This window comes from Amblyraja radiata, chromosome 4 (assembly GCF_010909765.2).
Source record: "Amblyraja radiata isolate CabotCenter1 chromosome 4, sAmbRad1.1.pri, whole genome shotgun sequence".
Classification (NCBI taxonomy): domain Eukaryota; kingdom Metazoa; phylum Chordata; class Chondrichthyes; order Rajiformes; family Rajidae; genus Amblyraja; species Amblyraja radiata.
This window is the reverse complement of record NC_045959.1, coordinates 57,063,790-57,135,561: the sequence shown is the minus strand read 5'-3', so window position 1 is coordinate 57,135,561 and position 71,772 is coordinate 57,063,790. Positions and strand designations below refer to the sequence as shown.

Here is a 71,772-nt window from a genome sequence, read left to right as displayed (position 1 = left end):
TACAGTGAAAAGCCTTTTGTTGCGTGCTAACCAGTCAGCGGAAAGACAATACATAATTATAATCAAGCCGTCCACAGTGTACAGATACAGGATGAAGGGAATAACATTCAGTGCAAGATAAAGTCCAGTAAAGTCTGATTAAAGATAGTCTGAGGGTCTCCAGTGTTATGTTTAGTTTAGTTGAGTTTATTGTCACGTGTACCGAGGTACAGTGAAAAGCTTTTGTTGCGTGCTATCCAGTCAGCGGAAAGACAACACATGATTACAATCGAGTCGTGAACACAGTGTTCACTTTTATGATAAAGGGAATAATGTGAATAACGTTTAGTGCCAGATAAAGTCTGAGTAAAGATAGTCCGAGGGTCTCCAATGAGGGAGATGGTGGCTCAGGACCGCTCTCCAGTTGGTTATAGATGGTTCAGTTGCCTGATAACAGCTGGGAAGAAACTGTCCCTGATTCTGGAGGTGTGCGTTTTCACACTTCTGTACTCCTTGCCTGATAGGAGAGGGGAGACGAGGGAATGACCGGGGTGTGACTGGTTCTTGATTATGCTGGTGGCCTTGTCGAGGCAGCGTTACAATGGAGTCAATGGAAGGGAGGTTGGTTTGTGTGATGGTGTGGGCTGCATCCACAATTCTCTGCAATTTCATGAGTCAAGAATGTTTAATTATGAGAAGAACTTTTTTCACACAGAGAGTGGTGAATCTCTGGAACTCCCTGCCACAGAGGGTAGTCGAGGCCAGTTCATTGGCTATATTTAAGAGGGAGTTAGATGTGGCCCTTGTGGCTAAGGGGATCAGGGGGTATGGAGAGAAGGCAGGTACGGGATACTGAGTTGGATGATCAGCCATGATCATATTGAATGGCGGTGCAGGCTCGAAGGGCCGAATGGCCTACTCCTGCACCTAATTTCTATGTTTCTATGTTCTATGTACCAAAACAGATCATTGAAATTCTTACTTGCAGCAGCATAACAAATATGTAAACATAATACCCTGTGGAACCCACAAACAACAACAATAAAAGTTCAGTACGTTTTCTTTTAAAACAGACAAATAAATAAGCAATAAAAGTGGAAAGTCAAACATTATGACCCCGGTATTTGTAGTTCGGAGCTTATTTGGAGGTTGTAGTGTTTAATAGCCTGGTGGCTGTAGGGAAGAAGCTGCTCCTGAATCTGGATGTTACAGTTTCCAGGCTCTGTACCTTCTTCCCAATGACAGGAGTGAATTGAGAGTGTGGCCAGGGTGGTGTGGATCTCTGATGGTGCTGGCTGCCTTTTTGAGGCAGCGACTCCTGTAGATTCGTTAGCTTCTGATCAAGTGGGCATTTGATACCTGGGATTACCCAGGGGGCTACAGTTTCCTTTACCCTACAGAAAGATGCATTGGTCAAGGGGTTAGACAAGTCAAGTCAAGAGAGTTTATTGTCATGTGTCCCTGATAGGACAATGAAATTCTTGCTTTGCTTCAGCACAACAGAACATAGTAGGCATTTACTACAAAACAGATCAGTGTGTCCATATACCATTATATACGTAAATACACACATGAATAAATAAATTGATAAAGTGCAAATAACAGATAATGGGCTATTAATGTTCAGAGTTTTGTCCGAGCCAAGTTTAATAGCCAGATGGCTGTGGGGAAGTAGCTTTTCCTGAACCTAGTCGTTGCAGTCTTCAGGCTTCTGTACCTTCTACCTGAAGGTAGCAGGGAGATGAGTGTGTGGCCAGGATGGTGTGGGTCCTTGATGATACTGCCAGCCTTTTTGAGACAGCGGCATGTACTCTACTGTGCACCTGTAGAAGTTAGAAAGATTCCTCCTTGACAAACTGACTCTCCGTAATCTTCTCAGGAAGTAGAGGCGCTATCTCCGTACCAGGGACTCTCGCACGATCTCCGTACCAGGGACAATTTACAATTTTACCAATTCCAGTTAGCACCTGGAGAAGATCCACACGGTCACAGGGAGAAAGTACAAACACCGTACAGACAGCACCCATAGTCAGGATTGAACACAGGTCTCTGTCACTGTGAGGCAGCAACTCTACCGCTGTGCCACCGTGCCGCCCAATGTTAATCCAGCATTTTGCATCTCTCTTCAGAATAAACCAGCATCTGCAGTTCCTTCCGACAAAGGAGAGTTGTTATGACCATGGCACTCCCTGTTTATTTTTGAATTTGCTTAAAGGTCTTGCAGAGGTGAGGATAATCCTCTCCCTGCTGATTGTGGCTCTGGTTATTCAAACAAAAGCCCAATTCTCTCCTCACAGAGAGACTTTATACAAACTCTCTGAAGGTGAATGTTAGGCTGTGATCTCCCTCTGGTGGTGTGCAGTGGCATTGAGTGATGCACAGAGTCATACAGCACAAAAACAGGCACTTCGGCCCAACTCGTCCATGCCGACCAACATGCCCCATCTAAACTAGTACCATTTTCCCCGCGTTTGGCACATATCCCTCTAAACCTTTCCTATCCAAACACCTGTCCAAATGCTGTTATAGTACCTGCCTCAACTGCCTAACCTCTCCCTATAGCTCAGGCCCACGAGTCCCAGCAACATCCTCGGAAATGTTCTCTGCACTAAATCTACTAATCCCATTTTATTCAAGTTAACTTCTCCCAGTTTTTACCAGGCACCTGCACAGTGGGAGGAAACATACAGAGGCTGTACAACAAACCACCCCATTCATTCTCTCCAGAGTCAATGCACAGAGTCTCTTGCCAAGAGAACCAGAGGACATAGGTTTAAGGTGAGGGGGCAGAAGATTTAATAGGAACCCGAAGGACAACTATTTTTACGCAAACGGTGGTACATATTTCAAGGCATTGCACCTTCAGGGTCAGCTGCAGGAGGCACCTGCGGGACACAGATGTGGTTGAGCGAGGAGAGAGAGGTCGGGTCACCAGCCTGCAGCAGACTGAGGTTTACCTGGATCAAGGTTGCTCCAGCACTTCCAGCATGAGAAAGGTCCAAAAAAACTTTGGACTTTTTCTTTATAAATGGCACCAAAATATGGCGACTGCGCATCTGTGGGTTGTGCAAAAGAATTTCACTGTGTGTGCATATGTGATAATGAAGAACCATTGAATCATTGTATATGGAACAAGATGCCGGAGGATGTAGTTGAGGCAGGCATTATCGCAACGGTTAAGAAACATTTAGACAGGTACATGGATAGGACAGGTTTGGATACAGGCCAAACGCAGGCAGACTAGTGTAGATGGGACATATTGGCTGGCATGGGCAAGTTGGGCCGAAGGGCCTGTTTCCACGCTGTATGAATCTATGACCAACTTAAGGGGTTGGACAGGCTAGATGCAGGAAGATTGTTCCCGATGTTGGGGAAGTCCAGAACAAGGGGTCACAGTTTAAGGATAAGGGGGAAATCCTTTAGGACCGAGATGAGGAAAACATTTTTCACACAGAGAGTGGTGAATCTCTGGAATTCTCTGCCACAGAAGGTAGTTGAGGCCAGTTCATTGGCTATATTTAAGAGGGAGTTAGATGTAGCCCTTGTGGCTAAAGGGATCAGGGGGTATGGAGAGAAGGCAGGTACAGGATACTGAGTTGGATGATCAGCCACTTTTTTCACCTATTTTCTATGTTTCTATCTCCCTCAATACTCATTTAATAGGTGACTCAGTGGCGACACTAGTGGCTGGCTTCCATTACTGCGTGTCTTTCTCCCAACACCTCATAACTGGTTGTGTTGATAAAGGGAACTGTAGATGCTGGTTTACAAAAAAAAATACTGGAGTAACTCAGCATGTCAGGCAGCATCTCTGGAGAACATGGGCAGGTGACGTTTCGGACCAGACCTCCTTCTTCAGACTGATTGTAGAGGGTGGGAACAAAGATGGAAGAAAGGATGGGCAAGACAAGGCAGGTAGATACAGGTGAGGGGGGGTTTGATGGACCGATGGTTGGACAATGGTCAGCGATGAAAAGACAGAAGGTGTGAGACAAAAGGATCAAAGAGCTGTGTGAAGCCGGAGGAAGGAATGCATGTGGGAGTGGGAGGCGGGAGAAAGCGGTGTGAGTTCTGGTGGGGCACAGGAGAGAGAAGGGGAGGGGGTGTCTAAGCTGGGGGTGGGGGGTGGTAAGGAGAGGCAGAGGGTTTTGTAGTTACCTAAAACTGGAGAACTCACCGATGGCAAGAATTTTAACTAATAACATGTTATCTCAAAAATTTCAACTATCAAGGGGTAATAGGCAGGGATGTGCACTATCACCCCTGCTATTTGCCCTTATGATAGAACCCCTGGCTGAAAGTATAAGAATTCATCCGAATATTCAGGGCTATAATACCAGGGACTCAAAGAATAAAATCTCATTATATGCAGACGATATACCTTTATATATTACAAAGTCACAAACGAGCATACCAAATTTATTAAACTTAATAGAGGAATTTGGGTCTTTTTCTGGATATAGAATAAACTGGAATAAAAGTGAAATCATGACATTAAAACCTCAAGAACCTACACACTTACTGAAGTTCCCCTTTAAAATCGCAACAGAAAAATTTAAATATTTGGGTATTCAGATTACTAGAAAATATAAAGCATTATTCAATGCTAATTTCATGCCTTTATTAAATAAACTTAATACGTTGATTACATTTTGGAAAACACTTCCCTTATCATTATTAGGTAGAATAAATGCAATAAAAATGATCTTCCTACCACAATTACTATACCTATATATACCAAAATATTTTTTTTTTAAATTAGACTCTAATATTACTAATTATATTTGGGACTATAGATCACATAGAATCACAAAAAAACACTTATGTAAACCAAAAGAGGTCGGGGGACTTTCACTTCCGAATTTTATGTATTATTACTGGGCAGTGCATATTAAGAATATGATTTATTGGTTGGATAGTTCTACCCAACAGACAGAATGGATAAAAATGGAGAAGGAGGATTGCCATCCTTGTAATATAGGAACGATCCTCTTCTCCCCAAAAAAACTGAATAACACAATATATAAGAAGAACCCAATTATATATGGTACAATAAGAATTTGGAAACAAATAAAATTATCTTTAAAATTAAGAAATCTATCACTGTTAATGCCAATAGCGAATAACCCTTTATTTAAACCATCTCTTATTGATAAGACATATAACCAATGGGAAAGTCTCGGAATTAGAAGGATCAGGGATATGTACGAAATGGGAAACTTACTATCATTCCAACAATTACAATTAAAATTTAAATTGAAAAACAACCAATATTTTAAATATCTTCAGATTTGCGATTTCGTGAAAAAATATATACAAGGATATCAAAAAGTAACTCCTGACTTATTGGAAGAAGCAATGAATATTGAAGCTGACTCACAAAAATTAATATCATATTTATATAATAGTATTCTAAATATAGACCTACCATCGACAGAGGTACTTAGAGAAGAGTGGGAACGGGAACTAATGATAAAAATTACGAAGGTTAAATGGGAAAAATACCTGATATATATTCACAAATGTTCAATTAATGTAAGACATAATCTAATTCAATTTAAAATTGTACATAGATTATATTATTCAAAAACAAGATTGAACAAATTTTATCCAAATATATCCGCCACTTGTGATAAATGTCTAGCCCAAAAGGCAACTATAACACACTCCTTAGTTTCCTGCATAAAACTTTATAGATTTTGGAATTATATTTTTGAAATATTTACAAAATTATTCAAGACAAGAATGGAACCTAATACTGAAATGATTATATTTGGCGTAATGGAAGATGGGAATAAATTGAACACATCTCAAAATCTATTCCTTAACTATGGTTTAATAATAGCAAAAAAAATAATTCTTAAATTTTGGAAGGGTACATCAATACCAACGCTTAAAATGTGGATTGCAAGTATGTTGGACACCGCTCATCTTGAGGAAATGCGATTCCTCCTAATGGATAAATCAGACCAATTCATAACGAGTTGGTCTCCATTCGTCGTTTTTTTGGAATCATATGGTGCAACACAATTGTAAAAAATAACTGTTTCAGGACTGGACGAGGGTTGGTCAAGACTATAAATAATGATCTCCTTTTCTTTTTTTCTTTTCTTTTCTTTTCTCTATTCTCTCTCTCAACTTTCTTCATTTACTCGTTTTCTTTTTTCACACACTATATATTTCACATCTTTCTATCCTTTACTATCTAACTTCTGTTTCTTATTCTAATCTTTTTTCAGTGTAATAAAAAAAAAAAAAAAGAAGTTGTACATAAAATGTATTATGAAAATATATATTAGGCACTTTGGTGCCATATGACTGTACTTACTTCTAATAAAATAAAATATTAAAAAAAAAAAAACTGGAGAACTCAATGTTCATACCATTGGGTTGTAAGCTGCCCAAGCAGAATATGTTCCTCCACTTTGCGTGTGGCCTCACTCTGGCAATGGAGGAGGTCCTGGACAGAAAAGTCAGTTTGGGAATAGGAAGGGCAGTTAGAATGGTTGGCAACCAGGAGATCCAGTAGGCCTTGGCGGACCAAGCTCAAGTGTCTGGTGTAATGGTCACCGAGTCTACACTTGGTTACTTCCATTGAATGTAGTTTATGGGGAGAAAGCTGGGCTAAACTCACGGCTCTTTGTAATTTCTCATGATCTTGGGCAGAGCTGTTCCCAAACCAAGCTGTGATGCAACCCTACAGTCTGCTTTCCATGATGCATCAGTAGTTGGTAAGAGTCATTGGAGACATGCTGAATTTCCTCAGTCACCTGAGGAGGTAGAGGTGTTGGTGTGCCTACTTGACTGTTGCATCAATGTGGTTGGTCCACCACAGATTGTTGATGATATTCTCTCAAATGAAGCTCTCAAATTTCCACTTTGGCACCATTGATGCTGATTGGGGCATGTGCTCCAAGCTTTCTGTAGCCAGCATAGCAGCACAGCGGTAGAATTGCTGCCTCACAGCGCCAGAGACCCAGGTTCGATCCTGACTACTGGTTCTATCTGTACAGAGTTTGTACGTTCTCCCTGTGACTACATGGGTTTTCTCCGGGTACTCCGGTTTCCTCCCACTATCAATAGACAATAGACAATAGACAATAGCTGCAGGAGTAGGCCATTTGGCCCTTCGAGCCAGCACCGCCATTCAATGTGATCATGGCTGATCATCCCCAATCAGTACCCCATTCCTGCCTTCTCCCCATATCCCCTGACTCCGCTATTTTTAAGAGCCTTATCTAGCTCTCTCTTGAAAGCATCCAGAGAACCTGCCTCCACCGCCCTCTGAGGCAGAGAATTCCACACTCACCACTCTCTGTGAGAAAAAGTGTTCCCTCATCTCCGTTCTAAATGGCTTACTCCTTATTTTTAAAATGTGCCCCCTGGTTCTGGACTCCCCCAACATCAGGAACATGTTTCCTGCCGCTAGTGTGTCCAAGCCCTTAACAATCTTATATGTTTCAATGAGATACCCTCTCGTCCTTCTAAACTCCAGAGTGTACAAGCCCAGCTGCTCCATTCTCTCAGCATATGACAGTCCCCGCCATCCCGGGAATTAACCTTGTAAACCTACGCTGCACTCTCTCAATAGCAAGAATGTCCTTCCTCAAATTAGGGGACCAAAACTGCACACAATACTACAGGTGTGGTCTCACTAGGGCCCTGTAAAACTGCGGTAGAACCACTTTGCTCCTATATTCGATTCCTCTTGTTATAAAGGCCTACATGGTCAAAATCCAAAGACGTACAGGTTTGTAGGTTAATTGTTTATGGTAGATTATTGTAAATCATTCCTAGTGTGTGTAGCATAGTGCTAGTGTACGGGGTGAACGCTGGTTGGCGAGGACTGGGTGGGCCAAAGCTTGCGATCTTCTTCAAAGTACCATCAGAGAGAGGAGAACTTCAGATCCTGACCCAAAATGTTGTCTATCCATGTTCTCCTGAGATACTGCCTGACCTGCTGAGTTACTCCAGCGCCAAAGTCTTCTTACCAGGCTTCTGAACGGTCCTTCCATAAGCCAGGGTACTGTCCGATTCACCTCTACCCCATTGCGGACATTGGATGGTCTCTGGAACTAATGCACAACAATGCTAAGAACTATATTCTGCACTCGAGTACTTGAGTTTGGCTTGATTGTATTTATGTGTAGGTTTATGTATAGGTTTAGTTTAGTTATATAGCGTGGAATCAGCCTCTTCGGCGTTCTGAGTCCGCGTCAACCAACGATCACCCGTACCCACCAGGGACAATTTACATAATTCAATTAACCTACAAACCTGCACGTTTTTGGAATGTGGGAGGAAACCGGAGCACCCAGAGAAAACCCACGCAGGTCACAAGGAGAACATACAAACTATGTACAGACAGTACCTGTAGTCAGGATCGAACCCGGGTCTCTGACGCTGGGAGGCAGCAACTCTACTGCTGCGCAACCATGCTGCTTAATCTAGTTTGATTGGATAACATGCAAAACAAAGCATTTCACGGTACAAGCGACAATAATAAACCTAAACTAAAAATACCCGTGAATTCAGCAGAAAGTCAGTTTTCAAACATTTTTCCGATGTTCATTCTCCCCCCCCCCTGCTCGTCACATAAAGATCTTAATTTCATTTCAAGCAGCAACTTTTATTGGTTTTAACATTTGCTGTCTGGTCAAATTTGAGGCCTTTAAGGTATAGCATCCGTTCCAAGTCCCAAACCTTCTCTCTGCCATTAATTAGATTAACTATAAATAAACACTATGGAGGAAGATTCCACATCAAGGCAATTAGACCGCACTTTAAGTCAAGCCCCATCATGCCTCACTTTCAGATCTAATTACAGATTAATTACACACAATTAATAGGTGAAATCTGAACATTTCTATAGTAGTGCTGTTCCCATAGCAACGCCAGATTTGAACTACTACGGGCAACTTTGTCCCCTTTTCCCGGTTTGTGTGTGTGTGTGTGAGAACATTTTGCATATAAAGACTAATTAGTGTTTTTAATGATACATTACAATAACTATTGATTCCTTCAGAACAGGGTGGAGAGAGTTGTCATTAACTTTTATTTGTTGCATCCTTTATCTGATATTCAGTAATTATCGTGCATAAGTACCTGCACATTACTGAGGCAAGTTTCTCCATGGAGTTCCTGGTAATTAAGGAGGCTCAGAAGAACAGTGCGTTAGTGTTATAATTTAGGATCACTTATATTGAGTTTACGAGGAACACCAAAGTCATTATCGAGCCATTACCACCTATGCCTGCAGGTGTGGGCACTTATGGAGAATGGTGGCATTTGTAGAATCCCATCTTCTCATGCCTCTCTCGAGTAGCGGGCCCACACGTATCACGCACCCTGGGCAAAGCTGAACCAGCCTTACTAATCGCATTGTTGAACTCTTCGCAGCTGATGCATCCTCAGATAAAATGCTTAATGTGCAAGAATTTCTTAATTGCGATGTCTAGGTTATTGGATCATTCTCCATCGCGACCATCTATCAGAGGGGGGAGGGGGGAGATTTAATAGGAACCTGAGGGGGGGAGGCAACATTTTTTACTTTAGACTTTAGAGATGCAGCGCAGAAACAGGCCTTTCGGCCCACCGAGTGCGCGGCGACCAGTGTTCTAGCACTACCCCACACTGGGGACAATTTACAATTTTACAGAAGCCTATTAAGATTCTGAAGAAGGGTTCCGACCCAAAACATCACCCATCCTTTTTCTCCAGAGATGCTGCATGACCCACTGAGTTTCTCCAGCACTTTGTGTCTATCTTTGGTATAAACTAGCATCTGCAGTTCCTTTCCACACAACCTACAAACCTGCACATGTTTGGAAACCGGAGCACCCGTAGAAAACCCATGTGGTCACAGGGAGAACGTGCAAACACCTTACAGACATCACCCGTAGGCAGGATTGAACCTGGGTAGAACGGTGCGGACTCGGTGGGCCAAATGGCCTGTTCCCCCCCAAGTATCTCTAAGCTAAACTACAATAAAACTAGAAGTTCTTCTCTATGTTTTAATTCCCTTCTTGGTTCTTTCCTCTACCTAATGGTTCCTTATCCATGTTTTCCAGTCTATCTACTGTGCATTTATCCCAACCTACTGTTAATACCACTGAATGTGGGAAGGAAAAGAATTTAATTTTGAGCAAAATTATCCTCCCTGGACAAGATAAAACATTTTTAATAAATGCTAGAGTTTACACTCCATAACAATGATAATCAATATGCTCCATAAGCTTTTAGTACAAAACATGCTCCAAATGCACAGTTGTTAGTTTAGCTATCTGTCTTAACAATTTGCCCCCGTCACTTTAATGCATTGGATGTCGTTTCAAATTCAAAATACACTTCAGGGTTTAAAAAACTTAGTATTAATCAAACAAAACTAAAAGCCTTGCCTTTGAAAAAGAAAGCAATATCTATATCTTTCCAAACAAATACATAGTACAAATACTTTATGTCTGGGGTTTATGGATTTTTAATTCCATTAGCAAGGCAGACGATAACTCAGTGAGAAACGTTACCAATATACATCCACTCTCTTACCGCTAATAATTCTTACATTGCACAAGAAGCCAATCAGTGTGCTGCAATACTTGGAGAATAGGTTGGAGATAAATTTGCGGGTGGCACGGTGGTGCAGTAGTAGAGTTGCTGCCTCACAGCGCCAGAGACCCGGGTTCAATCCTGACTATGGGGCTGCTCTCTGTACAGAGTTTGTACATTCTCCCTGTTTCCTCCCACACTCCAACGACGTACAGGTTTGTAGGTTAATAGACACAAAATGGTGTCCAAGTCAGACTGGAGTATGAATTTCCGACCCGAAGCGTCACCTATTCCTTTTCTCCAGAGATGCTTCCTGACACGTTGAGTTACTCCAGCATTTTGTGTCTATCTTCGGTGTAAAACCAGCATCTACAGTCCCTTCCTACACAGGTTTGTAGGCTAATTGGTTTCTGTAAATCATCCCCAGTGTGTAGGATAGAACTAGTGTGTTGGGTGATCGCTGGTCGGCGCGGTCTAGTGGGCCGAAAAGCCTGTTTCCATGCTGTATCTCTAAACTAAAATAGAGATGCATTATTTCTGTTTGTGTAGTGTTTGCAACAAGTTAGAGACTATGCGGTAAAGATATAAGCAGATGGAAAATGGATTTTTGCACGAGGATTTTGTTTTTGGCAAAGTGTTATGGTCAAGGATCTAGAGTGCTTCATTGTCATGTGTATACTTTCAGGGTGCAGATCCATAGCTCCCTGAAAGTGGCTACACAACTACATAGAGTGGTAAAGAAAGCTTATGGTATTCCTGCCTTCATCGGTTGGGGCATTGAGTTTAAGAGTCAGGAAGTTATGTGGCAGCTTTATAGGACTTTAGTTAGGCCGCATTGTGATTATTATGTAGTTCTGGTCACCCCATTACAGGAAGGATGTGGAGGCTTTGGAGAGGGTGCGGAGGAGGTTTACCAGAATGATGCCTGGATTAGGTGGTATTAGCTACAGGGAGAAAGATTGGACAGACTTCAAAAGTTATGTGCTGCCGGGGGTGGCGGTGGACTATGGTTGCCAACTTTCTCACTCCCCAATAAGGGACAAAAGGTCAAAATAAGGGACAAATTCCCGACGGCAATTCGTTGACCGACTTGGCCGTGGCTGGGTGAATGATGAGTTGGCCCGGGTGCTGGATTGCACACAAAGCCCAGCCGGCGGGCCAGCAGAGAGGTTTGGGCCCGGTCGCCGGACTTTGCGCACGACATCTTATAAAGTTTAATTCTGATTGATGTTATATTTCACAAGTTATTGACAATTAAAAGATGCTCTGACAGTTGATGGGAGATTCTGTTAGTTTGTAGCTATGACGTCACAATGGGATCTCACAGTCCACCAATCACAATGGCATCTCATTTACATAAGCTGCTGTGTCCGACAATGACATCACAGTGGGATCTCAGCTGCCAATCAACAGTGTTGGGATAAGCTCCAGCCAGTGCAATGAGAGATTTCTCACATTGTTGTGAGGAGCGGTAGAGAGTGCGGGAGAAATGTTATTTAAACATTGTGTTTAGTGGGGGAGTGTGAAAGGGGAGCGGTGAAGGAGGGAGTGACTGAGGGTAGGGAAAAGGAGAGGGAGGGAGGGAGTGGAGGAGGAGAGGGGAGAGAAGAGGGAGGGTGAGGGAGTGTATGGGCTGCGTCTGCGCAGTTGGGGGCTATGGGTAAGTAGTGGAATATTGTGTTGGGGAAACGGGTTGCATTGGGGGAATGGGTACATCACAATGGAATCTCATTTAGATTTCTTGGGAGGACATTTTTCATTGGTGGGGGGGGGGGGGTGGAATAGGGGAGACGTTTCATTTACTCAAAATAAAATTGTGATTTTCCTTGTGAGGGGTGGGGGTGGGATGGGGGGATCTCCCCGTTTCATTGTGGAGGAGTGGAATAGGGAAGAGGTTTCATTTCCAGAATTTTTCTTGTGGGCTGGGGAGGAGGTCAGCACCAACGTCACCCCCCGTGGGGGTTTTCATTGTGGGGGGGCGGGGGTGGAATAGGGGAGAGGTTTCATTTCCAGAACTTTCCTTGTGGGGGGTGGGGAAAGGATTGATTGGCGTTTAACAAAAAAAAATCCAGAACTTTCCTCCGACACTGCCCCTTTACCCCCCCCCCCCCCCAACCCCCCACCTGGGAAGGATTGATTGGCCACTGTCAACGTTGAGTCCATTCATTGGCTCCGGGGAGTGCAGACACCCCCCCCCCCCCCCCTCAACGTTTTACAAAAAAAATTTCAGAACTTTCCTCCGCCCCCGGGTGAGTGGTGGATTATTGTGTTGGAGAAACAGGGCCCAACGGGTCCCACTTGGGCTAGTAATTAATAAAATATAATAGTGCAAAAATGAATTCCGTAGTGCAACAAAAAATGCACTCAAAGATCATAGTTGCTGGAATTGTGCAGTGGTCAAGAGCCTGGTGTTCATATCCAGATAAAGTTTTGTTTAATTAATGAAAAGAAGCTCCACTGGCAAAGGTGGTGTACTGTTTGCTTGCCGTCATTGGTCATAAGAGTCAGGAAGCTATGTGTGGGAAGGAACTGCAGATGCTGGTTTAAACCGAAGATAGACACTAAAAGCTGAAGTAACTCAGGACAGCAGAACAGGCAGCATCTATGGAGAGAAGAAATGGGTGACGTTTCGAGTCGAGACCCTTCTTCAGGAAGTCATACTGCATCTTTATAGTTCTCTCGTTCGGTCGCATTTGCAGTAATGCGTGCAGACCTGGTCGCTACCCAGACGTGGCGTCGTAGGATGAGTAGCTGAAGCGAAGAAGTGGAAGCCAAATAACCCAACGGAAACTACGCCGAATAGCCAAATAACCGAAAGGGCGCAACACCGAAAAGCCAAATAACGGAAAGGGCGGGATGTCTAAAAGCCAAATAACTGAAAGGGCACAACGCCGAAAAGCCAAATAACAGACATGACGTCGCCGGGGGGCAGGACTTGTTAGCGATTGGTCCAGACCCCCGTGTCCATCACATCACTGGCTGGAGGAGACGGGAGGGTGGGGGTCATTTTCCCACACAAGACCGCCGGGGCTGGAGGGTGACTGGGCATTCTGAACCCCAGCACCAAGGTGTAAGCAGCCGAAGGAGCGCATCCCACGGGACAGCCCCCACTCTATCTCTGGAGGAAAAGGATGGGTGATGTTTTAAATTGCGACCCTTCTTCAGACTCCAGCAATTTGTGTATCTTCACCAGAATCATGTGTAGGAAGGCGGGGCACAGAGTTGCTACTTTACAGCGCCTGAGACCAGGGTTTGACCCTGACTATGGGTGCTGGGCTATACGGAGTTTGTATGTTCTCCCTGTGACCTGCGTGGGTTTTCTCCGGGTGCTCCGGTTTCCTCCCACACTCCAAAGACCTACAGGTTTGTAGGTTAATTGGCTTGGTTTAATTATATATTGTCCCAGGTGAGTGCAAGTGTGCCGGGTTGGCATGGACTCGGGGGGGGGGGGGGGGGGGGGGGGGGATAGGATAGGCCAGTTTCCATGCTGTATCTCTAAACTAAACTTAAAGGAACAGCAGATGCTGGTTTACACCGAAGAAACACACAAAAAGCTGGAGTAACTCAACAAGTCAGACAGCATCTCCGGAGAAAAGGAATTTGGGGTAGTGCTCTTACTTCAGTCAGTCAGAGGAGAGGGAAATGGGAGTCTCTCCCCACCCTAATCATCATATTAGTTTCACTGTCGTCATGCTGAGTTTCACTGTATCACTCAGTATCACCTTCCCCACGGCCAGCAATGCACCATTGTGGGCTCCATCTTTCCTTAATCATCATTGCTGGTTTTGATTTGTATTTTTACTTACCATTTGTTCTATGTACCTTTTCATATCTCACATTTCCATCTCTCCCGACTCAAGTTGGAAGAAGGGTCTCGACCTGAAACGTTACATATTGCTGTCTGACCCAGTGAGTTACTCTAGCTATTTGTGTCTATCTACTAGATTCCGCACACTAGATCGCCCCCTTTTCTAAATCAGAATGCCGTCTGGTTTAAAGTGTATTCACACTACTAAGGCATACAGGTTCGCAGAATAATTGGCTGCCTGCAAATTACGCCTGATGTTGGGGAAAGGATTGAAACCTCAGGGGAGTTGACGGGAATGTGTGGAGAATAAATGAGATGCATTGAAATGGTCGGCATGGCCTCGATGGGCCGAAGGGGTTGTTTCTGTGCTGCATGACTCTGTGACTTGGACCAAGTGCACCATCTAGTGGGCCGGCGGGGAAGTTGCAACTTTAGGTTTTAAAGAGATACAGCGCAGAAACATCGGCCCACCGAGTGTGCACCGACCAGCGATCACCCCGTACACTAGCACTATCCTGCACACTAGGGTCGATCTACAATCTTTACTGCAGCCAACTAACCTACAAACCTGTGTGTCTTTGGAGTGTTGGAGGTAACTGCAGCAGACTGAAAGTGGGGGCTGGGCTGGTGGTGAAGAGCTGGAGACGAGAAAAGAGGCAGGACAGATCAGGGCGGGCAACAAATGACCTCAGGCAGGGTGGTGCCTGGTGTGATCTCAAGAGAAACAATGTGGAGAACTGTGGAACTGGTAAAAAAAAATGACTAGTAAAAGGAAGGGGGCAAGAAGGGAGGAGAGCATGAGAGTAAGTTATTTAAAATTGGAGAATTCAATGTCCATACAGCCAGGTGGGTTGTAAGCTAGCCAAGCGAGCTGCTGTTCCTCCAGTTTGTGTGTGGCCTCACTCTGACAATGGACAGAGTGGTCAGTGTGGGAATGGGATGGAGAGTTGGCAAGTTTGTCTAGTTTAGTTTATAATGGTGACATGGTTCGGCACAGCACACCATGGCGCTGAGCCTATCTCCCCGGCAGTAAGCCTGGTTCCCCCCGGTACGTGCCGGGAAGCCCTCGCTCATGAGGGAAGCCTCCAAGCCCGGCCCCTGCTCAACTCCTGAGCACCGGAGAGGACGTGGGGTGGGGGGAGACGGTGACAGCAGATGCGAGAACAGGAGCCGGTGAGAGACGGAACCGGTGTCTCACCTTCCTCACCCTGAAGGTCGGCTGTGGGAGGTGCCCCCAGGACACCAAGGCCGAAGGTGGCCGGGCGAGGAGAGGGACGACGGCTCACCAGACGATCTGCAGCCTGGGGCTCGCCTAGATCGGGCACCGCTCCAGGAGACAGAGCGTGCGGATCAGACACGGTGCTGCAAACATGCGGCGGCAGGCAGGCAGTAGATGGGACAGTTTGGTGAACCTTTGTAACTTTATCAATGCCAACACCTGCTGCCTTATAGCGCCAGAGACCTCGGTTCGATCCTGACCACGGTTGCTGGCCGTACGGAATTTATACGCTCGCCCAGTGATTGCTTGGGTTTTCTCCGACTGCTCTGATTTCCTCTCACACTTTAAAAACGTACAGGCTTGCAGGTTAATTCGCTTCTGAACATTAGCCTAGGTGTGTAGGATAATGCTAGTGTACAGTGTGATCGTTGGGCCGAAGGGCCTGTTTCTGCACTATATCTCTAAATGAACTAAAACTAAATTAAACTATTCCAAGTTACAGGCATTCGGGAGGGTGCGTAGTTAAGGGAATGAAATTCACGTTCAATGCCATCTGCAAGTCACCAAGCCAATGCATCAACTTTTGGACATATGCACAAGTTATCACCCCAGGTTTAAACTTCAGAGATAGTGTGGAAACAGGCCCTTTGGCCCATGGAATCTGCGCCAACCAGCGATCACCCCGAACACTAGCACTATTCTATATGCTAGGGATAATATATAAATTTGCCAGTCAATTAACCTAGAAGTCTTTAGGATATGGGTGGAAACCGGAACACCCGGTCGAAACCCATGGAGGTCAGCGAGAACGTAGAAACTCTGTATAGTAAAACTCGAACCCAGGTTTTGCACTGCAAGGCAGCAACTCTCCCAATACCGCCTGGTTCTGGAAAGTGTCATCGAGCTATGGAGCACAGAAGCAGGCCCTTCGGCCCAACTTGCATATGCTGATCAAGATGCCTCATCAACATTCGTCTCACTTAATCCCATCAACATAGTCTGTATCCCACTGCGCCTTTCCTATCCATGTATCTGATGCCAAGTTAAACTAGGAGCTTCATAAGATCTAGGAGTAGAATTAGGCCATTTGGCCCATCAAGTCTACTCCGCCATTCAATCATGGCTGATCTATCTTTCCCTCTTGATCCCATTCTCCTGCCTTCTCCCCATAACCCCTGACACCAGTACTGATCAAGAATCTGTCAATCTCCACTTTCGGAGTCCAAGTCGCTGAGGATGATCTTCCGTGCCGATGTCGGAGTTCAATCATCCCGGCCTGAACATCGGGCCGCCCGTAGCCACAACTGCAGGGGGGTGAACATCAAAGAGGAGGTTGATTGAACTTTGGTGCCTTCCCTCACAGTGGGAAACTTTGATACCGCAGTGTGAGGATGTTTATGTTATAGACTATCGTGTCCTGTGTTTTATTTTATTTTTATTCCTATGGCGAAAAAAAGCATTTTGGTGTCTGTATTTGTACGCTGCACAATGACAATAAAGTTGAATCAAATCAAATATATCCATTGACAGCCGTCTGTGGCAATTAATTCCACAGATTCACCACCCTCTGATTAAAGAAATTCTTCCTCATGGCCTCTGGTCCTAGACTCTCCCACAAGTGGAAACATCCTCTCCACATCCACTCTATCCAAGCCTTTCACTATTCGGTAAGTTTCAATCAGGGGGTCCCCTCATCCTTCTGAACTCCAGTGAGCACAGTCCCAGTGCCGTGAAACGCTCACCCTGTTAACCCAATAGTTCCTGGGATAATTGTCGTAAACCTCCTCTGGACTCTCTCCAATGCCTGCACATCCCAGAGTGTAACACCTTGCATGTAACTGTGCAAAAATGAAAGTGTACAGAATAATAAATCAACACATTTACTGTAAACACGTATAATTCAACTACTAAATGGACGTTATACAAAATGAGGTTGTGTGGCACATCAAAGATCAATACTGATAAGTATGCAATGAATGACCTTATTAATACTTTCACAGCCAAGGCAAGCACTGTACATTATACTCCAGTTAATGTCTCCTTGCGAGCCGTTATTGGGCAAGGTTAAAAAGTTCAGGACTCCAATAGTTTAGCATTGCAAGACCCAGCCTTTAGAGGGTCTTTTTACAAGCCTACGAGGCACCAGAGGCAAGGTAGAACACACTCTGTATCACACACAAAACGTGCTGGTCACAGCAGCGAAGAGACACCAAGATCGCTGAGATCGAGGACTGTGAGGAAGGTTGTACAGAAGACAAAGTGTACAGTGGGGTGTAGATCAGCTATGGAAATGGGCAGAGAAATGGCAGAGGGAGTTTAATCTGAGCAAGTGTGAGGTGTTGCATATTGGGAGGTTGAATGCAAGGGGGTAAATATACAATTAATGGCAAGACCTTTAACAGCATTGATGTTCAGAGGGATCTTGGGGCCCAAGTCCATAACACCCTGAAGATGGCAAGTTTGTACGTTCTTCTACGGCAGCGTGGGTTTTCTCCGGGTGTTCTGGTTTCCTCCCACTCCAAACATGCACTGGTTTGTAGGTTAATTGGCTTCAGATAAATTGTAAATCATTCCCAGCGTGCAGGATAGTGTTAGCGTGCGCGGACTGCTGGTCGGCACAAACTCGGTGGGTCGAAGGGCTTGTTTCCGTGCTGTATGTCTAAACAAGTCGATAGGGTGGTAATGGCGGCATGTGGTATGCTTGCCTTCATCGGTCAGGGCATTGAGTGTCAGGAGTTCACGATGCAGCTTTAACGGACTTTGGTCAGGCCGCATTTGGAATATTGTGTGCAGTTCTGTTCCGGGGGGGGGGGGGGGGGGGGGGGGGGGGGAGTATATAAAATTATGAGGCATAGATAGGGTAGACAGTTAGAACCTTTTTCCCCCCCAAGGTGGAAATGTCACATACTACCGTCATTGAGTTAAGGTGAGAAGGGAAAAGTTTAAAGGAGATGTGCGGGGCAAGTATTTTTTTTTTTTTTTAACACAGAATGGTGAGGGTCTGGAACATGCTGCAGGGGGTTGTGGTGAGGGCAGATATCATAGTGGCTTTTAAGAGGCTTTAAGGTAGACAGAAACAAGGAATTGCAGGTGCTAGTTTACATAAGACACAAAGTGCCGGAGTAACTCAGCGGGTCAGGCAACATCTGGAGAACATAGATTGGTGACGTTTCGGGTTGGGACCCTTCTATCAGACATATATGTCAGATAGGCACATGGGTAAGCAAGGAATGAAGGGGATATGTGGAATGTGCAAGCAGATAAGAGGTGGTCCTGGCATCATGCACAGCACACACATTGTGGGCTGAAGGACCTGTTCCTGTGCTGTACTGTTCTATGTTTTACGTTAAGGTGTTCCCACAGTGAAAGCAAGGTTTTGCAGCAACCTCATGCGATGCCACAGTACTACAAAGCCCTTAAACCCCCTCCCTCGACTTCAGCCGGGGGCCCCCGACAGTTCTTTCAGATGAGGCAGTGGTTCACTTGCACCTCCTCCAACCTCATCTACTGCATCAGCACTCTCAGTGTGGGCTCCTGTACATCAACAAGTCCAAGCGCGGACTGGCCGATCGTCTCGCTGAACACTTACACTCAGTCCACCTTGGCCTACGCGATCTCCCAGTTGCCAAACACTTTAACTCCCCCTCCCATTCCCGCACTGACCTTTCTGTGGAGGAACAGCACCCGATATTTTGCTTGGGCAGCTTACACCCCAGAGATATTGATATCTCTAACTTCAAGTATCCCTTACATCCCCTCTTTCTCCATCCCTCCTCCCAAGCTGGACGTTGTACTACTTCCACTGTTCACATTCTTGAGTCCCAAGCACACCTTCTCCAGCCAACAATAGGCCATTATGGACACCACCAATCCCGAGCTCATCTGATGCCACCCATGTTTTGCTCTGGTCTTTTCTCACCCCGAGTATTATAGTTTAATTTAGTTTAGAATTACAACGCAGACAGAGGCCCTTCGGCCCAATGAGTCTGTGCCGACCAACAATGCCCGCACATTAACATTATCGACACACACTAGGGACAATTTACAATTTTACCGAAGCCAATTAACCTTCAAACTGTAGGTCTTTGGAGTGTGGGTGGAAACCGACACACTCTGAGAATACTCACGCAGGTCACGGGGAGAACGTACAGACAAGGGGTCCTCAATTTTTCAGTGTGAAGAAAGGCCCCCGACACAAAACATCACCTGTCCATGTTCTCCAGTGATGCTGCCTGACCCACTGAGTTACTCCAGCACTTTGTGTCTATCTTTGGTATAAACCAGCATCTGCAGTTCCTGGTTTCAGATGGCGAGCTGACGGACAGTGCGCAAACTCTGTGTGGAGGTTAGCAGGGCAAACAGATGGCCAATGAACACGAGTCCCAGAGATACTCGGAAATCAGGTGTCAACGGTAGTGAGAACGGGGCAAGTCCTTGAAATGGCAACAACACCGACCCCCAACCCCTCTTAAGGTCTCCACATGATGCATTAAACAAAATCTCTATCTAAAAAATAAAAGTAACCCCCCCCCCCCCCCCCCCCCAAAGTGCAAGGAACAAAGGGTTTTGAGCAACACTGTTTAAAAAAACCATTTGATATAAATAAAGCCGAGGACATTTCCCCTTCGGGTATTGGAGACACTCGGTTTGATTAAGAAAATGACCGTTGATTGCTTTTGCCAGTAATACTTAGTGAAATCTCAATCACTTTTGCTTGGACCCAAAGCTTTTGAGATTGTCTTCTCTGTCCAGCTCGACATCTCCAGCCGGTGATTCTTCAGTGTGTGGGCTTCTTGGACAGGATCTCGGTGCGGATATACGGAGGAGGGAGAAGCATGATGGGAAGAGCGTGGAGCCTGGTACACGGAGCGGGTGGAAGGGCAGGAGAAGGTGGTACTGTCCCTCGGAGGTGAGACCTGGTCAGGCAGCCCTGAAGACGGATAGGACAACCTCCTTTGCGGGAGATCTGGTCTTCCAACAAACGCAAGGCGGTCTACTTTCCTCAACATTATCCGAGACGTTATTGGAACTGAGTAATGGTGCGAGGCTAGACTGCACAGTGACGAGGAAGATAGGATAACCATCTCCAGGAACATCCCCAAGGTAGAGGGAGCAAGCAAGGCGTTGGTACCAGTTCACTCACTGGCCAGGGGGGAGGGACAACCAAAGCTTCTTTTCCTCCCGAGACCAACAGGCCACCCACCCGATCTTCCTCACCCTCTCCGAAACATGTTGGAAACGTTTGATTGTAGAGTTGTCTTTGACTGGTGGACACCAACTGGAGCCGAGATCTTCGGAAAAATCCCTGCCTGGTCACCGTGGCAGCTTCATTGCATGTTCTGAGGAGATGAAAAACCACCCTTGAATTAGACAGAGAGCCAATACCAGAATGCTGCCTGGATTGACGTTCATACGCTCTAGTAGCAGAATTAGCCCATTCAGCCCATCAAGACTACTCCGTGCTCAATCGTGGCTGATCTATCTTTCCCTCGCAGCCCGATTCTCCTGCCTTCTCCCCATAACCTCCTTACTAATCACGAATCTGTCAATCTCCACCATAGGCCTCCACATCCGTCTGTGACAATTATTTCCACAGATTCACCACCCTCTGACTAAAGAAATTCCTACTCATCACCTTTCTAAAGGAACGTCCTTTTATTCTAAGTGTGCCCTCTGGTCCTAGACTCCACCCCTGGTGGAAACGTCCTTTCAGCATCTACTCTATCCAAGACTTGTGGGTTTCATCTACAAGGAGAGGTTAGACAGACTTGGATTGTTTTCTCTGGAATGCTAAAGGTTGAGGGGAAACTGATATGAAATTATCAGAGGCAGAGATAGGGTAGACAGTCAGAACCTTTTTATCAGGATGGAAAATACAAATACTAGAGGGCATAGCTTCAAGGTGAGAAGGGAAATGTTTAAAGGAGGTGTGCAAGGGAAGGTTTTTATTTTTTTTAAACACCACACCACACACACACACGGTGATGGGTGCCTGGAATGCGTTTGCCAGGGTGGTGGTGGTGGAGGCAGATACGATAGTGGCATTTACGAGGCTTTTGGATAGGCACATAGTTATGCAGGGAATGGAGGGATATGGATCATGTACAGGCAGGTAAGAGATTATCTTGGCATCATGTTCGGCACAGATATTGTGGAGGCAATGCCCCATTCCTGTGCTGTACTGTTATATGTTCTAAAACAGACCAAATAGGTGCACAAAATCAAGAGGGGGATTAAAATAGAACTTTAATAGAATGTAATATTTGGTGCTTATTTCCACCCTGCTCCACCTGTCACGAGTCAATCCAATTAGTCAGAGATTATGGGGAGAAGGCAGGAGAATGGGGTTGTGAGTGAAAGATAGATCAGCCACGAATGAATGGCGGAGTAGACTCGATGGGTCGAATGGCCTAATTCTGCTCCGAGAACTTATGAAGAGTCAAGAGAGTGTTATTTTTTTTAGCAAGTCTTTTGGATCAGACCAACACCAGAGGTCCACCTGGTATCTTGCCCCGAGTGAGCGCCATTGCAAGGTGTTGCCCTTGGTCTGCCACTACAGGTTTGTATTGACAGAGTACACATCCCATACCTGTTCATAGCCATAGGGTCGCTGCTGCTGTTGAGGGGGGCCTGGTTGAGGTGGTCTGTATCCTCCGTACTGCTGCCCCTGCGGGTAGCTGCTGTACTGACCTGGGGCACCTTGTGAAGCAACTGGCAACAGAACATAACGTCAAACACACTGCAGAACAGCGCAGTCCCAGCACCCCCCCCCCCCCACCTCATCTCCATCCATGCACCCCATTTGTAACCTTTGGAGATATTGGCGCAGGCGTGAGAAAACCCACGCGGTCACAGGGAGAACGTGCAAACTCCGTACAGACAGTACCCGCGGTGAGGATCGAACCAGGTCCCTGGCGCTGTAAGTGCCACTTTGCCGCCCATCTGCCCTTTCGGGTGGAACAGATGTTCACGTGCACCTCCTCCAAGCCTATCCACGGTGCTGCTGACGAGACCCGGCCACCATTTCCCCGAACACTTGCGCTTGGTCCGCCAAGTCCTAGTTGCTAATCATTTTAACTCCTCTTCCCATTCCCACGCTGACCTTTCTGCCCTGGGCCTGCTCCATTGCCAGTGAGTCCACATGCAAACTGGAGGAACAGTGCCTCACATTCCGCTTGGGTAGCTTACTACCCAACAGTATGAATGTTGAATTCTCCAATTTTTGGTAAACACCCCCAACCCTTCCTTTGATCCTTCCTCTTCCCCCCCCCTCCCCCTCCCCACCAACAAAGAGGACAAGAAATTGAATAGTTACGATTTGAGAAGCCGGAGAAATGAATGCAGGTGGGGAGGGTAAAAGGGGAGAAGGGTATAACAGATAACACAAAAGGGGACGATACAGAGTGCAGAATATAGTTCTCAGCATTGCGGCACTTCAGTTCCAGACACAAGATTTAATGTCCAGAAAGGGGATGAGGAAGAATTTCTTCAGCCAGAGGGCGGTGAATCTATGGAATTCATTGCCACATATGGCCATGAAGGCCAAGTCAGATGTGAATCGGAAGCAGATTCAGGTCGGGGGGAGTTCCCCCCGCCACAGGTACCATGTAATCCCGTGCTACCTGCTCCACGGTCGGATAGTCGGCGACTAAACCGTCTCCCCCACCTGGTTTGCCAGGTGAGGGGGCTGTGGACCCCCAGCAGGACCAAAAACAAGTCCTGTCAAAGGGCAGATGAGCTCCTAGCGAGCCAACAGCCATCCACACTTCAGTAAAAGTTGCGATCACGGTCGTACATAGCATTGTAAGGAATGATGACAAAGTATATGCACCAAAATGCTATACTTGCAGTGGCGGACGTCCGCAGGAACTGGAGGACAGAGATGTGTGGTGCGTCCGTCACTGTTCCCGTTGGACACCAGCACCACTGTGTCGCTAATGTTTTCAACGATGATGAATGACAGTACCCTAACTTATGGAAGGACCGTTCAGTAGCCTGATAGCAGAGGGGAAGAAGCTGTTCCTGAGCCTGGTGGTGCTCGCTTACAAGCTTTTTAATTGTGTTCTCAGAAAAGAGGCAACGTGGGATGGACAATCAAGACAAGTGGAGTTTATTGCTGAAGGCACAAGTTCGGTGAGGTACAGGTACAATGGAGATCTTGCTTGAGCGGCTTCACTAGCACATGGACTCGCACAACACACGGAAATATAACTTAAGGTGGAGATTGCCAGGTTCTTGATTAGTAAACAGTGTCAAAGGTTACGGGAAGATGGCAGGAGAATGGGGTTGAGAGCTGAAGATAGATCAGCCATGATTGAATAGACAATAGGTGCAGGATTAGGCCATTCGGCCCTTCGAGCCAGCACCGCCATTCAATGTGATCACGGCTGATCACCCCCAATCAGTACCCCGTTCCTACCTTCTCCCCATATCCCCTGACTCCGCTATTTTTAAGAGCCCTATCTAGCTCTCTCTTGAAAGCATCCAAAGAACCTGCCTCCACCGCCCTCTGAGGCAGAGAATTCCACACGGTGGAATAGAATTGTTCGGTCAAATGGCCTATTTCTGCTGCTATTAATTATGAACTTATCAATGGCGTGGAGCTTTGAGGCTGTGATATCTGATGAAATCTGGAACTTTGATCAAACTGGAGGAACAGCAAAAGGAAGCAGTGCTGGAGTAGCTCAGAGGGTCAGGCAGCACGGAAACAGGCCCTTCGGCCCACCAAGTCCGTGCCGACCATCGATCACGCGTTCACACTAGTTCTATCCCATCAACTCCCTACACACTGGGGGCAATTTACAGAGGGCCACTTATCCTGCAAACCCGCAAGTCTTTGGGATGTGATGGACCGAATGGTTCGAGTCTGCTCCCGAGACTGACAGACTACTCACCGTAGCCCTGCTGTTGAGGGGGGTAGCCCTGCTGGGCCGTGTACTGCTGCGCCAGGTAGCCCTGCTGCTGGGAGGGTCCTTGCTGGTAGGCGTCCTGCTGCTGCCCGTACTGTGGGTTGCCTGCAAGAGAAACGGGCGGCGTTGTTAACATCTGGCGGGCATCATGACGGAAGCAGTGGGACATGGACCTCTCGCGATGGGGATGGGAGGAATGGAAGTGGGTAGGGATACAGAGTCAGAGGTATAGAGTCATAGTTATATAGCACAGAAATAAAGCCTTCGGCCTAACTTGCCCATGCCGACCAAGATGCCCCATCTACAATCTCTAGACTTCTCTCTAGATCTGTTCCATACCTGTCTAAATGTTTCTTCAAAAAATAGGCAATTAATTCACCACCCACTGACTAAAGATGTAGAAATGAATGTCCATGATGTGCCAACCTTTGTACTCTTCCAAGCATGCCAAAGGCCTTCTTCATCATCCTGTCCTCAACTCGCCAGTGTCAGGGAACTGTGCACCCCTCTGTTTTTGCAACACTCTCCAGGGCTCAGCCACCCACTGTGCAAGTCCTGCCCTGGGTTGACACACCAAAATGCAATACCTCACACTCGTACCAGACCTAAATTCCATTTGCCATTCCTTGGCCCACCTTCCCAACCAATCTTGATCCTATTGCAAACTTAGATATCCTTCCTCTCTGGTCCACTCAACATAGAAAACCACAGTGCAGAAACTGGCCCTTCACCGAACAATGTATGTAAATCCTATCCCAACTAATCCTCCCATAGCTTCCCTACCATTGACATGGAACTCACCGACCTACAATTCCCTGGATTCTATCCACTTCTCTTTTTATATAAAGGAACAGCATTAGTTGCTCTCCAGTTCTCCGGGACCTCATCTGTGGGTAGAGAAGATGCCCACATCTTGTCAAAGCTCCGGCAAACTCCTCTCTTGCGTCTCTCAATAACCTGAGATGCATCTCATCAGGCTCTTGGGATTGATGCACCTTAATGCCCTTCACCTCCTCCCTCCTGATTTCAAACTGCCCTTGCTTAATAGCATTCTCCAAACTCATCTCTGTCCCCCATGCCCAACTCATTATATACTTCGATCAGATCTCCCGTCCGTCTCCGATACTTCAGAGAAATCAATCCCTAGGTCCAATGTTTAAGAAAGACCTGCAGATGCTGGTAAAATCAAAATTGCTGGAGAAACTCAGCGTGCAAGGCAACACCCTCTGTCGCCAATTCCTTCTCTCCATAGATGCTGCCTTAGCCGCTGAGCCGCTGAGTTTCTCCAGCATCTTTTGTCCACCTTGGTCAAACGTCTCTTTATAACTAATACCCACTAATCCAGGTAGCTCCACTGCATAATCTCCTCCAGGTTAATCCACTTTGGACAGTTCTCCCCCCATCTACCCTCAAATCCAGGCAGCATCCTCAACACCCTCTCTAAAGCCTCCACAGGAAGTGAAAGCTGTGTGGGAGTAGGTGAGGGGGGGGGGAGAAACGGGAGAAATAAGAGCGCTGGACGAAGCAGGGAAAGCAAAAGGAGCGAAAGAGAGATGGGTCAGGAAACAAGAAAACTTTCAAAACCAAACCAAGAAGAGGCCACACAAAACTGCAGTCAAGCAGGATCTATATATTTACACCTCCGCAGTTTCAGCAACTGAAAAACTGAAAGCTGCAACCAAGCTTTAAACAGACATTTAGCACAAGGGGGAGAAAAAAAAACTGACAATATTAAATTATTATTTTTTTAAAGCTACATAGCACATACTAGCCGAACAAAATAAAGCTAGCAAGCTTCCGCGAGTGAGTGACTGACTTAAAGCCTTTGTGGGTATTAATCTTTTTTAATGGTCTTGTACTACAAGCAACAAATATGTACTTGGGTTGTCAAAGCGATGGTCAAGTTAGAAATGTTAAAACTAATCCGGTTATGAGCATTGGTAAAGGAATTAATTCAGAGGCAACATCGTCCTTGGATGAATGAGCAGCTAAGGTTCTACGAGAGCTGTTGAGGGGCGAGGAGGGAGGGTGAGGTTTGATTAAGTGTTTTAGGGGACACAGTGTGTACGCAATATGTGAAGGTATACACATTTATATACCTCCGCTGTAGTAATGTTGGGAGGAATCCTCGCAAGGATTGGCAAAGGCCTGTCCAGGAAATGGAGGGTGATGATAACTGTAGTCACTAGCCCCTACATCAAACAGGAAGAGAGTTAACAGCCTTGCGTCTACAAGCCTATCAATATTTCAAAAGAAGATCTGGAAGAATAAAACCTACGATATTAAAAAATTCAGCCAGCCCTTCTTTTCCCGATAACCTTTCTAAACATTATAACAAGCTAAATCATGAGAGGAATAGATAGGGTAGACACACAGAGTCTCTTACTCAGAGTAGGAAGAGGACATTGGTTGAAGATGAAGTTATTTTTAAGTTTATAGGAAAGAAGTCGTTACGCTGGAAAGGGTGCAGAGAGGATTTAAGAGGACGTTGCCGGAACTAGAGGGACTACAGGGAGAGGTTAAGCAGGTTGGGACTCTATTCCCTGGAGCGCAGGAGAGTGAGGGATGATCTTCTGGAGGTGTACAAAATCATTAGGGGAATAGATCAGGTTGACACAATAAGTCTCTTGCCCAGAGTGGGGGAATAGAGAACCAGAGGACATAGGTTTAAAGTGAGGGGATAATTTTTATAGGAATCGGACGGCTGACTTTCTCCACACAAAGGGTGGTGGGTATATGGAACGAGCCCTCAGAGGAGGTGATAGAGGCAGGGACTATCGCAACGTTTAAGAAACAATTAGACAGATACAGGTTGGATAGAACAAGTTTAGAGGGATATGGGCCAAACGCAGACAGTTAGGACTAGTGTAGATGGGACATGTTGGTCAGTGTGGGTAAGTTGGGCGAAGGGACTGCTTCCACGATGTATGACTGTCCATTCTTTAGACGTTAGACTGTCCAAAAGTCCTGTAAACGTCGCTATCGTATCCGTTTCCACCACCACCCCTGCGTTCCGGGCATCTACCACTCAAACAAATAATCTTGCCTTGCACATAGTTTAGCTTCGAGATACAAGGTGGGAACAGGCCCTTCAGTCCAGTGAGCCCGCCCGCGCCGACCAGCGATTCCCCGCACACTAGCACTATCCTACATATTATGGACAATTTTCAATTTTACCGAAGCCAATTAACCTGCAAACATGCACGTCTTTGGAGTGTAGGAGGAAACCGGAGCACCTGGAGAAAACCCACGCGGTAACAGGGAGAACGTGCAGACTCCACAGACAGCAACCGAGGTCAGGATTGAACCTGGGTCTCTGGTGCTGTGAGGCAGCAACTCTACCGCTGAGTCACTGTACCGCTCGAGGTCCTGTGCAGCTGGTATTCCTTTGCGGTCTGTGTATGGCTGGATTGTACCTGTGCAGAGTATGATTTGACAGGATAGCATGCTTAAAAGTTTTTTTTATTTTAAAATTGTATCTCGGTGCATGTACAATAGAAACATAGAAAATAGGTGCAGGAGTAGGCCATTCGGCCCTTCGAGCCAGCACCGCCATTCAATATGATCATGGCTGATCATCCAACTCAGTATCCTGTACCTGCCTTCTCTCCATACCCCCTGATCTCTTTAGCCACAAGGGCCACATCTAACTCCCTCTTAAATATAGCCAATTAACTGGCCTCAATTACATTCTGTGGCAGAGAATTCCAGAGATTCACCACTCTCTGTGTAAAAAATGTTTTTCTCATCTCAGTCCTAAAAGATTTCCCCTTTATCCTTAAACTGTGACCCCTTGTTCTGGACTTCTCCAACATCGGGAACAATCTTCCTGCATCTAGCCTGTCCAACCCCTTAAGAATTTTGTACGTTTCTATAAGATCCCTCCTCAATCTTCTAAATTCTAGCGAGTACAAGCCGAGTCTATCCAGTCTTTCTTCATATGAAAGTCCTGACATCCCAGGAATCAGTCTGGCGAACCTTCTCTGTACTCCCTCTATGGCAAGAATGTCCTTCCTCAGATTAGGAGATCAAAACTGTATGCAATACTCCAGGTGTGGTCTCACCAGGACCCTGTACAACTGCAGTAGAACCTCCCTGCTCCTATACTCAAATCCTTTTGCTATGAATGCTAACATACCATTCGTTTTCTTCACTGCCTGCTGCACCTGCATGCCTACTTTCAATGACTGGTGTACCATGACACCCAGGTCTCGTTGCATCTCCCCTTTTCCTAATCGGCCACCATTCAGATAATAGTCTACTTTCCTGTTTTATCACCAAAGTGGATAACCTCACATTTATCCACATTATACTGCATCTGCCATGCATTTGCCCACTCACCCAGCCTATCCCTTCCTCCTCATAGGCTCCAAAGCCACACTCAGCAAAATCAATAACCCCACTCTCACCATCGACGGCACCACTGTCTCCCCATCTCCCCAGGCCCGCAACCATGGCGTGATCTTTGATTCCACCCTCTCCCTTGAGCCTCACATCCGCCATGTCATTAAAACCTCCTTCTTTCATCTCCGCAACATCGCCAAACTCAGACCCTCTCTCACACCTCCCGCTGCTGAAAGACTCATCCATGCCTTCATCTCCTCCCGACTGGACTACTGCAACTCACTTCTCCTTGGCATCAGCTCCACCTACATCAACCGACTCCAACTGGTCCAGAACGCAGCCGCCCGACTCATTACCCACACCAAATCCTGGCATCACATCACTCCAGTCCTCAAACAACTTCACTGGCTTCCCATCTCCCACCGGATCACCTACAAAATCCTGATCCTCACCTACAAAGCCCTCCACCATCTGGCCCCCCCCCCATATCTCACTGACCTCCTCTCCCCCTACCAACCCTCACGGTCCCTCAGATCCACAGCAGCCGGTCTCCTCTCCATCCACAAGTCCAACCTCCACAGTTTTGGGGACAGAGCCTTCTCCAGGGCAGCTCCCAGGCTCTGGAACTCCCTCCCCCAACTGATCCGCAATTCTGTGTCCCTCACCATCTTCCAGTCCCGCCTCAAGACCCATCTCTTCACCTCTGCCTATCCTTAGCCCCACGTCCCCCTCCCTTTTCATCTGTGCATTAATTGCCTCATATTGTGTTTTGTATTGAATTCTGTCTTTACTTTATGTACTAGTCATGTCTCTACTATTTATTTCATTCCCCTTACATGTTTTTCCTCTACCTGCTAAATTTTTGTAAGGTGTCCTTGAGACTCTTGAAAGGCGCCCATAAATTAAATTTATTATTATTATTATTATCCAAGTCATCTTGCAGCCTCCTAGCATCCTCCTCACAGCTAACACTGCCCCCCAGCTTCGTGTCATCCGCAAACTTGGAGATGTTGCATTCAATCCCCTCGTGCAAATCATTAATAATGAACCAATACTAATAATATATCACGATGCAAAAATAGGTTGCCACGTTTTATAAATTACAACATCATTTGCTGCAAGGGTCTTTTGGATGTTTGAAATAGAGGTGAAAGGTGCTAGATGAATGCATCTTACTCCCCCATCCAAGTTTATTGATTAATGTAAAGATACAGCATAGAAACAGGCCTGTCACCCACCAAGTCTATGCCGACCATCGATCACCAGTTCATACTAGCCTACTCCTGCACCTATTGTCTATCTACTGAGGCCAATTAGCCTACAAACCTGCACGTCTTTGGGATGTAAGAGAAAACCCCCAAGGTCACACTGAGACCATGCAAACTTCACACAGACAGCACCCAAAGTCAGGATCAAACTGGTTCTCCAGCGCTGTAAGTCAGAGCCACACAGTACGGAAACAGCCCAACTTGTCCATGACAACCAATATGCCCCATCTACACTAGTCCCACCTGCCCGCATTTGGACCATATTCTTCCAAACCTTTCCTATCCAGGAACCTGTCTTTTAAAATGTTGTTTTCGTACCTGCCACAACTACCCTCTCTCGCAGCTCGGTCCATGTACACACCATGCTCTGTCTGAAAACGTTTGCCCTTGGGTACCTATTAAATCTAGATGTTGGAGGAAACCGGAGCACCGGGAGATACCACATGCGGTTGCCGGGACAACGGACAAACTCCACACGCACGCACACAGACAGCACCAGAGGTCAGGATCGAACCTGGGTCACCGGTGCTGCCAGGCAGCGGCTCTACCAGCTGTGCCACTGTGCATGAAGTTAAAAACTAATATGTCACTCATTTACCCGAGCTTGGGCTATGAGTATTGAACAGGACAAATTGCTGTCAATCATAACAGGCACCTCAAAGGCGGCACGGTGGTGCAGCTGGTGTGTAACTCTGTATCTTGGTACAGGTCCACCGCTGATTTTCCGGCAACTGCTGGTCCGACACCTCCTTTAATCCGGGGAAAAAAAAAAATAAAATTCACGAGCGCAATTGAAATTCCTCCCCTGGAAGTCCCCATGAAAATTTGGTGAGGTGGCCGATCCCGACCGCATCGGGATTTTCACAACGATCTGCGGATCGATTTTGTCCCATGCGGTCGGGGCTCTGGAACTCCGACCCGGCCAGAGTCGGCAGATCCGTTCCCATTGCGGCCTTCCGCAGCCAACTTATGCGGGCCGATATCTCAGGCCCCTAGCGGCCTAGGCAGACCGTGCTGGTACCGTTGGACTACCCTCTGAGGCCGTGGCCTCTGTTGGTCCAGCAAAACGGATAATACGGCAAGGCTCCGGAACCGAGGGTGCCGGAAAATCGGTGGTGGACCTGCACACGCGACAATAAAAAACCAACACCAATATGAATAACATCACTGCAATCAGCAATGCATGTGCATCCTGTATTGGCAGCGATCAGGCTGAGATCTTGTTAATGGCAAGAAAGCTGGAGTAACTCAGTGGGTCAGGCAGCATCTCTGGAGAAAAGGGAATAGGTGACGTTTTGGGTCAAAACCCTTCTGCAGACCGAGTCTGGGGAAAAGGGAACGAGAGATATACACAGTGATATAGAAATATAGAACAAATGAATGAAATAAATGCAAAAAGCAACAACGATCAAGGAAAGGTGGAGCCCACAATGGTCCATTGTTGGCTGTGGCCCAGGGCAGAAAGGCCAGTGTGGGAATAGGAGGGGGATTTAAAGTGTTTGGCAACCGGGAGATCGCGTAGGCCCAGGCAGACTGAGCAAAGGTGTTGAGTGAAACAATCACCCAGTCTGCGTTTGGTCTCGCTGATATGTAGGAGTCCACAAGTTAGTGGCTTCCTGTTTTGTTACCGACTGCTTGTCTAATTTTAGCCAAACCGTCCAGTATGACTCACTCCGCCAGAGTATAGCGAGTTACGATTGACCTCACCCCCCCCCTCCCCCTCCCCCCCACGAGACATTAACAATGCAGCAAACAGCCGTGACTTACGTGGAGTGGAGCCAAGTGGGGAAAAGGCCAAGCGAAAGACAAGAGGAGAGACTGCCTGCTGAAAAACAAGCTGCGCTGACACCACCGTTACACCTCAGATGGATGTACAGCATTGTCTTCAGTTCAGGGCGCCATGTTATAGGAAAGATGTTGTCATGCTGGAAAGGGGGCAGAGAAGATTTACGAGGATGTTGCCGGGACTCGAGGGTCTAAGCTATATGGAGAGGTTGAGCAGGCTGGGACTCTATTCCTTGGAGAATGAGGGGTGATTTTATAGAGGTGTACACAATCATGAGAGGAATAGATCGGGTAAACCCCACAGAGTCTCTTGCCCAGAGAAGGGGAATCAAGAATTAAAGGGCATAGGTTGAAGGTGAGCAGGAAAGATTTAATAGGAACACGAGGGTTAACCTTTTCACAGAAACCATGGCGGGTGTATGGAACAAGCTGTCAGATGAGGTAGTTGAGGCAGGAACTATTGCAATTTAAGAAACACACGCAGTGGGACTAGTATAGATGCAACATGTTGGTCAGTGTGGGCGTTGGGCCGAAGGGCCTGCTTCCACACTGTGTGACTAAAGCCAATGAAGGAGGAAAGAGTACAGCAACACCAACTTGCATTTATAAGGCCGCTTTACCATAGAACAGTACAGCACAGAAACAGGCCCTTCGGCTATTAAACGCCACTATTGCATCTGCATTTCCTTTAAGATTTGACCCCTTTCACAATAGAGCTATTCCTTCGCGTCTTTAACATTTCCACACTGGGTAAAAGGTTGTGACTGTCTACACCATCTACCCCTCACATCATTTGATACACTTCTATCAGGTCTCTCCTCAAACTCCAATGCTCCAGGAAGCAAAGCTGGAGAGAATGAATAGGTGATTGGAGAAAAAGGAATAAGCCAGAACATTTCTTCAGCCTCACTGCCTATCCGACCTGAAAGTCACCTATTCCCTCTCCAGAGATGCTGCCTAGAGCTACCCCAGCACTTTGTGTCTACCCCAAGTATACTATACGCCACCTTTACCACTCTAACTCTGTTGCCACTTTCACCGAGTTGTGGATTTCGACCCTACGATTCCTTTCTTGAAGTCCATTTGGCCCTTTAAGACTGCTTCGCCATTCAATACAATCAAAGCTGATCTGCCCCACGTATCATTTCCTCTTCGGTACCAGTTCCCAAAAGCCCTGAATTCCAATTGAATTGAATTGATTAACAGAACAGACCCTTCAGCCCATTGAGTCCACGCCGACCATCGATCACCCGTTCACACTAGAGCCAGAGACTTGGGGTGCTGTCTGTGCAGACTTTGGCACGTTCTCCCTGTCATCGCGTGGGTTTCCTTCAGTGCACCGGTTTCCTCCCGCATCCCAAAGATGTGCGGGGTTGTAGGTTAATTGGCCCCAGTGTGTAGGGAGTGGATGAGAAAGTGGGATAACTTAGAACTAGTGTGAACGGGTGATCGATGGTTGGCGTGGACTCCGGTCAGGATCAAACCCAGTTCTCCCAAGAAGAGAGATCATTTAACACCAGAAAAGGCAGCTGCCTGCCTATTAAACCCCTCTCACCTGCATCACCTATCACTTGTGCAGGAAGGAACTGCAGATGATGGTTTACACCAAAGATAGACACAAAATGCTGGAGTAACTCAACGGGTCAGACAACATCACTGGAGAAGGAATGGGTGTGGTTTCGGGTCGGGAACCTTCTTCTGACCTATCCATTCCACCCATCACTTGCCAGGCTTTATCCCGCCCCTACTTCCTTTCCAACTATCTTCTCGCTCCTTCCCCCCCAACCCCCCACGATCAGTCTGAAGAAGAGTCCTGACCCGCTGAGTTTTTTGACAAACCAGCACCTGCAGTTCTTTGTCTCCAATTGGAAAATACATATGGCTGTGTTTTTCCAATCGTTCCCTGTTGAATTTTTCTTTTGATTATTCGTGGGGGTGTTATGAAGACAAGGAGGTCTATTGGGGTCTTCTTAGAAAGGAGATGGGGGAATTTATTTCACCAAAGGGTGTTGAATCTATAGAATTCATTGCCACAGATGACTGTGGACCCCATCGATGAATATTTTCCAAGGTGGAGATTTACAGATTGTTGATTAGTACGGGTGTCAAAGGTTATAAGGAGAGGGCAGGAGCATGGGGTTGAGAGGGAAAGGTAGATTAGCCATGAGTGAATGACGGAGTAGACTTGATGGGCTGAATGGCCTAATTCTGCTCCTAGAACTTATGAACGAGGGGGAAAGGAAGTGATGTTAAGACCATGGGGCTTGTTGCAATGAAAGCCCATGAGTTAATCAGACATCCACAAGTCATAGACACGTCACCCTCCCACACAACCCAGGAAGACCCCATCTAAGTACTTAGTAGTTCATCGGTCAGGGCCTGGAGTACAAGTCAGGAACTCATGATGCAGCTCCATAGGACTTTGATTAGGCTGCATTTGGAGTATTGCGTGCAGTTCTAGTCGCCCCATTGCAGGAAGGTTGTGGAGGCTTTGGAGAGGGTGCAGAGGAGGTTTACCAGCATGAAGCCTAGATTAGAGGGCATTAGCTACAGAGAGGTTGGTCGGACTTGGAATGGGCCAGATACAATTATGAGTCATAGATAGGGCACAGACACCAATACAAGAAGGATGTGGAGAAGATACAGAAGACGTCTACAAGAATTCTGTAGAACTAGGAGCTGCAGATGCTGGTTTATACCAAAGATAGACACAAGGTGCCCAAGTAACTCAGCGGGTCAGGCAGTATCTCTGGATAAAAAGGATGGGTGACGTTTCGTGTCGGGAACCTTCTTTAGACTGAATTCTGACTGGATTAGTGGGTATCAGCGATAAGGAGAGGGCGGACCAATTTGGATTGTTTTCCCTGGATTGCCAAATATTACGTGGAGACCTGATAGAAGCATATAAATACCCACGAGCCATGATAAGGGAAACATCCAGAACCTTGTTCCCAGGATGGAAAAATGAAATACTAGAGGGCATGGCTTTGAAGTGAGAGGCGCAAAGTTTAAAGGAGATGTGAGAGTCAAGTTTTTTTTTTTTTTTAAATAAACGCAGAGGGTGGTGAGTGCCTGGAACGCGCTGCCAGGGGTGGTGGTTGAAGCAGGTATAATAGTGGTGCGCAAGAGACATTTGAATGGGCACATGAAATGAAGAGATATCGGTTATGTGCAGGCAGATAACGGTTGGTCATGGTGTCACGATCAACACAGACACTGTGGGATGTAGGGCCTGTTCCACGTTTAATTTTAGTTTATAGATACCGCCAGGAAACAGGGCCTTCGGCCCACCGACCTGCGATACCCGCACACCAACACTATCCTAAACACCAGGGACAATGTTCACAACTTTAACAAGCCAATTATGCTGCAAATTGTACGTCTTTGGAGTGTGGGAGGAAACCGGAGCACCCGGAGAAAACCCACGCAGTCATGGGGAGAAAAGTACAAACTCAGTACAGACAGCACCTGTAGTCAGGATCGAACCCGGGTTTCTGGCGCTAAGGCAGCAACTCCACCGCTGCGCCACCGTGCCGCCCTATGTCTATGTCTGGGATATGCTGCCAGGGGTGGTGTTGGAGGCAGATATACGATAGTGGTATTTAAGAGGCCTTTGTGTGGGTATATGGATGTGCAGGGAATAGAGGGATATGGATGATGTGCAGGCAGAAAAGATTAGTTCAACCTGAGAGTATCATATTCGGTACAGACATTGCGGGCCGAATGGCCCGTTTCTGTGCTGCACTGTTCTATGTTCTATGAATTGGAGAATTGAACAGTGGCAAAGACAGGCCACCTCATTCCAGGCAAATTGAAAATACCGAAGTCACTGTTCTACATTCTCCCCTCGCCAAGAACTTTGTTCCTATCCTAGACAGCGACCCCAAAATCGAAAAGCGAGTGGCGGCCTGCGGTCAGACCAAAAACAGTGGTTTGATGTATGCAACAGAATGGAGCAACGAAAAACAAAAATAAAAATTGATAGGCATGTATTACCATCGGGATAATACTGCTGGTTCATGCTTTCTGGAGCACCCTGCCCATGATTGAACTGATCATTGTAGTACTCCTCCTGACCTGAAAACTGTTGAAGAGCACCTAAAAAAAGTAACAGTCTCACGTTAAGTGCAGCCTTCGCTGTTTAGAATTTATATACAAGATCAATATACTCATCTATTACACACACAGATGCAACGATATATCATTAGATGTTCAGTGTGTACACACATACCTGGTTCAAAATAAAGGAATCATTTCAGCAGTTCACAGAATGACATTATATTTGTCTCCTGAATAGTTTAGAGGAAGACGTTCGATTAAAATATTGCTCAAACTCATGTTTCCATAACTGCTAATTAACGCTATTCATGAACATAACACGATTAATGAATTAGGGAACGTTATTCCCTACTATTAAAACGCTATTTACATTAACGTAAATTCATTCAGAGCGTAAAAGTTACTTTGGAAATTAATAAGTGGGGGAAAAAAAGCTGTCTTAGGAAATAAAATGTTTCCGTGTAACCTCCCCACAGCAATCAGACCCCATCGTTTCACAGCACCCCTCAGGTTCCTTCCCCTCACCTTCAATCACGTAGAGAAACAAAGGAACTGCAGGTGCTGGTTTACAAAAAAAAGACGCCGAATGCAGGAGTAACTCAGGCAGCATCTCTGGAGAAAGCGGATGGGTAAAGTTTTGGGTCGGGACCCTTCTTCAGACGGAGCCCGAAAAGGGACAGAATCTGAAATGTCACTCATCCATATTCTCCAGAGATGATGCCTGATCCGCTGAGTTACTCCAACACGGTGTCTTTTCTTCCTCCAAGCAATTAACACTGAAATTCATAAGCAGAAGACACAGTGGTAACATGTTAAATTGTACCTTTAGACTTTAGAGATACAGCTCAGAAACAGGCCATTCCTCCCATCAGGTCCGTGCCGACCAACAATCACCCCGTACACTAGTTCTACCCAACACACCAGGGACAATTTACAGAAGCCAATTAACCTACAAACCTGCCCATCTTTAGAATGTGGGAGGAAACCGGAGCTCCCAGAGAAAACCCACGTGGTCACATATTCTAATGGGGCAGGGATGAAGTTATTGCTGAATCTGGTGGTACGCGTTTTCAAGCTTCTGCCTGATGGTAGAGGTGAGATGAGGGAATGACCAGAGTGTGCGGTCAAGTGATCACTTCGTACACTCGCACTATCCTGCACACTAGGGACAATTTACAATTTTATCAAAGCCAATTAACCTACAAACGTCTACGACTTTGGCGTGGGAAGAAACCGGAACACCTGGAGAAAACCCAGGTGGTCCCGGGAAGAACACACAGACCCTGTGTTGGCAGCACCGGTAATCAGGATCGAACCCGGGTGTCTGAAGCTGAAATGCGGCAACTGTACCGTGTCGCAGAGTACGTGTGTACACAGTGACTATACATGGGACATGTTGCCAGAGACTCACCTTGCTGAGCCGGTCTGTATGGGGGTATCTGTCTTTGCCCCAACATGTGGTTAGCCTGGTTTACTTGGCTCATCATGGTCATTGGTGGCTGGTTGGGATAATGTTGAGCCCCTCCCTGGGGTATATTGAACTGAGAGACAGGTGCTTGTTGGTGCATCATTGGACCTGAAAGATAGTGCAGTGGTAGAGTCTATGAGTCATACAGCGTGGAAACAGTCCAGCTTGTCCCATCTACACTCGCCCCACGTGCCTCTGTTTGACCCATATCCCTCTATCCTATCCATGTATCTGAATAAATGTTTCTTAAACGTTGCGATAATCGCTGCCTCAACTACCTCCTCTGGCAACTCGTTCCATACACCCACAACCCTGTGTGAAAAAGTTACCCCTCAGATTCCTATAAAATTCCTTCACAGTATATCTATGTCCTCTAGTTCTTGATTCCCCTACTCTGGGCAAGAGACTCTGTGCGTCTCCCTGATCTATTCCTTGCATGTTTTTATACATCCGTATAAGATCACCCCTCATCCTCATGCGCTCCATGGAATAGAGTCCCAGCCCGCTCAAGCCCTCGAGTCCTGGCAACATCCCTGTAAATGTTCTCTGCACCCTTTCCAACTGGACAACGTAGTTCAGTTTAGATTATTAATGTCACGTGCACTGAGGAACAGTGAAAAGCTGTTTTGTTGCGTGCTACCCAGGCAGCGGAAAGACTACACATGATTACAATCGAGCCGTCCACAGTGTACAGATACAGGATAAAGGGAATAACATTTAGCGCAAGATAAAATCCAGTAAAGTCCGACTAAAGATAGTCCAAGGGTCTCCAATGAGTAGATGGGAGGTCAGGACTGCTCTCAAGGTCGGTGATAAATGGTTCAGTTGCTTGATGACAGCTGGGAAGAAGCTGACCCATCACCTACCCATCTTTCCAGAGATGCTGCCCGACCCACTGAGCTACTCCAGCACGGTGTGTTATTGTAGTTTAAAATCTTCACCTGTGGCTTTGGAAACCGGTTGCGGAACCAGTTTTGTGACAGGCAAGATCCTAAATTCATGGAAAGGACACAAAGCACTGGAGTAACTTTGTGTGTCAGGCAACACTTCTAGATAACATGGAGAGGCGGTTTTGGGTAGGGACCCATTTTTCAGATCTATTTCTGAATTATTACCCAAGTACAATTTCTCATCTTCCCATCTCCCTTTTATCCATTCTCACATCCCCTTCCACCCGTCTCCATATCTGACACCCTTTTGTCACACGTACAGAGGTACACTGTTTGTTGCGTGCTATCCAGTCAGTGGAAAGATCATGCATGATTACAAAAAGATAGGCATAAAATGCTGGAGTAACTCATCGAGTCAGGCAGCATCTCTGGGGAAAAGGGATGGGTGACATTTCGAGATGGAACCCTTCTCCAATCTGAAGAACGCCTGAAGAAGGGTTCCAACTCGAAACCTCAGCCATCCTTTTTCTACCGAGATGTTGCCCGACCTGTTGATTTACTCCAGCACTTTGTGTCTATCTTCAGTATCAACCAGCATCTGCAGTACCTTCCTCTGCATGATCACACTCAAGCCATCCACAGTGTACAAATACAGGATAATGGGAATGAGTTTCAGTGCAAAATAAAGCTCAGTAAAGTTTGATTACAGATAGTTTGAGGGTCTCCAATGAAGTTTGAAGGTTTCCATTGAGGGGATGTTTTAGTTTCTCCAACAGTTCATATGTTACACAGCACACCAAAAGGCCATTCGGCCCATCCCACCCATGCCAACATTTATGCTCCACTCAGCATTCCTTCTATCTAATGGCATAATTCAATTCTCCAATTTCAAGCAATAACCCCTTCCTCTTTTCCCTGGCCTCCCTAACCTGGTGCCTACATATTTCGCCCACCACCCCAGCCACACTGCTCCTTCCCCCATCTCCGTAGACTCATCTCCCATCCCCAAATCACTCTTACCCGGGGAGAGAATACAGAAATCATGGGAGGGCTAGTGCAGGATTCCCAAAAAGTTAATCTGCAAGTCGAATAGGTAGTAAAGAAAGCAAACTAAATGCTAGCATTTATTTCAAGAGGGCTTGCACACAGAAATGGATGTAATGCTGAGGCTCTATAACACGTTGGTAAGGTCATATTTGGAATATTGTGAGCAATTCTGGGCACATATGTGAGGAAGGGTGTGCTGGCTCTGGAGAGGGTCCAGAGGAGGTCTACAGGAATAATCCCAGGAATGAGGTTAACCTATGATGAGCATTTGTCAGCATTGGGCCTGTACTCACTGAAGTTTAGAAGAATGAGGGGGGACCTCATTGAAACATACAGAATAGTGAAAGGCTTGGATATAGTGGATGTGTCCACTAGTGGGAGAGTCTAGGTCACAGCCTCAGAATTAAAGGACATTATTTTAGGAAGATGAGGAGGAATTACTTTAGTCAGAGGGTGGTGAATCTGTGGAATTCTTAGCCACAGAAGGCTGTGGAAGCCAAATCAGTGAATCTTTTTATGGCAGAGAGATAGATTTGTGGTTATTACAGATGTCAGAGGTTATGGGGAGAAGGCAGGTGAATGGAGTTAGGAGGGAGAGATAAATCAGCTATGATTGAATGGCATAGTAGGCATGATGGGCCGAATGGCCTAATTCTACTCCCATCACTTACGACCTGATGACATCATGATCTCATGCCTCTTTCCCATCTCACATCCCTCCCTCTGGCTTTACATTCCACTCCTCCTCTCCTCTCCTTATCCGACACCCTTTTGTCCAGTTTTTCACCTGCAGTCTTTGTCACTTTGTCACCATCTGCGAAACGCCGCTCCCCTCCTATCCTGTATCCACCGATCACTTGCTAGGGTTTGCCCTACCCCCAACTCTCTTTTATAGCCCCCCCCCCCCCCCCCCCACCACCAACTATATTTTTGTCCCCTGCGTTTGATGTTAAAAAAAAAGACACAAAATGCTGGAGTAGCTCAGCTAGTCAGGCAGCATCTCAGGGGAGCACGGACGACATTCTTCAGACTGAAACGCAAGAATCTGAAACGTCACCTACCCATGTTCTCCAGAGATGCTGCCTGACCCACTGAGTTTAGTTTAGAGATACAGCATTGAAACAGGCCCTTTGGCCCAGAGTCCACACCAACCAATGATCACCGATACACTGGTTCTATCCTTCACACAGGGACAATTTATCGAAGCTCAATTAACCTAAAAAAAAACCCCCCTGTATATTTGGAGTGTGGGAGGAAACCAGAGCACACAGAGAAATCCCATGTGGTCATGGGGAGAATGTAAAAACTCTCTCCAGACAGCACCCGTGGACAGGATTGAACCCGAGTCTCTAGCGCTGTGCGGCAGCAACTCCAACAGCCCCACTCGATCTTCACTGGGACACTGTTTGCATTCTCCGTGTGGTTGCAACCGTGGTTTTAAAGAGTAGAAAGAAAGAACTGCAGATGCTGAGCTACAAAAATTGTCTGAAGATGGGTCCTGACCCGAAACATCACCAATCCATGTTCACCAGAGATGCTGCCTGACCCGCAGAGTTACTCCACCACTGTGTCTTTGTAATTGGGTTGTTTGTAGATTAAGTTGAATTGACAGTAGGCCTATTACTTGTTTTGGTGTAGAACACAAAGTGTTGGAGTAACAACAGGTCAGGCAACATTCCTGGAGAACATGGTGAGATAATGTTTTGTGTCAGGGCCTTCCCTCAAACTGACTATAGTAGGGAGAAGGCAGGAAAGGAGATGTGGGCGGGACAAAGCCTGCCATATGAATGAAAGAAGAGGTTTCACTGCCCCTTCCATCCCCTCCACCACTACAATCAGTCTGAAGAAGGGTCAAAATCCAAAACTTTGCTTATCCACGTTTTCCCAGATATGCTGCCAGAACCGCTGGGTTACTCCGACACGTTGTCCGCGTTCAATTCAATTCCCATTACAGTGACTCCTCTTATTTATGGGACATTCTGAACAGCCAACAGTTGACCTGCGATTCCTTGTTTCTGCATTATTTTAGTTCAGTTTTTAGTTTATTGTCACGCGGGTGAGGTGCAGTGAAAAGCTTTTGTCACGTGCAATCCAGTCAGTGGAAAGACTGTACATGATCACAATCGACCCATCCACAGTGTACAGATACAGGGTAAAGGAATAACATTTAGTGCAAGATAACATCCAGTAAAGTCTGATCAATAATCGTCTGAGGGTCTCCAATAAGGTAGATTGGTGGTCAGCAGCACACTCTAGTTGATGGTAGGACATTTCAGTTGCCCGATAACAGCTGGGAAGAACCTGGAGGTACGACGTCACACTTCTATACCTATTGCCCGATGGGAGAGGGGAGAAGAGGAGGTTCGATGTACCTTGGCTTGGCTGCATGTTGATGTTAGGTCGGGGTCCGTAACTCCCCATCGACTGCCCCTGGCTCACATTTATCTGGCTCTGCACCGGCATCGACTGCGACAAGGGCACAGAGTGACTGTAGCCGCCCATCGAGCTGTGGCTACCGGCTGGCATGCTGACCGAGGCGTTGACCAGACCAGCCTGTACGGGACCTTGCACTGGCATGTGGTTGGATCCTGCCGGAGTTTGCAAAACAGAATACAATTACCAACACTGGATGTGGAGCGGATGTTTCCACCAGTGGGAGAGCCTAGGACCAGAGGGCACAGCCACAGAATAAAAGGACGTACCTTTGGAAAGGAGAGAAGAATGAATTTATTTTGTCAGAGGGCGGTGACCAAATCACCACCAATAGCATGGAAACAGGCAATTCGGCCCACTGAATCCATGTCAACCATTGATCACCTCGATGTTGCTCTGCTTTTCCATCCACTCCCTACACACTAGGGACAATTTACAGGGGCCAATTAAGCTACAAAGCCGCACGTCTTTGGAATGTGGGAGAAAGCCGGAGAACCCTGAGGAAACCCCCACACACACACACGGTCAGGATCAAACTCGGGTCCCTGGTTCTAGGAGGCAGGTGCTCTACCCGCTGCCCCGACTGTGCCACCCAAAACCACCCAATGTTGCTTACTCATCGGGTTCGCTGAGTTACGAATTTACACCAAAGGCTCAATGACCTCTACTCATCCGTCAGAGTATGGAGTACAGACTTTGGGGGATCGTGTTGCAGTTATACAAGACATTGGCGAGGCCACGTTTAGAGAATTGTGTACATTTTTGGGCGCCATGTAACAGGAAAGATGTTGTCAAGCTGGAAATGTTGCAATGAAGATTTACAATGGATGTTGCCAGGACTCGAGGGCCTGAGCTACAGGGAGAGGTTGGGCAGGCTGGGACCGTAGTCCTTTGCCTCTGTCCCACTTAGAAAACCCGAACGGAAACCTCTGGAGACTTTGCGCCCCACCCAAGGTTTCCGTGTGGTTCCCGGAGGTTGCGGGTGGTTGCAGGTAGTGGAAGCAGGTAGGGAGACTGACAAAAACCTCCGGGAACCACACGGCAACCTTGGGTGGGGCGCAAAGTCTCCCGAGGCTTCCGTTCAGGATTCCTAAGTGGGACAGGGGCATTAGAGTGCAGGAGGACGAGGTGTGATCTTATAGAAGTGCACAAAATCATTCGAGGAATAGATTGGGTAAATGCATAGAGACTTTTGCCCAGAGTAGGGGAATCGAGAACCCGAGGGCACAGGTTTAAGATGAGGGGGAGGGGAATTTTAATAGGAACCATGAGGGGCAACTTTAAAAAAAAAAAAACACTAAGGGCAGTGGGTGTATGGAACGAGCTGCCTGAGGATTCTAGTTTATTGTCACGTATACCTAGATACAGATAGTTGAGGTGGACAGTATCACAATGTTTAATAAATATTTAGACATGGATAGGACAGGTTTCGAGGGATATGGGCCAAATGCCTGCAGGTGGGACTAGTGTAGATGGGGCAGGTTGGTCGGTGTGGGCAAGTTGGGCCGAAGGGCCTGTTTCTGCGCTGTGCGACTCTATGACGCACCTGGCATCTGGCCGTTCATCTGGTTCTGCATGTGAAGCACAGGTGCACCCCCTCCGACCATGCCATCCGCTGCCATGCTGTGCCCGTGAGCAAGCTGGGTCATTCCACTCTGGTTGATAGACCCGGACCCCATTGGCATGGATTGTGTTGGAGGCTGCAAGGCAAAGGACAGACAACATCAACGTCTGTTCAACGTCACCCCATATTACCCCCCCCCCCCCCCCCCCCCCCCAATTTACAAAAATAAAACTCCACTGTTACTATTCCAACCTTTTGGAATTTACTTAGTTTAGTTTATTGCCAACTGTTACAAGTTTAGTTATGTTTCTTGTCTAGTTTAGGTACAGTGAAAAGCTTTTTGTTGCGTGCTATCAAGACGGTGGAAAGACTATACATGATTCCAATCCAGCCGTCCACAGTGTACAGAAACAGGATAAAGGGAATACCGTGAATTTTAAAAAGAGAGTCGTCAAAGCAAGAAATGTTGCTGTCGGAGTAGAGATGTAAATAAAGTGGAGCCATTGCAATGCGAGATTGCAGATCCATTTCTGACACACACGCACACACACAGACGCGCGCGCACACACACACGCACACACACGCACAGACACGCGCGCACAGACACACGCACACGCGCGCGCACACGCAAACACAGACGCGCACACCCAGAGTCGCCATCTTGGAATCCAGTACTGCTCCAGTAGACCGAGTGCACGGGTGGACCGCGCCAAAACATTAGTAAAGGTGCCAGGGGATATGGGGAGAAGGCAGGAGAATGGGGTTGAGAGGGAAAGTTAGATGAGCCATGATTGAATGGCGGAGTGGACTCGATGGGCCGAATGGACCAATTAGACAATAGGTGCAGGAGTAGGCCATTCGACCTTTCGAGCCAGCACCGCCATTCAATGTGATCACGGCTGATCATCCCCAATCAGTACCCCGTTCCTGCCTTCTCCCCATATTCCCTGACCCCACTATTTTTAACTCTGCTCCTATAACTCATGAACTGATGTATAAATACGCAAAAGGAATTTCACTGTGCAGTTCAAATAAAGAACCATTGAACGTACAGATAATGGACACAGCCTCCATTCCATTGACTACATCTTTGTAAATGGCGCTAAAAACATGGCGCACCTTGCATGTGGGATCAGTGTACTATTTCTGTACACTTGCAGATCATGGATATGCTTGCCCATGGCAAAACTGTACTGGGCTGTTTGTAAGAAAGGAATTTCACTCTGCGTTTGCACTTCGCACACGTGACAATAAAGCACCATTGCCTTGTGGCAGTGCTCAAGTGTGATCTCCAGGTCCCAGCATCTCCTCCAAGGACTGGCTTTATTTAGCAGGGACACTACTTACAGCTGGCAACAGCGACTGCATGTTCTGATTGGAATCTGCTATGGTTGCTAAGTAGACCAGGTTTCTATGAAGCATCTGCTGGTACCTAGAAGTGAACACAAAACGCTATTGAGTTAGGGGTTAAAACATGGAAACAGGCACTTTGGCCCACCAAGCTCCCACCGCCCACCCATGTCTCCAAGTCCCCACCGCCCACCCATGTCCCCGAGTCCCCGCCACTTTGTGTCTATCTTGTGTAACCCAGCATCTTTATTTCCTTCCTACACATCTAGTTTCATGTCAGGACTCTTCTTCAGACTTGGCATTTTGGACCTTTCTGATTCTTCAGAGTCTGAAGGAGTGTGTGGGTGCTCCTGTTTCCTCCCACACCCCAAAGCGAAGGTTCAGAGTTAATTGAATGTATCCCTCTCTCTCTCTCTTTGTTATTTCTTGGTGCACATGACAATAATAAACCAACATCAATACCAACTTACTGAGAACATTCAGCGGATTTCCCTTTGCTCTGGTAGTCCATGATACACTGGATTAGCTGGTTGTTTTCATCCAGTAACTAACAAAAGAGAGAAAGATTAGTGCATTTGAGTGCAATAGTGCATACAGCGTGGAAACAGGCACTACAGCCCACCTTGCCCACACCGACCAACATGCCTATCCACACTAGTCCCACCTATCTGCGTTTGGCCCACACCGACCAACATGCCCCTCCACACTAGTCCCACCTATCTGCGTTTGGCCCACACCGAACAACATGCCCCTCCACACTAGTCCCACCTATCTGCGTTTGGCCCACACCGACCAACATGCCCCTCCACACTAGTCCCACCTATCTGCGTTTGGCCCACACCGACCAACATGCCCATCCACACTAGTCCCACCTATCTGCATTTGGTCCATATCCCTCTAAACCTGTCCTATCCATGTACTTGTCCAAATCTTTCTTAAATGCTACGGTGGTCCCCGCCTCAACTACCTCCTCCAGCAACTCGTTCCACACACCCATTACCCATTGTGTGAAAAAGTTGCCCCTCAAGTTCCTATTAAATTACACCCCCCCCCCCCCCCCCCACCTCATACCCATGTCCTCTGGTTCTCGATTCCCCTACTCTGTGCCACCCGATCTATTCCACTCATGATTGTATACATGTATACTGATTCTGTGTCAAGAGTAAATGCAGGCAGTTCACGCTCGCATGGGATGGATGACAGATATGGGTCTAAGGCGGGCAGGTGGGACGAGCAGAGCTGGGGCACCTTGGGCGGCAGGGGCAAGTTGGGCCGAAGGGGCTGTTTCTATGTTGAATTAGTCTATAACTCTGTGACCTATTGGCGATGAAGTTGTGCCTCAAACTAAACGCTCTTCACCCACCCAGCATTGCCACGTTAGAATACATGGCACACAACACGCAAAATGCTGGAGTAACTCAGCAGGGCAGGCAGCATCTCTGGAGAATGTGGATTGGCAACATTTCAGGTCGGGACCCTTCTTCAGAATTGATCATTTGGATCAGGACCTTTCCGATTCTTCCGAGTCTAAGAAAGGTCTGGGTGCTCCGATTTTAATTCAATGATGATACTTTATGGTCACATGTGCCTAGCCACAGTGAAATACTTTGTTTTTGCATTCATTCTGGTAAAATCATACAGCAGACCTCACCTAAGCAGCCTTGGCACCGACAAAGTTACAACATTTCAACAGATCCACGGACCTTGCACTTTTACCTGCACTTTCCCCTCAACTGTAATATCATATTCAGCACTCCAGTATTTATCTCTGTGCACAGCCTGGTGTACTTATGCATAGACACATAGAAAATAGGTGCAGGAGTTGGCCATTTGGCCCTTTGAGTCATTCAATATGATCATGGCTGATCATCCAAAATCAGTACCAAGTTCCTGCTTTCTCCCCATATCCCTTGATTCCATTCACCCTACGAGCTAAATCCAACTCTCTTTTAAACATCAAGTGAATTGGCCTCCTCTGCCTTCTGTGGCAGAGAATTCCACAGATTCACAACTCTCTGGGTGAAAATGTTTTTCCTCATCTCAGTCCTAAATGGCCTACCCCTTATTCTTAAACTGTGACCTCTGGTTCTTAACTCCCCCAACTGGGAATAAATGCCCAGTCAAACTATTCTTTCATCATATGTCAGTCCCGCCATCCCAGGAATTAGCCTGCTCCTATGCTGCATTCCTTCAATAGCAAGAACGTCCTTCCTCAAATTAGGAGACCAAAACTGCACACAATACTCCGGGTGTGGTCTCACCAGGGCCCTGCACAACCGCAGTAGGAACTCGTTGCTCCTAAACTCAAATCCTCTCACTATGAATCACTTGATAGTACTCATCTATAGTATGATTTGTCTGGATAGCACGCAAACTGAGCTTTCACTGTATCACAGTCCACGCCACAATAATACTAAAACAAACAAAACAGGCTCAAGTTCACATTTTAACTGTAAACTCCAGCTCTCCAGAACATTGAAACCTACTGAATCATGAAAGGCCTGGATAGAGTGAATGTGGAGAGGATGTTTCCACTAGTGGGAGAGTCTAGGACCAGAGGACACAGCCTCATAATTAAAGGATGTACCTTTAGAATGGAGATGGAGGAAGAATTTTATTTTAGTCAGAGGGTGGTGAATCTGTGGAATTCATTGCCACAGGCAGCACTGGATATAAGCGTTGATTGACATATTCTTGATTTGTATGGGCATCAAAGATCACGGGGGATAAGGTAGGAGAATGGGGTTGAGTGGGAATGTTGTTCCTATTACTTATGCTCTTAAATGAGTCTTAATGTTTATCTTGTGATCGCGTCGGTATTCTCCGATTGCTCTGGTTTGCACCCATACACAGCACGTGCAGGATTGCAGGTTAATTGGCTTCCGTTAGTTTATTGGGGCAATGCAATTGTTAAGAATTATTTGCTATCTCAAAAAGTTGTGTTTGGTTTTATTATTGCCACGTGTACCACAGTAAAGTGAAAAGCTTTTTTGTTGCCTACTATTCATTCAACAAAATAACTACACGTTTACAATCAAGGACTCGGTGGGTTGAAGGGCCTGTTTCCACACTGTATCTCTAAACTAAACTCTTAGCACTCAGACGCCTACAATCGTAAGTACAGAGACCAAATCTTCATCCCATCCAACCCAAGCCGCCTGTTTCATGTAGAGATAGTGTAAAAACAGGCCCTTCTGCTCACCAGGTCCAGCGATCCGTGTTACACTAGCGCATACACTACACACTAGGGACAATTTACAATTTCCCCCCCCCCCCCCCAAAGTGAATTAACTTACAAATCTGTACATCTTTGGAGGGTGGGAGGAAACCGAAGCGGGTTATTAGCTGGAGAAGGTTATTGGCTGCAACCTTCCCTCCATTGATGAACTGTACACTGCAAGGGCCAGGAAGCGAGCGGGTAAGATCATCTCTGACCCCTCTCACCCTGGCCTCAAACTCTTAGAATCACTTCCCTCTGGAAGGCGACTCCGGACTGTCAAAGCTGCCACAGCCATACATAAAAACAACTTTTTTCCACGAGTAGTAGCTCAACTAAATAGCCAAAAATCTGTAGCCTCCTTTTGCTCTGGTATTTTATTTAATTCACATGTTTAATCAATAATCTGTTATTAATGTTTAATGTTTTATGCATCATTCTTAACTGTCACTATATGTCACGTTGTCACTTCCGGGCAGAGCACCAGGGCAAATTCCTTGTATGTGAATACTTGGCCAATAAACTTATTCATTCATTTACTTGGAGAAAACCCACGTGGTCAGTGAGAATGTACAAACTCCATACAGACAGCACCCATAGTCAGGATCGAACCCGGCTCTCCGGCGCTGCAAGGCGGAAACCCTACCGATGCGCCACCATGCAGCTGTTGTACCTATCCATACCAATCCCATTCACCTACGAGGTCACTTACATTCTCTGCCTTGCTTTTTTTACATTAGTAACAAGGTTATTAATATCAATATGCTCGCCCATCAACAGAATGAGTAGGTGGCCTGATTCATTCCAACAAAAGTCATCAAGATAGGAACTTAATTTGCCATCATGCATAAGTCACCCTGGTTAGTCACCATCTTCTTGCACATTGTATTAACCCCTGCACTGCCCCTCTGGGCCTGCAGAATCCTGATCTATTCTGTTTCCACCGCGCTAGACATTACACTAAATATGGTTCATCCCACACCCCTGTTTTACAGATCTGCGTCCTCACCACAAACTCCAACTAAACTAGGAACTGTCTTAGTTGCACTAGGGACTAATATCAGGCATTTTAATGTTTTTTTTTAAATGTATTATGTTATTTATGAGCACTGTGTTTACAGGGCTGTTAGGCTGCTGCAAGAAAGAATTTCCTTGTTCCGTTGTCAGTACATATGGCAATTAAATGCTCTTGTCTTTTGATATCCTCAATGGGAACAGATCCCTTCAGACTCTCCTTTCCTCAATCAACCAATCATCTCCAAAACACACAGTGCAGGAGTAACACATTGGGTCGAGCAGCATCTCTGGAGAACACAGGACCGCATGACCCCAACAACTCTCACCAACTTCTACAGATGCGCCGCGTAAAGCAATTTATCAGAGGGATGTATCAGAGCATGGTTTGGGAGCAACTCCATCCAAGTCCGATAAAGGATCATCCCAGGGTCTCTAATGAAGTAGATAGAAGCTCAGAATCGCTCTCTAGTTGTTGATAGGATGGTTCAGTTGCCTGATAACAGCTTGGAAGAAACTATCCCTGAATCTAGAGGTACGAGTTTTCACACTTCTGATCATCTTGCCTGATGGGAGAGGGGAGAAGTGAGACTGGTCCTTGATGATGCTGGTGGCCTTGCTGAGGCAGCATGAAGTTTAGATGGAGTCAATGGAAGGGTGCTTGGTTTGCTTGATAGTCTGAGCTGCTTCCACAGTTCTCTGCAATTTCTTGCTTAGTTGAGGTTAGTTTATTGTCACTTGTACCGAGGTACAGTGAAAAGCCTTTGTTGCGTGCTAACCAGTCCTGTTCCGGTCTTGGATGGAGCCATCCCTAAACCACGCTGTGATGCATCCCGATAAAATATTTTCCACGGCACATCTGTAGAAGTTGGAATAGAGAGGTGGGGGTGGGACATATTCTGGCAAGTGAAACGTGGATAAAGGTGAGGGGGGTTGAAAAGTAGATAGACAATAGGTGCAGGATTAGGCCATTCGGCCCTTCGAGCCAGCACCGCCATTCAATGTGATCATGGCTGATCATCCCCAATCAGTACCCTGTTCCTGCCTTCTCCCCATATCCCCTGACTCCACTATCTTTAAGAGCCCTATCTAGCTCTCTCTTGAAAGTATCCAGAGAACCGGCCTCCACCGCCCTCTGAGGCAGAGAATACCAGACTCACAACTCTCTGTGAGAAAAAGTGTTTCCTCGTCTCCGTTCTAAATGGCTTGCTCCTTATTCTTAAACTGTGGCCCCTGGTTCTGGACTCAGATGGGTGGAACAAGTGATAAAGGCTGGAGACAAAAAGACAGAGAAGAGGTACTGATGTTGCCTGTCCATTTCCTCCACAGATGCTTGCACACTCATTGAGTACCTCCAGCACTTTGTTTTTTCTTCAAGACTGCAGCATCTGCAGTTTCCTTTGTCGCCAGTTGTCGTGTGCCCTTTTGCATCTATAGAATGTCTTTGTTACTTTATGATTTCTTTGCCCTCTCAATTTTAAAACAAAGTTCTTTGCATTGGTTTTGCTCAATTGCACATTTGAACTGTACAATTCATTTAAGGCTTAAATTTACACATTTTATTGACTAGTTTTTATTTAAATTTTCTTCAATCATGCTATTCCTATGTCTCACACAGCTGTTTTAGTTTAATTTAAAGACATGCCCTTTGCCTCACTGAGACTGCGGCAACCAACTAACACTACCCTACACTCTAGGGACAATTTACAGAAGCCAATTAACCTACAAACCTGTATGTCTTTGGGATGTGGGAGGAAACCGGAGCTTCTGGAGAAAAACCACACAATCACAGGGAAACCGGACAAACTCCATCCAGGCAGCACCCGGTGGTCAGGATCGCATTTCGGCCACTGGTGCTGTGAGGCAGAAACTCTACCGCTGCGCCACCGTGTCTTTTGCAAAATGCTTCTGCTGTTCATCTACCATCTTCAAACATATAATTATCTTATTCATAAGCTATAGCCTTACTCTTTATCTTCCATTGACTCCATCTACATTTCACGCTGCCTCAGCAAGGCCACCAGCATAATCAAGGACCGGTCTCACCCTGGTCACTCCCTCTTCTCCCCTCAGGCAACTATCAAGCTCTTGAACATTACACAACACTGACCTCAGCAACTATGAACTGCTGGTGTACAGTAGAGAGCACATTCGCTGGCTGCATCACGGCCTGGTTGGGCGACTCGAACACCCAGGAATGAAGGGGACTAGAGTGGTGGACAACGCCTGGTTCATCATGGCTACTGACCTCCCCACCATCAAAGCGATCTACAGGAGGCGCTGCCTCAAAAAGACCGCCATTATCTATGACCCACACCAATGGCTCAAAGGTGCTTTTATGGTCACATGCGTGAAGTGCTTACACAGTGGAATTATTTATCTTACAAACAATCCAGTAGAGTATCGCCAGATCCCCGATCAGCAAGTGTACAGAAATAGTCTATCGAGCCCGCATGGAAGAGGCGCTAGGTTTTGGCGTCATTTTCAAAATCCAGTCCACATTCGAGTTCTTATCAGTGGTGCCTGTTCCAGGCATGTCCCAGGCTGTTGTGGACCTCCAGCAGTCGTCTACCTTGGGTGCCACGTCCCTCTCCTCGCCCGCCCCCCTCTGATCCCCGGGGTCGCCTCCTGCAGCCAGCCGCGAGGACGCAGAAGGCCAGACCCCAGTTCCCTCTCCTACACCTTGGCCATGCTCTGGTTTCACTCCTGCCATCAGGAAGGTGGTACAGGAGCCTGAAAACCACGACCTCATGGTTCAAGAACAGCTTCTTCCCAACAACCATCAGGCTCTTGAACACTGCACAACACTAACCTCAGCTACGAACTTCTATAGACCATCTTTGGTTGCATTTTGGGCTTTTTTTTTTTTTGCCTTAGTATTGCAGTTATTAATAAATAATAAACACAAATGCAATGAATTACCTCTGTGCATTGCGTCCTATTAGGCTGCTGAAAGTAAGAATTCATTTGGAAACAAGGAAGTGCAGATGCTGGTTTACAACAACAAAAATTGCTGGAGTAACTCGGCAAGTCTGGCAGCATCTCTGGAGAACGTGGATAGGTTATGTTCTGGGTCGAGACTCTTCTTCAGAATGCAGAAGCAAGGAACTGCACATGCTGGCTTACAAAGACACAAAGAGTTTGTTGCGCAGATCAGGGGAATCGGGAACCAGAGAACATAGGTTTAAGGTGAGGACGGGAAAGATTCAAGGGGAAACAAGGGTGGTGGATGTATGGAACTAACTGCCAAAGGTTGTAGTTGAGGCAGGGACTATTGCAACATTTAAGAAACGTGGATGGGACAGGTTTAGAGGGATATGGGCCCCAAGTCTAGGCAGGTGGGAATAGTGTAGACGGGGCATGCTGGTCGGTGTGGGTATAGAAACATAGAAAATAGGTGCAGGAGGAGGCCATTCGAGCTAGCACCTATTCATTGTGATCATGGCTGATCGTCCCCTATCAATAAACCGTGCCTGCCTTCTCCCCATACCCCTTGACTCCACTAGCCCCTAAACATAGAAATGGCAAGTTGGGCCAAAGTTGCAGTTTCCTTGCTGAATGACTCTATGACTCCATAAGTGCTTGAGTAACACATCGAGTCATGCAGCAGCAGGCAAGAATTAATTTGTTCCATTGTCATAGTCATACAGCATGGAAACCACCCACTTACACCAATCATTAATCCTTTATATTCTTCCTACATTCTCATCAGCTCTACTCAGATTCTATCACTCAGCTACACAAAGGACAATCAATTATTTGACTAGTTAACCGGGGCGTGCAAGGAAGCCAGAACACCCAAAGTCATAGTGGGTCATAAGTGTAGAAACAGGCCCTTTGTCCTAACTTGCCCACACCGACCAACATGTCCCATCTACACTAGTCCCAACTAACTGCCTTTGGCCCATACACCTCTAAACCTGTCCTATCCATGTTCCTGTCCAAATGTTTCTTAAACGTTGCGATAGTACCTGCCTCAACTATGCAGCTCGTTCCACACATCCACCACCCTTTGTGTGAAAAAGTTGCCCCACAGGTTCCTATTTAAAAATTTCCCTCCTCACCTTAAACCCATGTCCTCTGATTCTTGATTTCCCCCACTCTGGACGAGAGACTGTGTGTCAACCAGATCTATCCGTCGGTTGGCTTGACACATGATAATTAAACACTCTTGAGGGATCTTCGACTGGGGTGAAAGGTCCGGTAATTCATCGCCAGGATAAAGACTGACTCCAACCACAACCCATCCTGGGAGTCGAGTCTAGCCGTACATTTTACCCAACGTGAACACACTTAACGAGAACAGTCCTGTTAGGACTTGACTGAAATAACCTCGTCAAGTCCCGTAGCGGATTTTCACCAGCGATCGTGGATGGATGTGTTCAGGACCCATATCCCTAAAACATAACACTCAAAAGGCAAGTACAAACTTCACACACATTACATCTGGGAACCCCCTAGAGTACAACTCGAGATTAGTTTTACTTGGCATCGCGTTTGCATGGACATTGTGGGCCGAAGGGCCGGTTCCTGTGCTGTACTGTTCCATGTAGACCTTAACACAAACGGAAATCTTGCGATCAGAGCGGAGGAGAAAAAAAAGTCTCGCATTTCGTGCCACCAAAGCCCAAAACTTTAAGTAACTTTCTTTTTACAAAGGGGTCGTCAATAAATATATCCATCACACGCCATTGGCGTTTAGGTTTAGGAGCACATTTCACATCAAACAGAGCTATTGCTTCTACACGAAACCAGCGAGGGATTAAAAAGTTTACGCAGAAGTCTAACTCTGCTAGTGCCTCAATTAATATATTTACTCGCGCCCACGGTGTACTATCGAGGGAAAGACGCCGAACCCGCAGTTTGAGAAATACATTCAAGCCCCAAACATTAACAGAGAGAGGAGGAACATTCCACATCATGGCCGCTGGAGCTGAAAAATCTCCCCTTGTCTTTGTGCAGATAACCCATTCAATACCAAGAACCCAGTTTCAAAAGATGAAATTAAAACACACACAAGCAAGCAGAAACACTTAAAACCCCGCCTCTGGATTAAAGTTTAACACTGTAAATGAGGACTGCAATGCAAAGATACATAATGGTCGCAGGCCCCAGGGAAGTCGAGGGGAGTGTGGCGCTCCCGCTACAATGTAACACTCGGGAGTGGATACACTACAATAAATGATACAAGCAAATTGTTAGAGTACCTTCTGAATGGCGGCAGGTGTAATTTCACCTTTCCCGCGCTGCCGCGGTGTAGCAAACGCCACCGACATCGTCTAGCGTGTGAGTGAGTGTGGAATTTCCCCTTTAATGAAACTCCCCCCTCCCTCCTCTTCCACCACCACACACAGTCAGTCCAGTGGAGCACAAATATCTCTCAACTCCGCCCCTTCTCTGATACTGAGGGCGAGTTTCGTGCCAAAACTCTGCGCGCACACACACACTCACAGTGGTAGCAACTGTGCGCAAAGAAGGGGAAAGGATTTATTTTTCACCTCCCCCAATAAATTGGTGTATGTTCGTTGCAAATATCTCTCAACCCCTCCCCTGCTCTGATATCGAGGGGGTGGGTTTCCTGCTTAAAAACTCCGCGCACACACTAGTAGCAACTGCAAAGGAGGGAGGGAGAGGAAAGGAATGTATTCAGCTTCCCCCAATAAATTGGCGAGTGTGCGCGCTTGGTTGTTGCAAAACAAATATATTTAGTTGATACCGAGGGGGTGGGATTTCTACCAAACTACACACTCACTGGTAGTAACCAAAGATCCTATAGCTTTGGTAGTAACTGCAAAGAAGGGGGGAGGATGAAGGGAAATGAGTTGTTTTCACTTCCCCCAAGAAATTGGTGTGTTATGTGTGTGTGGTTGTTGCAAAGCAAGTCTCCAACAAACAGATTAGGAAATATAATATGTGCTTTTTTTGTGTGTTGTAAACTAGGCTCCAGAAAGCAGATCAGGAAAGATACGGCGTACATTCATACATTTGTAGCCAGTAAGTGCTAAGCCCGCTTTTTGCTTGATTCTCCTTTTTAAAAAAATCAGTTCGTTTGTCTCCTCCCTCTCTAATAATATAATTCACTCCCACATCCTCTCTTTAGCAAGCATTTCATGAGGAAGACGCTGTGAAGAGCACACAAAAAAAATCAACTCCCTCCAAAAAGTGGGTGCTGGTGGAAGAAACGGGTGTACATGCATAGTTTACTCGCATAGATTGCATGCAGCTATGCATTTGTAGCATGCGGCATTGATTTTGCTGCGTGCGTAGTTTGTATGCAACAATGCTGCTTGCATGGATCGCTTGCAACAATGTATGGGTTGCATGCCGCGATGCATTTGCTGCACGCAAACTGCATACAGCAATGCATTTGGTTCCAATCAGCTCCTTGCAGCAGCCAAGAGCTCTATTCCCCTCCCCCTGCGGGACTCAGCTGGTGGTGAGAGCTCAGTAACAGTAACCACACTGGGGAGGATGGGACTTTAGTCCCCGCGATGTCAACATTAGTCCAATTCATTTGTTGTCATCGGTGTTTGCAAACGATGTATTTTAATTTAGCCGTTGCAAATGTTATCTTGAAATGGCTGGTTGTGGGTTGCCAGCAAACTAAGCTGCTTTTATGGAATTCTGCACATTCTCCACTGAAGGTTTCATCCGACCTGCAGCCCCTGGGACAAACCACTGGGCAGGGCAGGGGGGAGGCCAACACAAAACCAACTAAATTGGTGGTTAATACAAAGGCATCCAAGGAAAATCAAAATGAGTTGTTAAATATTATAGTTAGCAAGGGATAAATTCTGCATTCAACTGTTGCACGCTATTACAACCCAATAACAGAGAAACTCTCCCCCTCCTCTCCCCGTCTTTGGCTCTTCTCTCGCTGCTAACTAGATGCGCATGCGTGCGGTGCTGGCATGCGCAGTAATGGCGTTGGGGGAGCGCCGGCTCCCCGCGCATGCGTTCTGGCTGGGAGCCGGCTCCCCACGCCTGCGCAGTGGCGGAGGGGCGGCTCCCCGCGCCTGCGCACATCCAGCGGTGCCGGCGGCTGCGGCTCCCAAATGGCGGCCAGGTACGACCGCGCCATCACCGTCTTCTCGCCCGACGGGCACCTCTTCCAGGTGGAGTACGCGCAGGAGGCCGTGAAGAAAGGCTCCACTGCGGTGAGTGGGACCGCGCCCTGATGAAGCTGCACACACACATATACACGCATTGTGGCAACAACTGTGAGCAAAGAAGGGGGGAAGAGGAAGGATATTCTGCACCTCGACCTCCCCCAATAAATTAGTGTCTGTTTCTCTGTGTAGTTGTTGCAAACACACATCTATCAGCTCCTCCGCTTCTCTGACACTGAGTGGGCGGGGGGGAAGGGCTGGCACCGAGGTATCGGGCTGAAGGGCCACGGGGGAACGCTGGAAGACTCTGGGGATAGGGAAGGGCTAGTACCGAGGCGTAGGGGCTGAAGGGCCGCAGGGCGTGTGCCCCCGGGGGACTGGTGGAAGACTCCGCGGGTCAGGCAGCATCTGTGGAGGAGGGAGCAACAAAGGGATGGAGGGGATAGCACCGAGGCATCGGCCTGAAGGGCCGCTGGTCCCTCGGTCCCACACTCCACGTCTGGCCCCAATCCCCGGGCGAATGGTGGAAGCCGAGTCATAGTCTGGCTGCTTCGATTTCCTCCCACATCCCAAAGACATGCCGGTTTTTGGGTTAATGGTCCAGTCCATGTATCTGTCTAAATGTTTTATATGTTGTGGCACAGCTAGTTGAGCCGCTGCCTCACAGCGCCAGAGACCCGGATTCGAACCTGACCTCAGGTGTTGTGTGCAAAGATCTTAGAGCAGAGCTATAAGATCTTTGGTTGTGTGTATGGACTTTGCATGTTCTCCCTATGACCGTATGCATTTCCTCCGGGTGCTCTGGTTTCCTCCCACATCCCAATGATATGCGAGATTATAGATTAATTGAGCCTGTGTAAATTGCCCATGGTGTGTATGGAGTGAACGAGGAAGTGGGATAACATAGAACCAGTGTGAATATGTGGTGATTGGTCGGCATGAACTCGGTGGGCTGAAAGGCCAGTTTTCATGTAAACTCTCCAAAACATAAAAGGCTAACGAGTACTGGTGAATGAGACAGTGCCCCATGAAGATCATGAAAAATAATGACTAACATACCTACCTAAACTAGTCCAATTTCCCAAGGGTAGGAGAATCAATCATATGGAACTTCAGATGCTGGAATCTTGAGATAGTCACACAGCACGGAAACAGGCCCTTCAGCCCAACTCGCCCATGCCAACCAACCTGTCTGATCTACACTAGTCACACCTGACTGCGTTTAGCCCATATCCCTCTAAACCTGTCCTGTCTTCAACTACCTCCGGCATCTCGTTCCATATACCCACCACCCATTATACAAATAAAGTTACCACTCCGATTCCAATCTCATCTTTTCGCATTCACACTAAACCTATGTTCTCTGGTTCTCGATTCCCATACTCTGGGCAAGACACTTGATCCATTCCTCTCATGAGTTTGTACTTTCAAGAGTGCTTTATCGTCATATGTTCCAAAACCAAGTGTGACAGAAAATCAGAGATAGACTGGGACTCCATAACACCATAATAAATAACAAAAAATGTTCAGTATCTAAAAAAAACAATAGCAGTCCTGTGCCACCGGCAGCATCGCACTAGTCCTATTTACCCATGTTGGGCCTGGATCTCTCTATACTTTTCCTATCCATGTACCTATCCAAGTGTCTTTCAGATGTTGTTACTGCATCTGCCTCAACTACCTCCTCCATATACCCACCGCCCTCTATTCCGCTCATCCACGTCTATAAGATCACCCCTCAGCAGTTCATTCTTGCAACGGGGTGGCACAGCTGGAAGAGCTGCTGCCTCACAGCGCCAGATGCCTGGGTTCGATCCTGACTACACCTGCTGTCTGTGTGGAGTTTGTATGTTCTTCCTTTGACCACATATAGTTTTAAACGCGCATGCCTTTGGGATGTAGAAGGAAACCGGAGCACCCGGAAAAAATCCACCTGGTCAAATGAAGAATATGCAAAGGTCAGGATCGAACCCAGCCATCTAGCGCTGTGAGGGTTATAATTGCTCCAAGTGTGATCGATGGTCAGCTTTGAATCCTTGGGCCGAAGGGCCTGTTTCAATGTAGTGTCAACCAAAATCAATTAACATCCAATTTTTATTTTAAGGTTGGGATACGAGGGAAAGATATTGTTGTTTTGGGTGTGGAGAAAAAGTCAGTTGCAAAGCTTCAAGAAGAGAGAACGGTGCGGAAAATCTGTGCTCTCGATGATCATGTCTGTATGGCATTTGCAGGTAAGTACATCAACTTCTTTTTACTGAAACAAGGAACTGCAGATGCTGGTATACACCAAAGATAGACCAAGTGCTGGAGTAACTCAGCGGGTCAGGCAGCATCTCAGGAGAACATGGACAAGTGATGTTTTGGGATGTGCACTTCTTCAGATTGATTGTCGGATGGGGAAGAAAGCTGGAAGAGAGGAGGAGCAGGAATAGGAAAATACAGAGGAGGGTTTCTTGAATGGAAGATGCATGGACCAAGGCTAGAATTGAAAAGATAGAAGGTGTGAGGCAAAAGGATTGAAGAGCTGTAAATTGTGAAGCTAGAAGAAGGGATGTTGGTAGAAGGGGAGGGGACAAATAGATGTGAGTCCAAGTGGGGAGTGATAACAAGGGGGTGGGATAGGGGGGAAGGGTTGTTATCATCGACGTACTTTATAGAACGTAGAGTATAGAACAGTACAACACGAGAACGGGCCCTTTGGCCCACAATGTATATGCTGAATATGATGCCAAGTTACACTGATCTCCTCTGCCTGTACATGATCCATATCCCTCAATTCCCTGCACCTCCATGTGCCTATCCAAACGCCTCTTAAACACCACTATTGTACCTGCCTCATCCACCAAGTAGACACAAAATGCTGGAGTAACTCAGCGGGACAGGCAGCATCTCTGGAGAGAAGGAATGGGTGATGTTTTTGGTCGAGACCCTTCTTCAGACTGCCTCAACCCCCATCCTGGCAGCATGCTCCAGCCCCCCCATCACTTTATGTGTAAAATAAAATTGCACGGTAGATCTCCAATGAACGATCACCCTCTCATCTTAGAGCGATACCCTCTAGTTTTGGACATTTGCACCCTGGGGTTATGACTGTCTATCCCATCTATGCCTCTCCCCTGTTCACACTAGTTCTATGTTCTCACCCATTCGGGGCAGTTTACAGAGGGCCAATTAACCTGCAATACCGCACGTCTTTGGGATGTGGGAGAAAACTGAAGCACCTGGAGGAAATCCACTCGATCACAGGGAGAACGGGCAAACTCCACACAGACAGCATATGAGGTCGGGATCAATGTCCTGAATTAACAGACCTAGCAGTGTTGATCTTAACTTAATTTTTGTGTCCATGGATGTTGATTGACCTGCTGAATATTTCCAACATCTTTAGTGTTTTGTTATTGAGGGAACTCGGCTGGGGGAGTGGCACTTTTCAGAAATTCTTTGTTTGGGGCAGTGTAGTGGTAGAGTTGCTGCCTTGCTACGGGTGCTGTCTCTATGGAGTTAGTCTGTTCTCCCTGTGTGTTTTCTCCGGTTGCTCTGATTCCTCCCACACTCCAAAGACTTACTTGTTTGTAGGTTAATTGGCTTTGGTAAAACTTGTCCCCACTGTTCAGGATAGAACTAGGGTACGGGAATCGTTGGTCGGCGCGGACTGGATGAGCCGAAGGCCCTGCTTCCACGTTGTATCCCTAAACTAAATGAAATAGCCCAGTTTGTGCACAGACTACCATCTGTGGTGTTGATTGCCATGCAGTCAGGAAGCTTTTAGAGATACAGTGCAGCAACGTGCCCGTTCAGTCCGCGCCGACCAGCGGTGACCCCGTATACTAGCACTGTCCTACATACTAAGGACAATTTACTTTTCTTTTAACATACAAACCTGTACGTCTTTGTAGTATGGGAGGAAACCCACGCAGGTCACAGGGAGAACATACAAATTCGGTACAGACAGCACCCGTAGGCAAGATGGAACCTGTGTCTCTGGCGCTGAGAGGCAGTAACTCTACTGTGGCGCCACCGTGCTGCCCCGTGCCTATTCACCTCTACTTTCACCTTTAGGGCTGACGGCTGATGCTCGGATCGTCATCAACCGAGCGCGGGTGGAATGTCAGAGCCACAAACTGACTGTGGAAGACCCAGTGACTGTAGAGTACATTACACGCTTCATTGCAACTTTGAAACAGGTAAAGGTTTTTTGTACTTTTGCCCAAAAATGAATTGCACAATTATATTTCTTTGCATGTGTTGTCGCGGTGAACCAGATCATCCCTTATTGCTAACTGGCAGCCCATGAGAAATAATAATCGGCTGAAACTGATTAATGTTTTTAGCAGTGTGTTGCTGAACTACAGGCAGGACCGACGCAGTGAATGGTAGGGCTCACTGGGGAGTGTTGTAGAGCAGAGGGATCTAGGAGTGCAGGTACATAGTTCCTTGAAAGTGGCGTCACAGGTAAATAGGGTGGTCAAAAAAGCTTTTGGCACACTGGCCTTCATCGGTCAGAGTATTGAGTATAGAAGTTGGGAGGTCATGTTGCAGTTGTATGCCACATTGGTGAGGCTGCAATTTGAATATTGTGTTCAGTTCTGGGCACCATGTTACAGGAAAGTTGTTGTCTAGTGGAAAGGTTACAGAGAAGATTGTCCGTTCCCAAGGGTCTGAGCTATAGGGAGAGGTTGAGCCATGTTTAAGAAACAATTAGACAGGTACATGGATAGGACAGGTTTAGAGTGATATGGGCCAAACGTGGGCAGGTGGTTTAGATGGGACATCTTGGTCAGTGTGGACAAGTTGGGTCGAAGTGGCTGTTTCCACTCTATGACTGACACTTTAATGCTTTATTTAGCGTTACACACAAAGCAATGGTCGGAGACCTTTTGGAATCTCTGCGTTGATTGTGGGCTTTGATTTCGATGGCACTCCGCGTTTGTACCAAACTGACCCATCTGGGACATACCAAGCTTGGAAGGTAGGTGTTCCTCTACCAGAGTCTTTCACAATTATAATCTTTGCAAAGACAAGATGTGACTAAGCTTGTGCTACTTTTTTTTGCTGTGGATATAGACTCATTGACATAGGAAGTCAGAGGAGCAGAACTAGGCTGTGGGGCCCATCGAGTCTGCTCCGTCCATCCAATCATGGCTGATCTATCTTTCCCTTTCAACCCCATTCTCCAGCCTTCTCTTTTATAACTATTGACACCCTTACTAATCAAGAACCTGTCAAAGATAGACAAAGTGCTGGAGTAACTCAGCGGGTCAGGCGACATATCTGGAGAAAAGGGATGGGTGATGTTTCGGGTCATGAAACCGCAGGAGTCTGAAGAAGGGACCCGACTGGAAACGTCACCCATCCTTTTTCTCCAGCGATGCTCCCCTGAACTGCTGAGTTACACCAGCACTTTGTGTCTAACTTTGGTGGAAACTAGCATCTGCAGATCTTTGTTTCTACAAGATCCTACCAATCTCCATTTTATACTCAATGCTCAATGATTTGTCCTCCACCGTCGTCTGTGGCAATGAATTCTACAGATTCACCACCCTCTTTTATTAGCCAAATAAATTCCTCCTCTTCTCCGTTCTAAAGGTACGTCCTTTTATTCTGAGGCAGTGCCCTCTGGTACTGGACACTCCCATTAGTGGAAACATCCTCTTCCACATTCACTATCCAGGCTTTTCACTTATTTAGTTATCATATCCATCTGTCCCTGTGTGATTCTGCGTCTGGCTTGGCCATCTCTTTTCATTGTAATGATGTTGAATGATGCATAGATGAGATTACTTTAGTGATATAGCATGGAAACGGGCTCTTCGAGCAACGCCGATCATTGATCACACATTTGCACTACTCTGATCTGAAACGTCACATATGCATGCCCTCCAAAGATTCTGGCTGACCCACTGAGACACTCCGGCACTTTGTGTTCTACACAAGTTTCGAGCACATGCTGTTGCTTGTGTCGCCACATTAGTTCTATATTGTCCCACTTTCTCATTCACTCCCTACACTCCCTAACCTACAAACATGCACTTCTTTGGGATTTGGGAGGAAACCAGAGCACCCAGGGAAAATACACGCAGTCACAGGGAGAATGGATAAACTCCACACAGAATGGATAAACTCCAAACTCCGCCCGTGGTTAGGATCAAACCGGGTCTCTGACGCAGTGGACCAGTGTCTCTACCAGCTGCGTCATTGTGTCTGCATTGGCCCATATCCCACTAGCTCTTCCTGTCCAAAAAACCTATATATAAAATGTACCAATTATCTCAATAAAGTAGGATGTCTTATATATATCCTACTTTATTGAGATCATTGGTACATTTTAGAATAACTGTGTAATAACTTCTGGACCATTGATTGATTGAAAGATACAGCATTGAAACAGGCCCTTCAGCCCACCGAGTCCATGCCAACTATCGATCACCTCGTACACACTGCTTTAGTTTAGCACACTGCTTTAGTTTAGAGATACAGCATTGAAACAGGACCTTCGGCCCAACAAATTCACGCCAATCATCGATCACCCGCCCACGCTAGTTCTATGTTATTCCCATTTTCTCGTCCACTCCTTACACTAAGAGCTTCTGTAAATTGTCCCTGTAGGATAGAATTAGTGTACGAGTGATTGATGGTCCGCATGGTGGGCCTAAGGCCCTGTTTGAACGTTGTATCTCTAAAACTAATCCAGGCATCATGTTGTAGTAGTTGAAGATGCATCAGGGACATCATCTATCTTTCTATCGCCTAACACTGTCTATTCCTATACAATCAACTCTGCATGAGGGAAGTCTGGCCTGACAATATAATTTCTGTTCAAACAGGCAAATGCTATCGGTCGTAGTGCCAAGACAGTCCGAGAGTTTCTTGAAAAGAACTACACTGAAGAGGCTATAGCAACCGACAATGACACCATCAAGCTTGCTATTAAAGCCCTCCTGGAAGTAAGTAAAAATCAACATTCTGTACAGAGTTTGTATGTTTTCCCTGTGACCGTGTGGGTTTTCTCCGGGTGCTCTGGTTTCCTCCCACACTCCAAAGACATACAAGTTTGTTTAATTGGGCTCTCTAAATTGTAAATTATCCCTAGTGTTTAGGATCATGCTAGTGTACGGGGTGATCGCTGGTCGGAGCTTACTCGGTGGGCCAAAGGGCCTGTTTCTGCGTTGTATCTCTAAACTAAACTAAAATTATCAATGGCCACAGATGGCATTGTGAGTTTTGGGTATTCTCTGGTCGTGTCACTCTGGCATGAAAGAATCAACTATGCTCTCAATCTACTCTCAATCTAACTGTTTTGCAAATACAGTGAATCCTCGTTTTAACGACCCCCTTATAGCAGGTCAGATATAGTGGACGGACCTGCCAACCCATCCCCTGCTCACACCATCTCCCCGCCCCTTTAGAGCCCTGGTTTCTGACCCCACTCCTAACTTGCAAGGTGCACCAGGTAGCCCTTCTTCAACTGCCGAAAGGACACAAAGTGCTTGAGTAATTCCACAGGTCAGGATCTGTGGAGAACATGGATAGGTGACATTGGGTTCCTTTCCTCAGACTGATTCAGTCGGCTGATGTTTGTTTCACTTTAAAATTAGGCGCCGCTGCGGCTGGTCTGCAGCAGTGAGCCCTTCTTCAACGATTCAAGCAGCTGTTGTTGCCGCTCACGTGGCTCTTCAGTGTGCCCCCGCGGTCATCGTGGGGCTCCCTCCCCTCTCACCTGCTGTCGCTTCCAAGGTAGAGAATGTTGGCGTCTCCTGGGGGAGAAGGGGGAGTGGCGACGCGAAAGTCAGAAGCCGGGCTCTCCCCTCCTTCCCCCTAAATTAAACTACCTATTGTGATGTCGCTGACAAGATTGTTTTACAGAGAGCTGGCAACAACTCACTCAGTCGAATAGCCTTCTTTGCCAATAGAACTTGTTTTGCGTTTAATTTAACCCATGTTTGTACATTTTCACTTTAGGTTGTGCAGTCCGGTGGGAAAAATATCGATCTGGCCATAATCAGAAGGAATCAGGCCTTGAAGGTGGGTAGCAGTGTGATGACAGTAGGTTTTGGTTCTGCATTACCTGTGTACAGAAATGAAAATACATTGCTATTCTGGGGGCTACATTTTAGACTTTAGAGATACACCGTGGAAACAAGCCCACCAAGACCGCTCCAACCAGTGATCACCCCGTACACTAGCACTATCCTACACACAAGGGTCAATTTACAATGATACCAAACCTAGTTAACCTACAAACATGTCTGTGCCGCCCCTGAACAGGAAAAAATACATCAGTACTGTATGTTTAATTGTTGTATATACTGAACGCAGAACAATTACATTCTTATGTGCAGAATAACAGATATGTGAACATAGTATTGTTAGATAACATAATTTAAAAAAAAGGCTTGCAAATTAAATAAATCTCAATATCCCTAGTGCAATCAAGCCAGTTTGTAGTTTAGTTGGTGTTTGTAGTGTGATGCTGGTGGTTGTTGGGATGACCTGGAGGCCTTGAACCTGGAGGCCTTGTATCTAATTCCTGATGGTAGCAGCGAGATGAGAGGGCGGCCAGGGTGGTGTGGGTCTTTAATGCTGGCTGCCTTTTTGAAGCAGCCCCTCCTGTAGATCCCTTTGATGGTGATGAGGTCAGTACCTGTGATGGACTGGGCAGTGTCCCATTACTTCTTGTAATCTCCTTTGCTCCTGGGCGTTTCAGTTTGGTCTGGTTTCTTGGACTGAATAGGCTTGGAAGCCACTTTAGCTGTGGTGGCAAAACAGTAGGAGGGAGCAGCTGATGGGACGGGATTAACGTTGTGTCCCAGTGAACAAGGCAGGCCTCTGTATCATGATGCCAGAGACAAACACTGGGCTGCAAGGTGGCGCAGCGGTAGAGTTGCTGCCTCGCAGCATCAGAGACCTGGGCTTGATCCTTACAATGGGTGCCATCTGTGTTTGGAGTTTGCTCTTTTTCCCTGTGACCATGTGGGTTTTCTCCGGGTGCTCCGTTTCCTCCACATCCCAAAGACGTGCCGGTTTTTAGGTTAATCATTTTCTGTAGATTATCCCTAGTGTGTGTAAGGTAGAACTAGTGTCATAGAGCATAGAAACGTTTTTCCGACCAACATGTTTCATCTACAGTACTCCCACCTGCCCCCGTTTGGCCCATATCTCTCTAAACCTGTCCTATCCATGTAGTCTGAAGAAGGGTTTCGGCCCGAAACGTCGCCTATTTCCTTCGCTCCATAGATGCTGCTGCACCCGCTGAGTTCCTCCAGCAATTTTGTGTACCTATCCATGTACCTAAATGTTTCTTAAACGTTGCGTAGTCCCTGCCTTAACTACCTCTTTTGGTATACGCCCAACCAACTTTGTGTGAACGGGAATCGGTGGGCTGAGGATCTGTTTCCACACAGTATCTCTAAACTAAAACCCACGCTTTCTTCCATTGCAACTAACCCGGCGATTTTCCTTCTTGCCAGCTCCTCGACGCGAAAGAAATCGAATCGCTTGTCACAGAAATCGAGAAGGAAAAGGAGGAAGAGACTGAAAAGAAGAAACAGAAGAAAACCTAATTTTGAAACGTGTACCAACATTGATATTGTTACTGCTGAACATAGACATTAGTTTACAAACAGAGCACCACTGAGCGGGATACAAAATATTAAAAGGTTCAATGTTCTCTCTTGATGGGTTTCTCCTCCTCTCTCCTCCCCTCCGTGTCCGCATGATGCTGGTGTCTGGGCCATGCGGGAGGCTGCCAGCAAGGTACACAGCACAGCTCTGAGCTGCAGGTCAGTGGTGAAATTTCCTCATCTAAACATTGAGAGCCATGTTTCATGACAACAGTAGCTGTCATTGAAAGGTTGCACCTTCATTGAACAATTCATAAGCCATGAGAGCAGAATTAGGCCATTCAACCCATCGAGTCTATGCCATTCAATCTGGACTGATCTGTATTTCCCTCTCAACCCCATTCTCCTACTTTCTCAAGTGCTGGAATACATATTGTTGAAATATACTATTCCCAATCCAGCAATTAAATTTTAAAAAATCTGCACTTTTGCCATAGCTGATGTATTTTTCCATCTCAACCCATGCTGCTGCCTCTCCCTGTAACCTTTCTAAAGGAACATCCTTTTATTCTGAGGCTGTTTCCTCTGTTCCTAGACTCTCCCACTAGTGGAAACACCCTGTCCACATCCACTGTATCCATGCCTTTCACTGTTCAGTAACCAAGGTATCGTAGCTCAACATAGGCACAAAAAGCTGGAGTAACTCAACGGGACAGGCAGCATCTCTGGAGAGGTAATGGGTGACGTTTCAGGTCAAGACTCTTCTTCAGACTGTCATAGCTCAACATTGATTAAAGTGCCGAGCTTGGCACAGTGATCTTGGAGCACGTTTCCCGAGATATACATAAAACGATCCTTGTCGTGGCTTGAACATTTGTTCAAAAATCCATGCATCGAACAGGGACAAAACCCTGGGATTCTGCACGGAAAAGAATCGTTAGCGTTCCTTTATCTCTGCAAGTTGATACCTAGAACAACACGGGAACAGGTCCATCGGCCCACAATGCCTGTGCCCAGCGCGATGCCAAGACCAACTCTGTCTGCTCTTGCATAACACTTCACAAGAATATAATTGAACCAGAACTTATTCTACCATTTGAAATAATACGCAGGATGAACAAAAGCTTGATGGAAGCAACAGCTTGGACGAAACCCGTTTAAAGTTGGGCAGGAAAGTTTCAGCGACACTGGGTGCACTAGTCCAATTACATTAGCGACACGGAAGAGGTCAGACATAGTGTCGAGATCGCAGGAAGCTGAGGCTGGAGGAGGTTAGAAATTAGGCTGTGATGTTTTCCAGAGCATGGAGGGATTTAATGCTGAAGGGATGCGGCCATTTTGAGATCAGTTTTTACTTACTGAGTCGGTGAGGTCAGCACAGTGGTAGAGTTGCTGCCTCGCAGCGCCACGGACCCGGGTTCAATCTTAACTATGGATGCTGTCTGTACGGAGTTTATACGTTCTCCCTGTGACCGCATGGGTTTTCACCGGGTCCTCCCGTTTTCCTCCCACACCCCAAAGACGTACAGGTTTGAGGGTTAATTGGCTTCGGTAAGTTGTAAAATTATCCCATAGTGTGTAGGATAGTGCTACTGTATGGATTGATCTTTGGCCAGCGTGGACTTGGTGGGCTGAAGGCCCTGTTTCCCCACTGTATATCGGGTCTAAAGAATAAAAGGTGAATGAGACAATTACTATTGAGACGATGGACCTCTCCTCCCCCTCTTCCATGTGCCCCACCTCCATTTCTCCCAATATCCCATTCCCCCCCCTCTCCCCCCCTCTATAATCAGTCTGAAGAAGGGTCCTGACCTGAAACGTCACCCATCCATGTTCTCCAGAGATGGTGCCTGACCTGCTGAGTTATTCCAGCACATTGTGTCTTAACAGTGCCAGCAGGTCAGACAGGCAATGTTTTGGGTCAGGAAGGTGACTTAAAATTGAAGAGTTCAGTGTTGATTGATTTTCCCTTGATAAAACTGATATTACTGGGCAGCTGCTTGGGACGTCTGTCTACTGGTGAAGCTGCTACACAAATGAGCAATCTGTGAAAAATGTGTACTTGATGTAGGAGGGGAAGAGACACCAATGGCCTGCAGTATGCTTGTCAAATGCACTGCCCTAACCTGGGGGAAGGGAGGCACAAAACTGCCACGAACCTCATGCAATGGCACATCAAGAGATGCTCAGAATAATGTTTACAAAAGGCCTTTTAATATTTTGTAACATGCAAATTAGAGGTTGTACGGTTTGATCTGTTCTCAGCTCTTTTCCCCTGAAATGTTAATTCAGTTTTTCAGCCCTTTGGTTTTGTTTGCACATTTGAAGTTATTGTTACAGATGTGCCTTGGAATGAAAAGAGTTTTGAATTCTGCTTGAGAATGTCAAATAAATGCTCTGGCGCAATATTTGAAACTTTGATTTCTTTGTGATCATAAACAATTCTTTTTCAGTTTCTTTTAACTTATTCTATGAGTACTGACGTACAGTGAAAAGCCTTTTTTTGCTGCGAGCTGTCTAGTCAGCGGAAAGACTATTCATGATTATAATCAAGCCACTCACAGTGTACAGATCCAGGAGAAAGGAGAAAGTCTGGTAAAGTCCAATTAAAGACAGTCTGTGGGTCTCCAATGAGGTACTGTAGATTGCAGCTCAGGACCACTTTCTAGTTGTGGTAGAATGGTCCAGTTACCTGAGGTAAAAGATTTCGCATGGAGGGTGGTAGGTAAATGGAACAATCTGCCAGAGGAGGTAGTTGGGAGGTCAGGACCACCCTCCAATTGTTGATAAATAGTTAATTAGAGCAGTGATCACATTCTAACATCCTTGTATCATTTCAGCAGTGACAGTCGTGTCTTCATTTTTCCAGACCTGAAATTCTTAAATTTCTTCCCTAAGATTCTGACCCTCCATTGTATCTGGATCTAACAACTGGAATCTTCTACCCAAAAGCACTGAGATCACCTTTAGTAGTGTCACTGAAAAGGTATAAGAAGCTAGTTCATCACTGCCACTTTGAGGACAAAGAGAAATGCACAATAAATTCAGTGAAGTTCTTCCCAGAGGCCATTCGGACTGTAAATGCCAATCTCACCAGGGACTAACTCTACTGAACGTTCTTCCCTTCATTATTTATTATGTAAAAGAATATGTGTGGTATGATTGTGTCTATAATTTGTTTGGTTGTTTGGTTGTTTGTCTTTTGCGCAAAAGTCCGCGAGTATTGCCACTTTCATTTCACTGCACATCTCGTATGTGTATGTGACAAATAGACTTGACTTGACTTGACTTATAATAATAATAATAACTTTATTTATAAAGCATTTTAAACAACTGCAGTTGCCACAAAGTGCTGTACATGAGACTTATAACAGAACATAGAACAATTCTGGTTACCTGCCAAATATATTGAGGTCAAACACGCCAATAAGGAACCGCAGATGCTGGTTTACAAAGGAAGGGGCAGATTGCTGGAGTAACTCAGCGGGTCAGGCAGCATTTCTGGATAACATGGCATCGGTGACGTTTCGGGTCGGGATGCTTCTTCAGACTGATTGTAGTAGTAGAGGAGAGAAACCTGGAAGTAAAGTGGGGGCAAGACAAAGCCTGACTAGTGCTGGGAGAATCCAGTCTGAGAAGGGTCCCAACCGGAAACGTCACCTGTCCATGTTCTCCGGAGATATCGTGATCTGACCCGCTGTGTCACTCCAGCACTTTGTGTCCTTTTCTGTATTAACCAGCGTGTGCAGTTCCTCGTTTCTATATTATAGGATTCAGCAGAGTTGACAAGTGAAACCACCACGTTCACAAGGAGAACTGGCAAACTCCACACAGACAGCACTCGTGCTCTGAGGTAGCAGCTCTACCAGTTGCGCCACTGTAGGAAGGGATGATTCTGTTTGAAAGGCAGGCATCAGACGGATTACGTGTGGTTAGGAACCGCAGAAGCTTGTTTATGGACTCCACCCTTCCTGAGGTCATCTATTGCCAGCCCTGTATTTTTTCTGGCATATTCTTCACTCCCCACCTTTCAGTCCGAAGAAGGGTTCTGAAACGTCACCTATTCCTTTTCTGCAGAAGTGCTGCCTAACCCACGGAGTTACTCCAGCATTTCGTATCTATCTGACGGATTACCTTGGGAGTGCTTTATAAAATTGAGGGCCGTGCAGTACATAGTTCCTCTTTGTTTTCCCCCCATGGGTAGGGAAGTCTATTTAGTCCTTCTTGTCTCCAAACTTTTAGTTTTTGTTTTTTTAATCAATAAAAGCATGTTTCTCTAAACTTTTAGTTTTGCTTTTCAACAATTAAAACATACTTCTCCAAACCTTTAGTTTAGTTTTTTAACAATCAAAACATGCTTATCTAAACTTTAGTTTTTGTTGTTTTTATCAATAAAAACATATTTCTCCAAACTTTTAGGTTTGCTTTTCAACAATTAAAACTTTGATCTTAAAGGGGTGTATAAAAGCATGAGATTAATATCCCATTCCGTATCCGACCTCTCTGTCCTGGGTCTCCTCCATGGCCAGAGCGAGCAAAGAGCTGAAAATTGGAGGAACAGCATATCATATTCCGCTTGGGGAGTCAGCATCCTGGGGGCATGAACATTGAATTCTCCCAATTTTGTTAGCCCTTGCTGTCTCCTCCCCTCCCTATCTCTCCCTCAGCCCTCGGGCTCCTCCTTTTTCCTTTCTTCTCCCCCCACCCCCCATCAGTCTGAAGAAGGGTTTCGGCCCGAAACGTTGCCTATTTCCTTCGCTCCATAGATGCTGCTGCACCCGCTGAGTTTCTCCAGCATTTTTGTGTACCTTCGATTTTCCAGCATCTGCAGTTCCTTCTTAGACAATAAAACACTCTTGACTCGTAGAGTTAGAGTTAAAACCTAGGGTTAAAGGCAATTCAAACTTCTCCAAACTGTTAGCTTTCGATTTTTACAAATTAAAACATACTTCCCCATGTAACTGCAGGTTAAGGAACCCCCGTGTTACCCCCGAGGCGGGGGATGCCCTTGGCCAAGATTCCCCCTCTATTCCCCTCTGTTGGAGCCGCGGGGAATTCCCGCTGGAGGGAGCCTGACGTCATGGGCGGCCAGCATGCCCGGGAGGGGAGGAGGGCGCATGCGCTGCGGTGGGACCGGGAGGGGGCAAAGGGTGGGTGGCAGGAGCATGCGCACTGCAGCCTGCGAGAGGGACGCACATGCGCTGTTGGATGGTAACCGATCAATGTGTTACGGTAGCGCATGCGCTCTAGTTCGGAGGCCGGTCAGCAGCGCCGGCATCGCATGCGCTCTTGGATGGTGGCGGGCCATAGAGCCGGCAACGCACGCGCATATTGATGGTTGCCGGCTGCGCGGGCGCAGTGGGCGGCATTGCGCCGGTACAAAGATGGCGGCGCGGCGATGAGCGAGGGACGGGAATCACCCGAGGTCCAGGCTATGGGCCGCCCAGTAGGCCTCGCCTCCGTTCCGTAGTCTCCCCCCTCCCCCTGGGGCTGTGGCTGTGGCCATGGGCGAGAGGCTGGCGGCTGCCTGAGCCCTGCGGCTAGTGTCGAGGCCCCGCCATGCCCGCCCCGGGCTCTCCCGGCGCCGCGCCTCCTCCACCGGGGCCTCCACCGCCTCCTGCCCCGGCGGCAACGCTGCTCAACGGCGGGGCCGCAGTCGCGGTCGTTCCCACTCCCACTCCCGCCCCCGCCCCCGCCGTCGCCGTCGCCCCCGCCGTTGCCCGGGCCTCGGTGCCCGTCCTACAGAGTCTACAGGTGCCGGCGGGTAAGAGGAGAGTGGACGAGGAATGGGAATTGAGGAAAGGAATTAAGGGGGGCACTGAAAGGGGGGAGGTATTGGTGGGGAAGGTGGAAGAGGGAGCTAGCAAGGGTGGGAATGGTATTGGGGAGATGGGTAGGGAGGGGGACATGAAGGGGTAGGGAGGCGGTGCGTTAAAGGGTGAGAGGAGGAGGGATTTGAGGAAGGGGAGGCAGATAATGTGGGAGGGGGGAGAGGGACATACAGGGGTGGGGGCGATGAAGTAAATAGGATAGACAAACGGGAGTCAGTGGATTTATTTAACCTGGATTTTTGGAAGGCTTGTGATAAGGTACCATATGTGAGGCTGCGAAAGAAGATGAGAGCCAATGGTATCATTGGGAAGATACTAGCATGGATAGCACGTTGACTGGATGGCAGAGTGGCAATAAAAGGGTTTTTTCTGG

At 46.7% G+C, this 71,772-nt stretch overlaps 3 protein-coding genes across 4 annotated transcripts in view; 2 read left to right on the top strand and 1 right to left on the bottom strand.

Annotated features, from left to right (window-relative positions):
- Positions 1-20,115: 20,115 nt before the first annotated feature.
- Positions 20,116-54,349, bottom strand: ss18 (SS18 subunit of BAF chromatin remodeling complex). 2 transcript variants are annotated; one of them, XM_033019503.1, is made up of 10 exons: positions 54,107-54,349; positions 45,139-45,215; positions 44,666-44,750; positions 43,301-43,454; positions 41,694-41,909; positions 37,328-37,492; positions 35,854-35,955; positions 24,446-24,565; positions 22,141-22,262; positions 20,116-20,890 (listed from the first exon to the last, which is right to left on the bottom strand). In XM_033019503.1, exons 1-10 carry the CDS (start codon positions 54,173-54,175, stop codon positions 20,879-20,881), a joined length of 1,122 nt encoding a protein of 373 aa, XP_032875394.1. In that variant the 5' UTR covers positions 54,176-54,349; the 3' UTR covers positions 20,116-20,878. The 2 variants fall into 2 exon arrangements, with proteins under 2 accessions (XP_032875394.1, XP_032875395.1); XM_033019504.1 differs by lacking the exon at positions 35,854-35,955.
- Positions 54,350-55,901: 1,552 nt separating this feature from the next.
- Positions 55,902-67,989, top strand: psma8 (proteasome 20S subunit alpha 8). The gene is made up of 7 exons (XM_033019502.1): positions 55,902-56,056; positions 58,113-58,239; positions 60,068-60,192; positions 60,855-60,977; positions 62,833-62,952; positions 63,968-64,030; positions 65,476-67,989. The coding sequence occupies exons 1-7, from the start codon at positions 55,955-55,957 to the stop codon at positions 65,566-65,568; spliced, it is 753 nt and encodes a 250-aa protein (XP_032875393.1). The 5' UTR covers positions 55,902-55,954; the 3' UTR covers positions 65,569-67,989.
- A 2,943-nt stretch (positions 67,990-70,932) lies between these two features.
- The window catches only part of taf4b (TATA-box binding protein associated factor 4b), a 77,465-nt gene continuing 76,625 nt past the window's right edge, over positions 70,933-71,772 (top strand). The window contains exon 1 of the mRNA XM_033019494.1: positions 70,933-71,332. Within this exon, the coding sequence (XP_032875385.1) occupies positions 71,128-71,332 (205 nt within the window). The 5' untranslated portion in view covers positions 70,933-71,127. The remainder of the gene's footprint in view (positions 71,333-71,772) is intronic.

Bases quoted from the DNA above. Each gene is read 5' to 3' on its own strand.
- psma8 (XM_033019502.1), top strand. From the start codon at position 55,955: ATGGCGGCCAGGTACGACCGCGCCATCACCGTCTTCTCGCCCGACGGG. The intron at 56,057-58,112 runs GTGAGTGGGACC...TTTTATTTTAAG, and splicing joins TGAAGAAAGGCTCCACTGCG to GTTGGGATACGAGGGAAAGA. The intron at 64,031-65,475 runs GTGGGTAGCAGT...CCTTCTTGCCAG, and splicing joins GAAGGAATCAGGCCTTGAAG to CTCCTCGACGCGAAAGAAAT.
- ss18 (XM_033019503.1), bottom strand. From the start codon at position 54,175: ATGTCGGTGGCGTTTGCTACACCGCGGCAGCGCGGGAAAGGTGAAATT. The intron at 43,455-44,665 runs GTAAGTAGTGTC...TTTGCCTTGCAG, and splicing joins TGCAGTCGCTGTTGCCAGCT to CCTCCAACACAATCCATGCC. The intron at 41,910-43,300 runs GTGCGTCATAGA...AAACTCCGGCAG, and splicing joins GATGAACGGCCAGATGCCAG to GATCCAACCACATGCCAGTG.